Below are 72,089 nucleotides of genomic sequence, written 5' to 3' on the forward strand. Positions count from 1 at the left end.
TGCACCCACCAGCTCACATGGTTAACATGAGCCGTTCCTCACAGATCATTGGAAATTTCCACCTCTAGCATGTTCCACGCTACAAGCCCCGATCTCTCTCGGTAGGTCGTTTTCACAACCTCCGAGGAGGGGCATTAATAGGGAGTAATATTCTCTATCCAGCACGCACATAACATGGTGGAATGACACATCGACCTGTGGATCCAGGTTGCATCCATGAGCTAATAGAATGATACTAACAGGTCGCAGTATCACGCAAACTACGCTAGGAAAGTGACTCAGATACCCCTTCCAGAAGCAATCATGACTAAAAGTGTACTTGCACATATCTTGGCCGTCAGCCACTGGTCACGGCCGCAAGCTACTTATACAGATTGACACTCCACATCATTACAGCAGACCTATGAGGACAGTTCTCACATGTTACCCTGATCTCCACCCCTCGTTTGGGATACCCTTTACACGTGGTGGGCAAGGATACACTCTTAAGATCTATAAATACTTCTCCAATGAACTACGCCAGACCTGATTCTACTCCCCCCCAAAAAAACCCAAGAGCCAGATACATAGGCAGTTCGCTCTCAAGACGAACTCGGTCCATCCAATAACCTATTCCAGTCCCCCATTGACTGTTTGTAAGGGAAAGCTAAACCACACCTTTACAGCACCCTTGTCTTTTAGCTCATTATCAGACAAGTTCAGCTTTGTGAGCGACTGCTTTGATGCAATACAAGCAGCTAAAGCAGGAACAGCTTCAGCAGTGATTTCATTTCCAGCCATGTCTAGTACTTTGAGTGATGGAGCAAATTCTTGAAGTGCATTCGCAATAGCAATTGCTCCATCATCTTCAAAATTCAGATAGCTTACGTATATCTCAACAAGCCCTACATGAGAAAAAAGAGATTTACTGAGAGCTACACCAGCCTCCACATCAAACATGTCCTTTAGATCAAGCTTCTTCAAATTAGTACAAGTCCTTAGCGCCTCAATCAGGGCAAGTCCTCCTTCAGAACCAACCCTTGTAGAGGAGCACCTGAAATCTTCTAAAGCTGGAGATCGTTTAACAGCCTCAGAAATAGCAATAGCTCCCTCATCTCCTGTCATATTATTATGAAAATGCAAAACTTTAAGCTTCTTCGTAGAAGGAATCAACTCGTAAACTGCTTGTGCAGCTTCCTCATAGATGCCGTTACTCTCCAAATAGAGCTCCTCCAAGCTCCCTTGAGATTTCAGGAGAGCCCCAAATGCCCGCACACTTCTCACCCAAGGCATTTTCTGAAAGATTCAGATACCTCAAAACACAATCTTCCAGGGCTGAGGAGAATATTCTCATGACTTCAAGAGCTTCTTCCTCTGGCTTTCCTGCAACAATATCTGACATGTCTACTTCCTTCAGCTGATCTTTAAGAGATAGCAAGATGGGCTCCGCAACACGAGCTGCATCAACTGAAAAGCTTCTATTGCTAAAACATATTTTAGTGTATGGATTCTCCTCAGCAAGTGGTCTCAGAAGCTCCTCAGCTTCCTCTGCTTCGATGTTAGCTCGCTTTCCCTTAGATATATAAAAAACCGTCTTCAGAGTACTAGGAATGTCCTTGTCTACAGAAACTTCTCTGTCGACAATTTGTGGACCTCGTTTAAGAACTTCCATCATAAGCTTACTGGACTCCTTGGCATAAAGTTGCACTGCAGAACTTCCATCGCCATCGGGCTCCCTCTCATAGTGTTCATTTGCTGCGGCAAAAGCTGTGTCTTCAATATGTTTAGCATTCTACTCAGCCTCTTCCTTGTTCAAAAGACCATATCTCTTGGAGAAAATTGACGGTGTGGAAAGATTATTTACAATCCGCTCCACAAGCACCACTCTTGTACTCTGGCTAGGTGGCCACAGTTTGATTGAAATTGAGCGTTGGAAATTTGGTGTCTCCATAATTCTGCAAACAAGTAGATTGAATTACTGGCTACATGAACCAAGAGAAAACTCTATACGCGACAAGTGAAATTAGCTGTGTAGATTAAACTAATACCAAGGCAAACAATGTTCAGCTTTAAATCTCAACATATCCCATTTCAAATTCCTAACAAACTAATAGCTTAAGCAATTGTACCTTTCACACGAAAGGAGAAGCATTGATATAACGTTTGAGAAGAAAAGTTTTACCTTTATTTGGTTTTTTGAGTTCGTCTGCTGCAGAAGATAAATTTGAGGAGTAATCTGAAATAAAAAGAGGGGCCAAAAGTCCAAAACAGAAGTTGGGAGGAAAAAACAAAAGGAAATTGAAACGAAATTTTGGAGCCAAAAAGAAGTTGGGCTTTTTTTTGTTGATTCTGAATTTTTTTTATTTTTGGAAAAAGTAAAATGACTGAAATCTCCTTGTGTATTCTGTTCAGTAAATAAATGGTCATACGCACTGTAGTCAAGGCACAAGAAAGCGTGTGTTAGGTGCAAGGCGCGGAAAAGCGTTTTTTTGTGCCTCGCCTCAGCCCAGGCGCGGATACTAACATGAGGCGTGCGCTTTTAGTTTAGGCACGAGGCGCACAAGGCGCGCGCCTTATTAACTTTTACAGTTTTTTCATTTTTTTTATGATTTTTGCTATTTGTGATACATTTACACTCAATCCAATTGTTGTATGGTACAATAAATTTTACAAATTTAGTAAGTTTTATTTTGGAATATACTCTAAACTTAATTTTAACTAGTTTTTGTTAAGTTGTATGGATTGAGAGAAAACAAAAAGATGAATTAAATGAAGTTTTATAGGATTTTAAAATTTGAATCACGTGTTCTATTTCATAAAGAACTCATTTGGCTCAATTCGATTGGTTCATTATTTTAGCTTATTGAAGTTGAACTAGATTGTTTTGAGAGATACGAGTTTTATTTTGCTTTTTACTTATTGCTTAAAAATTTTATTTTAAATGACTACAATGGTTTCATGTTTACAATCACATAAAATTAATTTTAAAATTTGGCTAAGTAATTTAATGATAATTAATGTCATATTTAATGTTTATTTTATTTTTTATTTGATATATCTATTTTTTTATTACCATGTGGCGCGTTAGTTGAAATATACAAATCCTCTGTGTAAACTCAGCTATCTGTATACTCCTTGAGCGTGCAGAGATTTGGGGTTGGCATAATAATATTAATGGTGCATAACAACATGGATTCTTGGAAGTATCTTGGGATCCACGTCCGAATCTCGAGTTTTAGACTTGTCAAGAAGTTCCAAACTCAAGTATAGTTTATTGACTTTATTCAACCTAAAATGGTTACAGGTGGTACAGTAATCCGTTTGTTTTATCTGTCTACCAAGACTCAAGAGATTGTCCTATTGATGCATCTCTAGATGTCTAATGGTTTGGAATGTGGTGTCTTGGATCTCTAGAGCATACTCGATACTTGGTCCTTATATATCAATTGCAGTTGTATGCTTCCGCAAGTCGAAGAATTTTTGCTTAAGAGTATGAACTCAATTAGTGATATGAAACTTGATCTATTTTCTGCAGGAAATGAAAGACAACAGATGTTGCAGGAGATAATGCGTAGAGGTACAAAACCGCTTGGAACTGATGTGTCAAGTGAGAGAGAAATCAACCGCCTTGCAGCCCGATCAGAGGAGGAGTACTGGCTCTTTGAGAAAATGGATGAGGAGAGACGGCGAAGAGAGAACTATCAATCAAGGCTAATTGAGGAACATGAGGTACCTGATTGGGTATATCCTTCCAAAGAAGAGGTGGACAAGGATTTGAATGCAGATGGTAGTGTCACAGGAAAGCAACGTGTCTTATGCTGACACCATGAGTGAGAAGCAGTGGTTGATGGCTGTGGAAATAGAGAAGACTAGTCAATATATACACTAATACACCTACTAAAAGCAAGAGGAGAGAACATCTTCCTGCAGAAGCCAATGAATTAACCAGAAATGTTCTCACCATTTTTACTGGAAGTTTTGGTCTACCAAAGAATAATACATAGTATATAACATCTATTATTTGAAATGCTACATACCATATACTATCATTTTGAGCATCATTATCACTTGGTTCTCACTATTCTTACTGGAAGTTTTGGTCTGCCAAAGTAAGGATAATACATAGTATATAACATCTATTATTTGGAATATTATATATCATATATCTTTTTTTTAGCACCATTATTACTTGGTTCTCATCATTCTTACTGAAAATTTTGGTCTGCCAAAGTAAGAATGATACGTACTATATAATATCCATTATTTGGAATACTACATATCATATATCATCATGTTGAGCACCATTATCACTTGGTTCTCACCATTATTATTGGAAGTTTTGATCTGCAAAAGTAAGGATGATACATACAATGTAGCATACTGTAATGTTTAATATTTCGCACTTGGTTTATTATGGATTATGAACAAAACTCTGGACTTTATGAGGAAACTATGCACTATTTTTTATTTTATTTTTTCTGAATGAGAACTCCATTCTGACATCAGCACTTAACTTGTCAATGTCGATAGAGTTAGATGAGTTTCAAGATGAGTGATCATAAATATTTGCTGCATGGCTAATGGTCTGATGTCTTACATATGTAGTTATCCATTTTACAAGCCTGCACACTGTAGATTTTGACATCTTTTTTTTGTCAAGTGAGTTCAGAATTGTATTAAGTATGGGAAAAGGAGTAGGAGATTACAAGAATTAAAGTGTAAAATAAAGAATATAAATAAAGAAAGGGAAAAAGATGGCAGTATACATTGATGAAGTGAGATTGTAACCCGTAGGCCTCCAATATATCGTTGCATCGGGTACCACTTCGATTCAATCAAATCTAAAATAAGCGCTAGTGTAAGCCTCCCATTTATATAGTCATGGAGGCTTACCATGATACATAAAGGGGGACTCAGAAGACATAGTTGTTGCTCAACAAACTCTTTTCATTAGTAAATAATTTCATTATCTGACATTAGTTTACAACCAACCAACCAAGATACAACTTCAAACGTTTACAAAACCAACAAAATAAAACCCAACACCATGCCGGAAAATCGTTTCACGTCTAGCTTATCCATCCATCCAGCCATCATAGTCTCGTTCTATTAAGTTCAATCTATAAAAAAGAAAAACAAAACAAAAACAGATAGTAGTTAGGTTCAATAGACCATAAAGCGACAAAATTTAATATAGTACAGTGTGCAAGTACGCTACATAAGGGCTACTAGTTCAAATGGAAGAACCTCAAATATATTCTTCCAAGGTATTGAAATAAGTGATCATATACAAACGAAAAATATAGCAGTAATGTCATGACCCAAATTTCAAAATGACTGAATACCAAAGACACCACTACACCATAACAGACTATTACTAACGGCAGAAAACCATTGCGAATAATTATTGCAACACTTAAAAAGCATTGCAAATAGGACGTGTAAAGTGTTGGAAATATTTGCAACTGTTAAAAAGCGTTGCAAACCAAATTTTCCAACGGTTATTAACCGTTGCAAATTCATAATTACTAACGGTTAAAAAACGTTACATATTTTGATTTGTAACGATTATTGATAAATGCTTTAAATTTTATTTTTTTGCTTTGCAACGGTTTACAACTATTACTAATGTATTGATATGGTTAAAAAAATTATTTTAATTTTTTTCCTGCCCTGAACCTCCTGGTTTCATATAGAAGCAAATAAAATTAACAATGCTTTTTCATACTATTTGACAAGTAAAATAAATACAATCAAACGCCTGAAAAAAAAATATTATATTCATTGAACCATATATATAACTTCAAAAAAGTTTTGAGGGTTACAAATTCAGATTTACTAAGGGTTACAAATTTCTATACAATTTTCCAAACAATCCCGAATCTTCAAAATACAATAACAAGCTTTAGTGACAATGGCTTCACTCAATAATTTCCTAGTGCCGCTCCACAAAGCCTCTAATTCCAAAAAAATCACAAAACAAATAATGAACTCAGAAAAACAATCATACTAATTAAATCAATCAATTAACAAACTATCAACAATGACTCCACATAAATGCTACCCAAAAAATAAAAATTACGAGAAAACTAACCTACCCCTAACTTCGGATATGATTTTACCACCGAATCCAAAGAATAAGTTCCCATGCATAGTTGACGTTCTATAACCTCACTCAAGGGTCAAGCCCTGACCTTGGGAACCCTGCTACTTGCTCTATAAAAGAAAAAAAGAAAGATATAAGGAAACATGTCCTAAGAGTCAAGCAAGACTGTGTCACGCAGAAACAACAGTATGGCTCATCCCACCCTGACGGCCAACCTTTCCATTTCCAACATTGTGCTAAACCCATTGATAGCCATCACCACCACGTCCTGATTGGTGGCTCAAGAATAGCCATCAACATTGTGAATTAAAATTTATATAGAAAAAGTAGGAAGGACTAAAAATAGGAAGTATAAAAACACATCAAGATAATGCCTTACTGTTCAAAATATATTAATATAGTGATAAATGGAGAAACATTATTTGTGCTAACAATCCTAATATTTGGGGTATTTCGAGGATCATAATGAAATTAAAAGTAAACTCACAAGACCTCTGGCTACACAATTAAAGAACAGTCAAGTCTAATAGAGTCAACAATCCTTCACTAATTTGAAGCATGAAATTTAGAGCATCATATATACATCATAATTGTTGATAGAAAAAAAAAAATCTCCGTGAGGTCAATGTTCATTAAAAGGTCTTATGACTTCATGGTTAAAACCTCGATCGACCGAACCATAAATACTTCAAGATAGTGTATGACAGTTGATAGTTTACCTCATTTAAGCATTTGTGCTTCTAAAACAGATTTTAGATTCAACATTGGCTCGCCCATTCCCATAAAGACAACATTTGAAACCCTATGCTTAAAGAGCTCTTCTAGACTTAAGACTGAATAAATAAAACAAGATATGCAAATGTGATATAGAGTAATCGATCATAAACAAAGTTTCTAAAAGAAAATTCGTCAAAGCGAACCCACAAGATGACCTCCTTTCAACAATTTCATGCCGCTTTAGATTCCTCGAGTATCCTCCCTTGCCAAGAAGACGTAATGAGCAACGAATTGGAAGCCAACCTTGAAGTAACTTTACCATTCACTACAACGGACAAATGCACTAAGCTGGAAACATAGTCCAAAAAGACTGTGAACAGAATGTCAAGGGTAATTCAAAATTATTTATGGTTTGATGTGCAACCATTACGAGTAACCCCGCTACACAATATTGAGTTACTGATCTCTTTAAAAACAGGCTTGCCCATACATTTTTACCATCAAATGTTTTGCCGGTGCCGACTAGCAAAGTCGGTAAAACCTTTGGGCGATGATACTAGAGGTCTGGGGCTCGAACCCCGCCAGCATCAAAGAGTTACTGATCTCATTTAAAAACAGGCTTGCCAACCAAAAAAAAAAAAAAAAAATTACGAGTAACCCTACCTTAGATTTCAGTCCAAAGAAGTTGTGGGCCGCAACATTACATTACGTAATGAAGGACCTGCTACATTTGAAGATGCTTCTAGTCTCCGTTGGTGCAAGGGTTGAATTGCCTCATCTTGTTCAAGACTGCAATAAAATGGACACATTTTGGCCAGAAGATACAAAGATAAAGAGCATAAGCATCTCAGAACAAAGAGTAGATATAACCGGGGGGAAGGGCAGTTATTTTTATTTTGCAAGTTAGATTTTATTGTCCGAAATAAGCATCTCAGAACAAAGAGTAGATATAACCGGGGGGAAGGGCAGTTATTTTTATTTTGCAAGTTAGATTTTATTGTCCGAAGTTGTTTGCCTAGTTCAAGGAGATGGGATCCTTCTATAGGCAGGGTTTCTTGTGTTATTGTCTTGTGTGTGGGGTTCCACTGAAGAAGGTGTCTGACCATTCTCTTTCTATTTTGGGTTATGAACTGCTGATTAAACTCATATTCTGATAGAAGAAAAGGCCAGGGAGTATAATATTCGTACCATTCAGCGTCTGCTCTATCTGCATATCCATAAAGGGGACTGTTCGGTTCAAGTGGAGAATCACAGGAGTCATTCTCAGCATCTCAACAAGTCACTTTCCCCTGCAGCAGCAATATGAGACATGAAAGAACAGGGTATTAGCTGGCCAGGGAAGCACATAAGATCAACAAGTAGTTCGACAGACTTCAGTACAACTATCACAGACATATGCTCGTACGAATCTGTGCGCTCAATAGGCAGACCCTAACAATATAAATAAACACGATAAGAGCTAACAGATTAGCTAGGACGAAAGAAATTAATCAAAACAGGAACATTTGTATCATGGTTTAATGACTAAATCTCACAAGATAGTGAAAGAGGTAAAAGAGGCTTTGTTCATTTGGCTAGTGCGTGTGCAAGCTTTCGGAGAGTGGGCTTTACGGACTTTATGTGTAATTGTGATAAACTTGTAATTTGAGGGACATGTCTTATCATGGTCTAGTAACATCTTGCTACACACGATCATCATTTGCAATTTCTATCAAGTTGCAACTTGACTTCCAAAGGAGTTCAATTGAACTTTACCAAGAAAAAAAAAAAAGAAAACAAAAAACTACAACCAGAGTGGACTGGAGGCAAATACAACAGTAAACGAAAAGAATAAAAAAAAAACACATGGAGCAACTACCAGTCTACCACACACACACACACACACACACACACACAGATGAGGATGTAGCACAATAGCACTCTTACCACCATAAGCCTACTCTCAAGACCCACAGTATCTGCAAGAACTTTGAACAGGATAGCTCGGGGACGGCATGAACCATGCCTTATCTGCCCCAACAGCTGCCCACCACGGTTCTCAAACATATAAGAGCTTTCATCCATTGCAGCTTTTGCAGGACTTAATTCCGAACTTGGACACTTATAAAAATCAGAAACCTGGCAAAGCATTGTGTGATAAGCATGGGATCAAATACTGATTACGGAGAGGGGGAAGAATCCCAATATTAATCGCGAAAGGAAAAAAGACAGTGCACAAATGTATTGTATTACAGCAATTTCTGGATAATCTTCCGTTGAAAAAATAAGGCATTGCATCCATGCTTTCAAGGGAACAGTTGAAGTTAAATAGAAAATGGTGGATGCAAAACAAACTACCTCATCTATACAACAACCAAATAAAAAATACAATTTTATGAAATCAAGTAAACAGGCAAGGTTCCGGCCCTGACCTGTGTTCATTATACCTGAGATGAGACGCAGGCAGTGAGGCGGGAAGAACCTTTACTATCTTCGACAGGTATACCAACAGTTTCAATGAGCCTATTATCCTCCAATTTTATAAGTGCCTGAAGGATCAGAAATGAGAGGAAAAGAAGAAGAGGCCTAACAGTGCATTTCATTCAATCCATCAAATAGTAGCTGTTATCACAAACTCAGGTTAATGTCTGCTTTCATAAACAGTAGCACGTCCCCAGATTAATGCACACTAGATCTTTATAGTATAGCGCACTCCTATTTGTTATGAATAAAAGCAGCAGTCCACTTGGACACTGGAGATCATTTGTTCATTCATGAAGGGGAGAAAGGGTGGGGCAACTGAACATGAGCTATGTCTCAGGCCAACCAAGGATCTGAACTATAAACGACTCAGTAAGATTAGCAATAGAATATACCAATATGTTCTTGTAATCTACCACGTGCACCCCTAAACCTTCAAAGCAGCTTCAAGTAGTAAGATCATACATTTCCAACTCTCTAGCAACGCAAGGTGGATAGAAACATAAGCAGGAAGAAACTCACAAGTTAGTGGAGGAATCAACGAGGAGCTCTATGACTTCCATGTGCTAATCCTACCTTAAAGTGGTTATATATAAATAGACATATGTTTGTAACGTAATTGAGGGTGTTGTGTGTTGTAGGTGGAGGGGTGTAGATTAAAGGTCTTGTATAACATCTTGCTAGGAGAGCCATTACTTGTAAATTGTAATCAATGGACACAACAATGATTCGTCATAACTATGGATAGGCATTCAACAAAAAAAAACATAATAATATCCACCACAACTTTTCTAATAAACCAAACCTTAATAGTGCCATCAGCAGCAGTAACAACTTGATGAATAGGCGATCTCCCGACTTTATATCCAGCTTCCTGAAGGTCATTTCTGAATGCTTGTGGCACTGTGTTCAACATTATCCAATATCAGTAACAAAAACAATATCATTAAAATAAAACAAGAAAGAGGTCAGGACTCACAGTGACTAAAATCTTGAATCTCTTTAGCTTTAGGCTTGTACAAAAGATGATGCAACTATTTCCCTCGGTAGCTTTGCTGACCAAAGTCAATAGCTAGTTGTTGTAGGTCTTGTTCAGACATGCCCAGCATAGAAGTAGCTGAATTTTATTAATTAAGGCTATAATCTGATCCCATAGCCTAAACATTAACTTGTCGACTCTCCCAAGAGCTTCTACTAACATTCAAGTGGTAATACACACCTTTATTCTCGACTGAACAAGTAATGCCCGTTTTGCATTGTAGCGGAACTTTTCAATGAAACCCTGTAAGGTGAAAGAACAAAGAATTGGCCGTCAAACCACCAAAATCAAAATCATTCAAGGAAAAGAAAACCAAAAAATAAAAATCAGATTCTCCAAAACGTTCCAAGCTTGATTACAAGAAACTATTTATCTATTATGAAAGAAGGTTGAGCACCATGAACAAGACAAAAGAAGAAATTGATAAAAAATGTAGTGCCAGCAACGCAGAAGATTTTTCTGTATCTTCTTCAGACAATTGAAAATAATCTAATACTTGTTCAGTAAAAAAGAGAGCAAAGAATCCAAATGTCAGCATCTTTAAACTACATTATACACCATTCTCAATTTACTAGGTAAAACTATATACTGTCTAACATGGAGGATGTAGAAGATGAATTTGATCGTCCACTAAAATTTACCTTAAGGCACTCAGTTACTATCTATGTATTTACAATTTGTTAAACTTCAACTTGGATATGATAATACATATATGAACTACATGGTTTTTCCAAATTTAAAAACAAGCATTCAGCTATTCAGCCATTCAGCTTTGAACTGCACTGATAGTCTGATAGTGGTTTTTCCTTTATATGTCGTAAAATAGAAACTATATGAAATGTACAAGACTAGTGTGAGAGAGAACCTTAATGAAGAGGAGTACCAGAAGTTGCAAGTTAGTGAACCAGGATAGTCAAAGAAAATATTTGGATTCAATTGCTTCTATACCTAGTCATTATTTCACACAAACTATGTTGTTTTTCCGTGCCTTTCAAACATTGTTAACTCAATTCTATGAAAACACAAGAGGATATTTTTCAGTGTTATCAAATAGTGATTCTATAAAGAACGTACCTGCATATGCGCTTTTTTTTGTTCATTCGACTCCAAAGCCTTCTGTTGATTCTTGAGCTGTTCCTCACGTGTCCTCTCAAATGTATCATAATCTCCTTTATAAGTTTATAGGAAGTCAACTTTTGTCCATGTAAATGGAGAATATCTGTAACAACCTGTAAGAAAATGTTGACATAAGCGAGACAATCAGGCATGAACAAGGATGATCTCTGTTACCAAAATTTTACGAGAAGGGAGAGTGATACCAAATTCAAGAACTCTCTAGCATGGGAAACCACTATAAATGTCTTCGGCCATTTCACAAGGTATGATTCTAGCCATAGAACAGCATGAAGATCAAGATGTTTCTGCAAATGTCAATTTGTTGAATTAACAATATCAAACAAAACCAATCAAAAAACCTAGCAAACAGAATTACAGTTTATGAAACTTATTGAAAGTATAAACTGAAAGAAGAATGTTTCAACTTTCCACAGGAGGCGGCGAGTTGCGGAGAACGCTAGAAAGCCACGGAAGAGGGAAGGTGCGTCAAACCCTGCCCTTCTTTCATTTTTCTTTTTCTTGTCTTTTTTTAGTTCGTAGGGTTTAAGGGCTATTTGTTTTTTTTGGGTTAAGTTATAATAGGGTATTTATAAGACCATAAGACCATGTGTTATAAAAGAGTATTATAAGATGGTCTTATAAAGTAGTTTGTTTTTAATTTTAAGTTCCTCTTATAAGCACTTGTAAAAATAGAAAAAACAAATACATGACATCTTATAGATGGTTATTTGACAAATATAACCTTACTTTACATCACATTTAACTTGAATATATTAATTTGAAATAAACGTATAGTTTGATTTTCGGTTTCAAATCAATTTTGATAATTAGAATATCAATTTTAGGAAACTACCTTAATTGGCGGTGGTAGTGGTAGTGGTCTTAATAGCACGGTGGTGGTGGTAGTGGAGGTGATGATATTGGTTTTAATAGTATGGTGATGGTAGTGGTAGTAGAAGTGGTGGATGTCTTAATAGCACGGTGGTGGTAGTAGTAGAGGTGATAATATTGGTCTTAATAGTACGGTGGTAGTGGTGGTGGTGGTCGTTTTAATAGCACAGTGGTGATGGTGATAGTCTTAATAGTTCGATGGTAGTGGTGGTGGAGGTAATGATGGTGGTGGTAGTGGTGGTGGTGATGGTGGTGGTGGCAGTGGCGGCAGTGGTGGTGGTGGTTAGGGTAATGGAGTTATTTGGAAAATAAGATAATGAAAATGGAAGAAGAGATAAATGAGGCTAAAGGTATATGGACGGGGGTGTTTGAGTCATTTTTCAAGTTATAAGACTTATAGAATTGAAGTAGATCTAATTTTGGTACTTATAGAATTGGAGCTTCTTATAAGACATTTCTAGTAGAATGCATCTTATAAGAGGCAAAAAACAAACAAAAAAAATATCCAAAATCACTGGGCCACATCTTATAAGTTAGGGGCCATTTGTTTTTGCCTCTTATAAGACATTGATTTCTTATAACCTCTTATAAGATGTCGACCAATGATTTTGGATATTTTTTTGATTTGTTTTTTGCCTCTTATAAGAAGCATTCTACTAGAAATGTCTTATAAGAGGCATGATTTCTATAAGTACCAAAATTGGATCTACTACAATTATGTAAGTCTTGTAAGCTGGAAAAAGACATAAACGCCCCAAGCACACTACCCCTAAACCCTCGTTCTCTCTTCTGCCTTCTCTTTCTCATTTCTTTGCCTCCATTTTTGTAACGCCCGTATTTTTTAATACGTATTTTTCTATTTATTAATTAATTAAATTATTTATTTTAAAAATTCGTCGGATTGGACTCGGGACATGTGGGCATGGTTTTTGGGCCCGAGTCGGTGTTGGGCTTGGGTTTCGGACCCAAGTATATAAACACATTTTTCTAGAGAATAGGGTTCATAAAGAATAAAATATATTAAAAATGGAGGCTTTGAAGCTCGTTAGGCTGGAAGCGTTAGAGCCTTGGCGGCTTGACTAGGAGGGATTAAATGGGGTTTTAATACAATGAGTAGTTTATCTTTTTCGGTTTTTCCGTATATAGACCGCGATGGCTGGACTTTAAAACCATGATTTGTTCATCCTTCATTTATGCGCTCTTTTCTCTTCAAAGATTATTCTTATTGTGAATGGTTATTCTTGATTGTTTCGCGATCGAGACGCGCAACCACCACCACTTTTCGTTTACTGAAGAACCACTGTTCAATTACTTTTCATGCCGTTTTTGTTCTGATCAACCATGGGTTTTTCCTGTACATGTTTAATACTCTGTAGAGTTGTTAGTACTGTCTACACCATTAGGTGGTGGTGAAGGGAGGCGCGAGCCCCTAACCTCCTCCTCTGCCATAAACGCCATTTCGGCCATTACTGTGTTACTGAGGAATTTTTGTTTGTGTATTTATTTGTGCGGGTTTGAGCTGTTTTTGGTAGGGAGGGTTGTTGGTTTGAGGTATGGTGGTGGTAGAGAGTTTGTGGGGTTCAAAACTCCCAAGAAACGATTATGGCGGTCGGATCTAACAAATTTTGAAGTGTTTTCTAATTGAAAATCGGGGGTGCTTGGTGAAGCAAAGTGGTGGGGTTTTCACCCACTCCATTTTAAACTTAGATAGATTTGGGTGGTGTGTGAAGGTTTTGGGAGTGGGTGGAAGGAGCGGTACATTCTTTGTGGAAGGGATGACGATGAGGCGTCGGGGTGCTCCAGTCGCGATTTACTTTTTGGCTTAGGACTAATTAGTTGGTTAGGACCTATTAGTTCCGGGTCAGGACCATATTAGTATTTGGTTTTGGGCCAGTTCAGTCTAAAGTTTTTGGGCCAGTTTCTAATATTGCTTGGGGCCAGTTTTAATTGCTTTTCTTTAGACCAGTTTCAAGTTAGTTTTGAGGCCGGTCCATATAACTTAAAATAGATCTAATTGGGTCTTTAAATGTTTGGACTTTCGGGTTATAAGGTTTGGGCTTGGCCAGTTGGGTCCGAACCATTACCTTGGTCATGAGCCCATGAGCCATGCACCTTTGACTTTAGCCATGAACCATGGCTATGACCATGGACTTGTCGAACACGAAAACGACAGTTTGACTTTGACCATGACATGTTGACTTTGACAATGACAGTTTGACTTTGACCAAGACCTGTTGACTTTGACTTTGACCGTTGACTAGGAAACGTTGACTTTTCTAGTTTTTCACACGTTTGTTTATATTCATTATCTAATTATGATTTGACGTGAGTAGTGTGTAAAGCATATATATATTGGGCTTTGATTGTGGATTGTAGACTGTATAATTGTGCTACATTTTATGTTGTAAATGGTATGGACAAATTAAATGTGGAAATGCTGTGGAAGCTGATATAAATCTAGTTGTTATTATCTAATTAAGATTTGACGTGAGTAGTGTGTAAAGCATATATATGTTGGGATATATATATTAAATGGAATAGTTTTAGAGACATAAATGTATAAATACTCTATTATTATATATGTGAGATGCTACTATGAGGTAGCATAGTATTGGTGAATATTTGCCCACGGGAGTGTGGTGTAGTGCAATAATATATTGGCACGTGAAAGTATGAAAGTGGTTATGAGATATAATTGAGATATTTCTAAATATTATGGCTTAGTGCAATAAGGTAATTGACCTGCACGTGATATAGTGGATTTATTATGAGTCATTAATGTATGACACTTGAATAAATTACGTAACGAAAATCCTAAAACCTGACTACCATAACTCATGTGATTGGCCCTTCTGGCGTTTCAGTTAATCTGAATGGCCTTCGGGCTGCCCTTCTGGCGTTTCAGTTAAGCTGAATGGCCCTCCTAGCGTAGCCGAATAGTGGCTTGATTATTCCGTTAATGAAAATAGAGCGATGATCGCAATATTTTATGCCGAATAGTGGCGGTGCTTACATAGATTTGGCTTCCGTGTGAGGATTTACGGTGTCGCGGCATCCCGCCCGGGGTAGTTACGCACGGAGTGGCTCATTATGTAAAGGAGGCATGTGGATGTACATGTTCGGCGTTGGGTTCGCGATTGTGGTAGCCGGGGAAACTAGGTAAGACATAGATACGACGTGATTTTAGGGACACGCAAAGAAAGCCTGAAATAATCTAATTATGGTAATATGTTTGGTTGGTTATTTGTTTAGTTAGAACCTAAGGCGCCTCGATGGAGGAACTACATGTCTTATTTATGATGCGTATAGTTTGTTGTGTGGTTAGTGGGAAGTTAAGGCGCCTCAGTGGAGGAACTACCTGCCTTAATTATTGTACTTGAGTATGTTATATTAGTCGTTGAAAGTTAAGGCGCCTCGGTAGAGGAACTAACTGCCGTATGGATTATGTATATATTTGTATAGGTATATGTTGTTTTTAGAGCTACTCACACCAGCATTTTTATAATCTTGACCGATTTGCATGTTTGCTTATCGGTGTGTTCGATAAATGAACATAGTTGATAAGTCTTGGCACAGTTTAGTGTTGAAGAAGATCGGTTCTTTGCTTGTGGTTTTGCGTTAAGCGTTGCATCTCGGGATAAGTTTTGTTTTCCCTTGAGGTGATATAGATTTTCAGTTGAGATAAGGTTATTTGCATTTTCATTTGTAAATTGTTTTGGTAATAAAGATGATGGTATTGTTTAAGTTAAAATTTTTATTGGTTTTAATTATCCGCATATTTTTAAAACCGTTTATGGGTTTTGGGAGTGGAGAGTCGTCACACCTCGAATCGAAGAGTCGGGGACAAATAATGTTTTTTTCAACTGCAGCCGAAATTCGGGGTGTGACAATTTTCTTCAATTTATCTTTGCTTCTTTGCTCCCACTCGCTCGCTCGCACTTTGCTCTTCTTCTTTGCTATCGATCTAACCGTTCTTTGTCTTTGGTATGTCGATCCAACCTAGCTCTTGCCTTTCTTTCTTTCATCTTAGTGAGGAATTTGTGAGTAGTGCCTTGTAAAATAGCATGTCCAAAAGAAGTACACTTGTTGGTTCTATTGATTTATATTGGTATTAGGGAGTCACTAGACAATGTGCTTCAGCAGTTTTGCTTGTGTTTTCATGTAGTTGTGAATCGAGGTTTTTTTCTTCTGATAATTGAAATGACTTTGATGAACTCACTTCCTTCACTTCTTCCTTCGAACTATGTTCCATTTTTCCTTCTCAAGTCTGGAGACATGCTTTACCAGGACTTTGTCCAAACTATCACAATGTGAGCCATTATTAGTATACTCATGTCTCAGTTTGTTGCTCAGATTTCCATAGCCCATTCCTAAAGCTAATGATTGCTTTTTCTCTTTCTCCAACCTGTGAACAGGTTTATATTTGACTAGAATTTTATCAAGGTTGCTTTCAGACTCGCTCCTTGCATTTCCATCTTGAAATGAAAATGCTTTCATTGTTTCCAGTTTTGCTCTTTCAATTCGCGACATGGGTCTAATGGTCACGGAGCTCTTCTCTGACCAATCACTAGAATTATGTTCTATAGAGAATGTGACACTACCGTGGTTTTCTGGGTGCATCTTTTCCACCACCTCTCTAATTGTTCCACACAAAGCATCATTAACTTGTTTGTTCGGGCCTATGTTCTCCTTACCCACTTCAAATGACGAATCACCCATGTCATGGAGGTCTGCAACAGCAGGAGAAGATACTGCAGTGCTATCAGAGTTTGGTTTACTTTTTTCTGATAATTGAAATGACTTTTCATTTAGAACGTCTTTTTTTTTGCTGAGTTGTGGTTTTATAAGGTTTTGTAGGATCTTGGCAGTCGGTCAAAATCTTTCCCAGTGGTTTCTCAATTGATATGGTTTCTCTCATCTTATTGTTCTTCTGTTGGGTTGCCTTCTCAATTAGTGGTCCATGTTCTTTGTGACTCTGAATATTGTTGTAGTTCTTGAAGAATCTAAAGTTCTAGGTGAGTTTAACATTTGAGTTCTTGTACAATCAGTTGTTTAATATCTAAGCAAGCGAATTGCATTCTTGTGGAGGTGTAATTGTATCCTCTAGATGTATGGTGTTGGTGTTACTATTGAATAATAGGCATTTGAGTCGAACACTCTTATTGAAATGTGATTAGTTTCATTTATGGCTGGAGAACATGCTGAAATAATCTATAAGTGCTGATTAGTGGACTCAATCTCTACACGTTTGTTGGTTTTCTTGCAAACATATTCTACGAGTTTAAGTGGACTGAGTGCTACGCCTTTCAACTGTAGGTTCTAGGGACGAATGTACAGTCTCAACTTGTCTGTGACATGAGTGCACCAAAATAAATCATAAAATAACAAATGCAAATAAGCAGGGCACTATATAATGCCATATCAAACTCTTTTTTTACGAACTGACTGTTTAATGTGACTCAAGATTTTTATAAATAAGCAGTTATTTCGTTTATGCATTGTTATTTAGATTTTCTAAGTGCTGAAATAATCTATAATGAACTATTTTTATTTTTTGTTTTTTTTAGGTACTTGCTTGTTTACATTAGAACATATATATCATGGCTAATAATGTTGACAATGCAACTGAGGGCAATATTGAGGGTAGTACTGAGAGTAGCGCGGCCAAGGTTCACCATGTATTTACCAATGTCCCTGGATTAGCTCAAGCTTTCCTAGACTTGTGTTTGGAAGAAGTTACGAAAGAGGGTTACCAAGGTTTATCCCTAAAACCTATTAGCTCGAAACGCGTAAAGGATATCTTGAATGATAAGTTTAAGTTAAACCTTGAGCAAAAGGCTTTCAAAAATAGGTGGGATGCGCAGAAAAAGAAGTATGTGGCTTGGAGGAATTGTGCTGGCAAGAGTGGTGGAGGAATCAATTTTGCACTTGGGAGTATTAATTGGCCAGAAGAAGTTTGGGCTGATGTTCTTCAGGCAAGTGCTATTATATTGCATAATTTGTTTTGTAGTAATTCAAATTTGTTTTTATTTTTGTGTTAATTATGTTATTGAATTATTTTGTTTGGTCCAAATTAATATAGAGGAACCCGACTGCAATAATCTATAAGAAGAAGCCTCCTCGAGTAATCTGAGAAAGAGTTGTACAAGTTGTTTGAGGGCACTTTGGCAATGGGGGATGCTGCTTATGCTACTGGGGAGGTTGGGTTGCCAGATGATCACGTGGTGATTGATGATGATGATTCAAATATGGTGAATGATGATACCATTCAAATTCCAGTCCCAGATGTGGAGGTAACTGATTCCTATTGGGATAACGTACACATCAATACTCCTCTTGTTAGCGCGCCTGACCTAGCACCCCCACTTTGAACAAGGTGGAACTAGCGGTGTTGCTAGTGATGGTTCAAAAAAGAAGAGGAAGAAGGTAGTTGATGAAGAGGAATCTGATGGTGTGCAAGAGTTAATTGGTGTGGTGAAGAATCTAGTGACACATATGGAGTTTGAAAGGATTGAAGTGAAGAAGAACATGGAGTCCTATTCTATGTCTATATGCATGAGTATTCTGAATTATCTAAAAGAAAATGAGCAGATGACTATGGATATGTATATGGGTGCAATGGTGAAACTTGCTGCAAATAAGGAGTTTAGGAAAGCCTTAGTTGAATTGGAAGATATGGAGGATAAGAAGATTTTTCTCACGGGATTGGCTAGCATGGGAGTTTAACTTGGTGGGGATGTCTTAAAACATACTCGGTATACTTTTTTTATTATGTTGTAATGTGATATTTAATTAGTTATGCATATGACAATGCATTATCATTTAAGTGGTTATGAAATCTACTTTTTTTATTATGTTGTAATGTGATATTTAATTAGTTATGCATATGACAATGTATTATCATTTAAGTGGTTATGAAATTAGACGTGAATTGGTGCTATGTAATGGTATATAAAGCAAGGTTATATTTGTCAAATAACCATCTATAAGATGTTGTATGTTTGTTTTTTCTTTTTCTGCAAGTGCTTATAATAGGAACTTATAATAAAAAACAAACCAGTTTATAAGACCCACTTATAAGACCCTCTTATAACTTAAACCAAAAAAACAAGGTACTTGTACTGCCGGACCCCAATTTGTGTTGGGCAGACCCCAAAAACTAAAACACTTATTACAAATGTGCCATTGGTCCCAAAAGTTGTTTTGTGTTGGGCAGACCCCAAACCAAAGTGAATTTGACTTGTTGCAACCTTTTCAGCCCTTCTCTTCTATTCTCTTCTCTTCCACCATAAAAAACCATAAACCCTTAAACCCTTAAACCCTAACACTAAACACTAATGGAAGAGCCCAACCCCATTTTAGAACATGAAGATGACGAAGAAAATGTAATGCATCATGACCCCATTCAAGAAGAAAATATAGAACAAGTTCCAAGTGACCCCATTCAAAAAGAGAATGTAGAACAAGTTCAAAGTGAAGAAAATAGAGGAATGGATGATGATGCATTTAATAAGAATAAGGTAAATCTAAATTAAACGTAATTATGAATGTAGTAATTATACATGTAATAATTATGCATGTAGAAATTATTGATGTGTACAGTGATTATACATGTAATAATTATGCATGTAGTAATTATGCATGTAATAATTTTGCATGTAGGAATTATTAATGTGTACAGTGATTATACATGTAATAATTATGCATGTAGGAATTATTGATGTGTACAGTGATTATACATGTAATAATTATGCATGTAATAATTATACATGTAATAATTATGCATGTAGTAATTAAACGACGCGGCTAGGTCGTTTGTATTTCACACCAAACGGTCTCGTCACAAATCGTGCGATCGTGTCCAAAAACGATATGGCCATGTCGTTTGGGATTTGAATTTGGAAAAAAACGATTTATCTGTTTTTTTGCGACTTGAACGGTGTGGCCACAACGTTTGAAGTTAGTCACAAATGACATGGCCACACCGTTTGGACTAGGTCCCAAACGGTGTGGCCATGTCGTTTGAGATTTGAACTTGGAAAAAAGACTTGTCTGTTTTTTTGCCATTTGAACGGTGTGGCCACACCGTTTGGACTTAGTCTTGAGCGACATGGCCACACCGTTCAAGACTAAGTCCAAACGGTGTGGCCATGTCGTTTAAGACTAAGTACAAACGGTGTGGCCACACCGTTCAAGACTAAGTCCAAACGGTGTGGCCATGTCGTTTAAGACTAAGTACAAACGGTGTGGCCACACCGTTCAATGGCAAAAAAACAGACAAGTCTTTTTTCCAAGTTCAAATCTCAAACGACATGGCCATGTCGTTTGTGGCATTTGGTACTTAAGCCAAACATCAATTAACAACTGTTCTTTATTTAGGATCCTTCGGTGCGTTTCGAGAACTCTGGAAACTCGAATGACGTGGATGATGTTCAACCGCTTTCAATGGATACAACAGAAATATTTACTACGGAAGAGGTACATAGTAGGCATTGTTTTCACTTGTTTTTATTTTCTAAATGAAATTATATTAGTTTATTGATTATTGTTTTCTTTCATATCTTTAGGTATTTCATACACGTAGTAGCGTAATTGGTAGGGCAACCGCCGGGGAAAACAATGTAATGTGGTTGTGGTAATTGGGAAGTCGCGAGAATGCTAACGGAACCGAAAATACCAAAGGCTGGATTTAGATTCGCGAGAGTTCGGGCGTATCGTTCACAAAAAAGCAGAGAAAGTTAATAAGAGAAATACAGGAACCATGAAATGTGGATGTCCATTTAAGTTAAGATGTATTTTCCAACGCGGCACTGTCGATAGTTGGAAAATTGTCGTTCTTAATGGTGTTCACAACCATCCATTAGCGAACACCCTTGAAGGACATGCATTTGCTACTTTCCGGGACCGTTCCACAATTCGAGTTCTTGTCAGAGATGACTCAAAATGGAGTTAAGCCTAAAGAAGTTTTGAAGTCCATCAGACATAGGTTTCCTAATAACCTATCTAGCATATTTCAAGTCTACAATGCCAGGCACAAGGTGAGGACATTGGATATGAACGGTCACTCGCAAATGCAGAGATTGCGTGAGTTGTTAGCAGAAAACCATTATTTCGAGGAGGTGAGAGGATATGAATCTGGATGAGATAACGGATTGTTATGGGCCCATCCGCAGGGCGGTGTTAAAATGGCTCGGACTTTTCCAAAAGTTTTCATCATAGACGCGACCTACAAAACCAATAAGTATCGGTGGCCTTTTTGTATGCGGTTTGTGGGGTGACTTCAACCTGGTTGTCTTTCCGCGATGTCTGTCAAGTGTTGCTCCAGTCCGAAACAACGATAGACTATGAGTGGGCTTTGCGTCAGTTTAACGGTTTGCTGGGTGAAGAAAGGCCATCTGTGATCGTGTCTGACAGGGACTTGGCCTTGATGGGTGCTGCTGATATTGTGTTTCCTGACGCGCACAAGCATCTCTGTAGATGGCATATCTCTATGTGCGTCCTTCAGAAATGCAATGCTTTTTTTCCCACCACAGAACTAGTAGATAAAGGCCAGTTCTCATGGAACAGTGTAGTGAAATCGAGGACTAAGGATATCTTCAACCGTAGAATTGCTGCTTTGGAAAAACACTATAGGGTTGAGTACTCCAATTTTGTTAGTTATCTGCGAGAGACTTGGTTGCCTTACAAGGATCGATTCGTATGTTGTTGGACAGATCAACACATTCACTTTGGGAGTACAACGACCAATAGAGGCGAAGGGTCTCATGCTCAGGTGAAACGTGTTCTAGGAAACACAAACAGACATGATTTTCTAAGTATGTTTTACTTGATCCACCCGATTTTAGAGATCCAGCTGTCTGAGATTAGAGGTACGTTCGAGAAGAGTCTGATTGTAACCCAGCACCACCACCGGATTCCTTTATTTCGTGAACTCAGAAACCTGGTCTCAAGAAAATGTTTGGACTTGCTTTATGAAGAACTAGATACCCGTGTAAGCCGTGCTGCTAAAGACTCTGAGTTCATTTGTGGGTGTTATTTGCGCACCAGTCATGGATTGTCATGTGCTCACGAAATCATTGAACTTCAAAAGCAAGAACGTTCCATATCTTTGAGTGCTATCGATCCCTTTTGGAAAACTCTGTCTGTTTTTCCAAGTGTGTCGGTGGGTGTTGGTCCCGATTGTAGACCTTCGATGGATATGTTTATGAAAAGGTATGAAATGGCTTCTGAAGAAGAGGCGAGGGGTTATGGTTAGAAAACTTATGGAGATTGCTGTGCCAGAAACTACATGGCTAGAACCACCTCATGAGGAGGCGAAAACCAAAGGTCGGCCTAAGGGTAGCTGCAAGAGAAAGAGAAAGCTCTAAAGGAGGATGAGAACTCTTCAAAACGAGATTCATCTGGTTTTGAACATTCCCAACGTGAGCATGAAGAGTGGGTCTCGTCGCAACAATCAGAATGTACGCCAAATTCCAAGCCTTCTCATAAATTCCAAGCTACTCCAAACCCACCTGCAGAGAAGTCTTTTCCGAAACCACCTTTGCCACAAAAAAAAAACCACACCACGGAATAACTCTTCTCAAAAATCACCTTTACCACCTAAAACAACCACACCACGGAATAACTCTTCTAAAAAATCACCTTTACCATCTAAAACAACCACACCACGGAATAACTCTTCTAAAAAATCACCTCAAAAGTTAGACATTGGCATCCTGAGGGAGCCGAGACATTACGGTTTGGACATTCCAAAAGAACTGCACAAATATATTGTTAAAGTGGATGACCACGTGGGTGATGGCAATTCTTGGGTATAGAGCAATGTGCATTGCATTAGGAAGAAGTCAGGAAGAGTGGTCGTGGATGAGAAATGAGTTGTTACAAGAACTTAATGACAACCTCCCCTATATCGTACATTGTACACTCACGGTGAGATTAGGTGCGTGAAAACCTACAATTTCCATGAATGCGGTTGGGCACCCCCTCGTAAGTGGATGAGCATGCCCTTTCTTTGGATATCTATTTGCTTCGAGATTTAATGTCGCCCTCGTTACATTTAGGAAGTATGTACTGCCATCTTATTTTGCCACTGAGAACACAAGCAAATCCTGAGAGAGTAAAGAAAGTGTTGGGTACCGCTTACGTACAGGGATGTCATTTTGTCCATGTTGAACTTGTTGATGATTGTCCGGTTCCAAAACCGATCACGAAGATGGCGTAGAGCTCGACACTTAATTGCAGATAGTTGGGATCTTGCATTACAAAAGCAAGACAAAGCACAATTTACTGACGCATTGAACATTCCCAATTTAGTATTGGAAGACGAGCACACTAATGATGGGGCGAAATACCAATAATAGATGTTGACTAGGAATAAGTCTATGTAATTAATGTTCATGTGGTTGGAATTGTAATTTTGTTTTTGATACAATTTTCTTAAATTTGATGGTATTTTTTTGTCGAATTAATTGTATGGATGTATGTATGTTTGTTTGATTTTGGAAAAAATGACTTTTGGCAAAAAAAATTCTCTGTTTTTTTGGCATTTGGACGGTGTGGCCACACCGTTTGGACTTAGTCTCAAACGATGTGGCCATGTCGTTTGAAACTAAAACTAGGAAAAATATGACTTGCTGTTTTTTGGGCATTTGGACGGTGTGGCCACACCGTTTGGACTTAGTCTCAAACGGTGTGGCCATGTCGTTTGTAATTAGTTTAAAAGCGACATGGCCACACCGTTTGAGACTAAGTCCAAACGGTGTGGCCATGTAGTTTGAGATTTGAACTTGGCAAAAAAAAAAATCTCTGTTTTTTGGCATTTGGATTGATGTGGCCACACCGTTTGGACTTAGTCACAAACGGTGTGGCCATGTCGTTGAAACTAAAACTTGGAAAAATATGACTTGCTGTTTTTTTGGGCATTTGGACCGGTGTGGCCATGTCGTTTGAAACTAAAAGTTGGAAAAAATGACTTGCTGTTTTGCCTCTTGGACGGTGTGGCCACACCGTTTGGGACTAAAAACAGCAAGTCATTTTTTTTTCCAACTTTAGATGTTGCGTGTTGTTTCGTGTTTTGGCGAAAAAATGGATGTTTCGTGTTTTGGCAATTGATCAATGTTTTATACATGGCATAAGAGAAATGAGAGTGGAGAAAGTGAAGAAGATATTCCAAAAATTTGACAATAACACAAGTCATATCTGGTAATCTCTGTAAACGGACTAACAAAACCTGCGAAGTCGAATATGAAACTTAGATTACAAAACTTAGATTCAACAAGTATTCCACATATCCCACAAAAATCTCTGAGTTTCAGCAACAATAAAATGTTATCACTTGATTTTTCTCTATAAGCATCTTTGTTACAAAAGCATAAGTAAACATAACAATAACAGAATTAAAACTTCAGAAAATGGTTAGTCAATCGTGATAACAACACAATAAACCCTAGACTCTATAACACATTTCTAGACTCAAGAAAGACACTCAATCTCTCAAGCTCTATAACACATTTCCACCCCAGACTCCAACAAGACTTCCAACAAGACTGCCAATGCTCAACACACTAAACCCTAAACGTTCCAAACTCAACATTGCTAAATCCAATGCTCCTTAACGATATCGTCCGCCAATGAACTTGCACCGGGTCAAATTGTATGCCTCCATGAACTCGTTCCGTGCATCGTCTGAATCGCAGTCCCACCCATTCGCGCGCCTTGATTGAGCAAACGAGAAATTTCATCAACGACGGGTGTCTTTGTCAAAATTAAAACGAAAAACTACATTAGTATATACATTTACATTTATAAAATACCAAAACAAAACAAAACAAAAATAAAAACAAAAAAACTAACGTTGTAAAGTATTAACTCACCGATTATGATATGGAAGACTCGTAGGGAGTAGAGATTAAGATGATCGGGGTTTATCATTCGAATATGGCTATTGTTTTCATACCAACTCATGTATCTACTAACACACTCCCATGGATAAGACGGAATGGGTCCTCGATGTTCAAGTTGTATCAAGTGATTCTGCCATTTACTCCAATAGGAAGACACAACATTAAATTTCACATCGTACCCGCGTCCGGAAGTAGTTCGCGTCGAGGTCTTTGGTCTTGGGGGATCTGAAGGTACAAACTGCATATGACCTAACTGACGCACAACCCTCGAAACATTGTACTGCTCGACATTATCAAGAAAGCATATAAATCCCTCGAAAAATGCTATTTCATCCACCGGCCGTATAGCTCGGACTTCAGCATAGGGATACCATTCAACCTATCAAATAGCATATGATCGAGGAAATTAATCATTAACCACATACTAATAATATCAATTAATAAATAAAACTATTTATATACAAAAATGCTTACATCGGTACAAGTCATATTATCAATCATCGCTCGGGTATGCTTCAATGCAGCTGTTGTGCTAGCATAAAAAGACTGAGTAACTGAGTATTTATGAGTACGCGACATGCTCAACTGATAGTCATCGTTTGGGAATGGCCTGAACACCGGGAAGTACTCATAAATCCATGCCTAGATTAATATAGACACCCAGTTAATATTGTAATAGATATATAAAATTGACATTGAAAAGAAAAAAACAAAAAAACTAATACCTGTAGGAGAGTGAAATAGCCTGAAACACCCTTCACCTTGGCACTTGTGGCAGTCCCAAGACCCCCTGTACAAGTAAGCCAGTAAGGCTGCACCCCACGCGTAGTCTCTGATCTCGGCAAATTTCATAAGCAGTCTCAGATAACAAACGGAACCTGCAGTTCCGGCGGTCGGTGAAGGCAAGACATCCAAAGAAAAAAACAACAAATAAGCTCTCACAAACAAATCGCAACTCTTTTTGGGTTGGCGCTTCTTCACAACAACCCCATTTTCATCCCATAAATCTTCATCCGTCACCTTCCCAAAGAAATCGCTTCATCAAGAAATCCATCCTAACTTTGGAAGTGAACTTATTGGATTTCATCTCCGCATCTATCTTGTCCATGGGTATGCCAAGACCTTGGTGGAGGAGTCTTTTTGTCTGTTCCAGGGTCAAATCAGTGTCCCCAGTCATTGCTTTGCCTCTGATCGGAACTCCTAAGAGTTGGAAAACATCGTCCAACGTGATTGTCATCTCACCCCATGGCATATGAAACGTGTTGGTCTCTGGATGCCACCTCTCCACAAACGCAGAGACCAACACAGGATCCTGATGCTTATATACACCTAAGACCAGAGCACATAAGCCGGTCCTTTGAAGCTCCACATGAAAATTAGAACAGTCTGAACACTCTCCGACGATATCCCATTGTACCAACTTGTTCAGGTGCCCATGACACTTCAACACCCCTCGCTCCGCCTAAAACAACAAAAACTTAGTATTAATGTATGCACAAGGTTTCGTAATACAAAATTTAAATACTAATAGACAATATATAATAATATTACCTGCCCCTCCCAAATATCGCGAGCCAATGCACCAAGATAGTCATATAACAGATGTGACACACGAGGGCCACCTCCATAAACACCTCTCTGGAACTCCAAGTCATTGTTGGACTTTCTCACAATATTCACTGGAGGTACAGGTACAGGGACTTCAGGGACTTCCTCGTCATCATCATCCTCCTCCTCCTCATCCTCCGCGTCCTCCTCATCCTCCGCGTCATCAACACCCTCTTCGTCATCTTCTTCATCATCACCTACAGCTACACTCTTCCCACGATCCATATTTACATCATCTACATCTACATCTTCATCTTCATCTAAATCTAAATCTAAATCTACATCTACATCTAAATCTACATCACTCATAACTGTTTGCTTTCTTCTCTTTTGATTTCCTAACTCTACACCACTTACTACATTACTGGGATCATCCGCTTTTCGATCCCCTCTACGGACTGATGCCGAGGTAGTTGTTGCCCTTTCTCTCTTTTTCTCAGGCTCCTCGCGACCCGAACTACTACTCCCCCCACCTAACAACTTCTTAGCACCCGTGAAAACACTTTTTGCTACATTCTTCACATTCACATTCTTTGTTCGAGGCATTGCTACAAAATAAATAGGAGTTAAAAATAAAACATTCAACTAATTCAAATTGTTTATTAACAAGCAAATTCACAACTTCTAATACTAACAAGCAAATGCACAACTTCTTCTCCGTTTAGGAAGTAAGCATAGTGTAACAAACCTACCACAAACCAGAAGTTATTGTACAGCAACTTCCCATTAAGTTACAATAGAATCAAATCTCAGTTTTCTAATAGTAGGAAGGTGAGAGACTTAACCCCATAGTCTACATTTTCAACTACAGATAATATGCTCTAAAATCTAAATCGCTACTTTTTTTTCCGGTTTCCGACCCAAATGGTCCATGTAACGAAGATATAACTCGTACTCAACAATCATCCGCGTGATCGGTGGTTCAATCAAGCAAGGTAGTAAAACACTCTAAGAACCTCACCGATATTAAGTTATAACCTACAACTAAAGTTCCTCCAAGAAGCATAGCTCTTCTTAGCATAGTCTACTATCTTAATATCTTATAAGTCCTACCAAAGAGGAAAACACAAACAAACGAGAAGTTATGGCCAGAGTCGTTAGGGTAGCTCATGTGGCATAATTGTATTCAGAAGTTCGTCAATGACATACAACTATACAAGTATCAATGCAAGAAGCCAAGAACTATACAATTAAAAATGAGAAGGGAAACTAATTATTCACAAGTTAACGGCTAAAAACCTAAAAGTAGAACTCATATCCGTCGATGAATTTTTTTAATTTTTATAGTTAACTTTATCTATACCATAACATCCTCAAATTTGCCATTTAAAGAAGTGTTCATGATTGTTGACCATCATGAATATGTAATACCCATCCAACATAAAGCGAATCAAGAAGACTCCAACGTTGTTTCAAACTTTCAATCGTAGAAGGTGATTAGACAAGTTCTCTCAAAGGGAGCGAAAATTTGAAACTGAGCAGAGTCACTCGAAACCACTGCTAGGAGAGTAGGAGGTAGGCATTGGATACAGTTTGAGCCTGTGAAAATAGCTGACCATTACTTGAGGTGCTCTCAGGGTCTTGGGCTTCGATGCCTTACCTTACTCATTCAGGGTTTTCTAGGGATGATTTGCAATGATAAAGAGCACTATTCTAGAATAAGGAGATTTTGTTTAGAAAATAACTGTCCATACGTAAGCCTAGCTTTTGAGAACAATTCGCGCAAAATGAGTGTAAGTGCGGATTAGCCTGTAAAACCAATACAATCTGACCAAACACCATTTCTACTACTCGTACGCGAGTGCGTAAAGATCTGGTTGGGCTCACCAAATATTTATCGACAAAAGTCACAAAACCTAAACCAATTGATTATAGTTGAGACTTGAGAGTAAACTGAAAAACAATCACAGGAAGAACAAGAAGAAAGAATATTGAACCGGAAGGTTAATCAATATCCTAAGTTGGTACCATCCATTACGGCTAGTTGCTCTTTGGGCATGACATATTTCTTTATCCGGATCCTACATAAACATGTACAAAAAAAATACGATATAAAGTGCCTGCTCGACTAAATGTCTCACGGTGACTTAAAGCGTACACTCATTTTACCACTCATAAAGTCCAGAGTCCGTGACAATTACATGACAAATGGACCATGGATCACATTTTCATACTTTACATAGAAGAGGAATAAGATTCCCCATGTGGGAACTATGAGATCCTCCAGCACACTAGTTCCTTAAGGGTTGTGAATTTGTGACGGATTGGTGGTAAATGACTTAGAATTAAATAATCCACCACAAAAATTCTCTGAATAGGTGAAACTATTCACGCATGAAAAAACAAGCACTTTCGAACAATGCACAAAGATAAAAACGTGGTGCATGAGTTCACCGACCTTTAGCAACATACATCAAAAGCATGAACAGACTGACACAGTTAACTAAGATCACCACTCGATCTCTTTTACTGGAAACCTCAAAGAATCCCAACTGAAATATAGTAGGAACACCTTCAATTAACTTTTCCAAATAAAAAAAGTTGTTCGAGAAACCTTTTATTTTGTGATCAACACCCTAAAAGTCTAAAACATAGGTGAGTATGAAAGCCAAAAAGTAGTGAATGCATGAAAATGATTCTTCATATTGCACCTGATATTCTCATATACAATGATAATAATGTCACCAAAACTGTACGCCTAGGTAAATATACTACTTGTTACATGTATAAACTAGAAAGCAGCCATGTCAAATACAAATACGTAACATTATAATGTCAACATACACACACCATTCTTATGGTCTCTTAAATAATCAAATAATGAACATGGCTATGCAAACAGCATTTTAATTTCTCTAATGAAAATGGTAATTGAGTGGCTTACCGATTCCGCGACTGGCGCCCGTAATCTAGAAAACCTTATTAGAAGAAATAAAAAATAAAAAAAACTAATGTTAGAAGCAAATGAAATTAGTAATTGAAAAAGCAAATGAAATGAGTATTGATAATACCAAAAAAAGATCGAGATCGTGGGTTTGATTTTGGTGAGAGAAACTTGATTTTGGTGAGATCGTGGAGAGAAACTTGATCGAGCTTGAGAGAAACTTGATCGTGGGTTTGAAAGATCCGGTTGTCCGGTTTGATTGTGTAAGAGATCGAGCTTGATCGAGCTTGATTGTGTAAGAGATCGAGCTTGAGAGAAACTTGATCGTGGGTTTGAAGAGATCAGCTTGATCGAGATGATCGAGATCGTGGGTTTGAAGGATCCGGTTGTCCGATTTCTTGGATATTTGGTTGGGGGTGTACAAGTCCAAATTGTGCCCAACACAATGGGCAGACCCCGGCCCAACTCGGCCCAACTCGGGGTCTGCCCAACACAAACTGGAGTCCAGCGACAGGACCCAAAAACAAATAGGCCCTTAATTTGTTCACTCATTATTCCGGTTTTACCCTCGCAGTACGTGTGGATTAGAACGCTGCGCACCACACTCATTGTTCACTCTAGATTTTGGTTTCTTTAGTTATGGTAAATGTGTTGGCAATGGAAAGGGTCATGAAATTTCATGTTGACAAAGGTCCCACCTTTAGTTCTCACACGACCTTTTCCACGGAACATGAATACATGATGATGTGAACCTGAAACGAGGAACGTAAACAAACACAAAGAGAATCATGAAATTTCATGTTGACAAAGGTCCATCTTTAGTTCTCACATGACCTTCCATTTTGTGTTGTGCGAATCTCAATTTTTTTTTTTTTTTTTATTACAAATTTGTTATTGACCTAAAAAATATATTTTCCTGTAATCATTGTCAGAGATCATCACTGTAAAAGAAGAATTGTTTTCGGTTGAACAATTTTAACTGGTTGAAAAGAGAAGAATATAGGTTTTTCCAGCCGGGTCTGTCCAACACAAAATGGGGTCTGTCAATAACAGTACCCTAGATTTATTAGAGATTAAGGGGTTGTTGTTTTTTTTTTTTTTTTTTTTTAAGCATTTAGCACCGCTTAGCAAACGGTAAGTTGTTTGTTTTTATTAATGTACCAAACCGACTTCAGTATTCCCCGTTTCTTTTCTCACTGAACGCTGAAGAAAGAGTCGCTCAAGTTAGGTTTCCACCTCTACCCTCTACCCTTCCATAACTTGATAACCCTTCCACTAACTCATCTTCTCCTACTTTTGGTTGATGCGCTATAATAACTAGGTACGTAAACGTCGTGTTTTATTATTATTATTTTTCCAGCAAATACCGATTTCTCTATTCTATTTATCTTTGATCCATCCATTCTTAATTAATATGTGTTATGTGTACCGTTTATATATCTGTTTGTTTTTGTGTTTTTGTTGTTCTTTTGATTGGCAAAGATGTTTGAAGAGATTTTGAAGAGATTCACTCCCCCACATTATGCTCTGATAGTCTAATAGTAGGTTGGTAGCAATATTTTTAATGAATTATGGAAGGATTTATTGTAGGCTTTGCTAGGAAAGGAATTTATAATAGTGTTTTTTTTAAAAAAAAATAAAAAATGAAAAATGAAAGTGTGTTTATATAAGAGGGGTCATATATAAGATACTATGTAGCCGTCAATGATAGGTGCAGAGGTGGATATCTCTAAACAGTCCGAATATTGGATATAGCTAAGCTAATAAACTCGGGAACTATGATATGATATACTGATGATAGTTGGAGTTTCCTAGTTTACGTACTGTTTATGATGGGTTTGGGAAGTATGTGGAGCATTGTGAGGCACATGAGTACATGATCAACTTGCGTGATCAAATTGCGAAACAATTGTTTAGTGGATATATATGATCAACTTTGGAGTTATTTGTAATGTCATTTAACTTGGTATTCATATTTTATGGATGACCTTATGGTTATTGAACATTTGAACTATTATTTGTATTTATATTTTTAGTATTTTTTTTTATCTCATATTACTATATAAGTCTTTTAGGCGTCAAAATGTTGAATAAACAAAGGAAACTCTGTCAAATCCATTTTTAACTCTTGTTTTACAAGTAATCAAGTTAGTGTTCAAAATAGATTGTAAGGGTAAAAATGTCTAAATTATTTATATTCAGCATTCAGAGTCAGGTCATTTTGACAGAAAACAAACATGTTTTTTTGAGTTCAGCCATTCATAATTCAGAAGCTAAAAAAACAAACGACCCCTAAGTAAGTGTGTTATTGTGTACCACGACTCATTGATCTATTGGTAGTGTGGTTGACTATTAGCTAGTCTGGTCATGAGATCAAATTGTGGTAAAACACCAAAAACGAAGCAAAAAAAAAAATGTTATTGTGCTTAATTTACTATTTTATTTATGGATCTTAGAAAATATGTGGTCTTGATCCATTATAAGTGTCGTAGAGTATATATTTATTTCTTTATTTAAGCTTCATATATATATATATATATATATATATATATATATATATTGATATATATTTCTCATGGTGTTTTTTCTCATATTTAAACTAGGGTAAATATTGAAATGTTTGCCTGAAGCTGGTGGAACACGTTGCGCCTATGGTCTAATCTCTGTCTCGTGACCTTTGCCATGTCAGCTGAGCTCGCATCAACACGCCTGTGGTTCCGTGGTTGATTCTCTGTGACCTTTGCCATGTTGGGTGCGCTCGCATGGCAGGTCAATCCGTCTCGTGTTCGAATCTATGTCATGATCTTTGCCATGTTGGGTGCACTCACATGGTAGGTCAATCCATCCCGTGTTTAAATCTCCATTTCGTGACCTTTGCCATGTAGGGTGCGCTTGCATGGCAGGTCAATCCGTCTTTCAATTTTTTTTTCTTGTGGTTTTGCAAATCTTGATTAAGAGTTAAGATTTTTCATCGTGGGCATCTTTGATAATGGAAAGATGGGATTGTTTCCTTCAATGCAGAGGCATGGCAAGTTGTACTTTCGGAATGTTAAGCAGAATCGAAGTATGTAGACGAGATAGCAAAGTTGTTTCCAAATTTGTTTGGTCAACCATCTGCTAAGTAGGTTGAGAGTGAGACAGATGGGTTAAATCAAGATCAGAAGTTGAAGACTGGTGTTGTTGTCTGGTGACCAAGCACCTGGTGGACATAATGTTATTTCTGGCATTTTTGGTTAGTACTTTTTTTTATTACATTGTATTTGATATTAGATGTTGTATTAAAATGAATATTGGGTTGTTTCAAGATTGGATCTTTTGGGGAAACTGAGGTTGGGTTGTTTGTTTTGTGTAGATTACTTGCAAGAGCGTGCTAAGGGAAGTACACTTTATGGATTCAAGGGTGGTCCAGCTGGGATCACGAAGGGAAAATACGTTGAGCTGACATCGGAGTTTATTTATCTGTATAGGAATCAGGTAATTATATAAGATGTTTGTACAAGACTATTTGTATTGGGTTTACAGTGTGTTATTTCAACATTCATAGATCAGATTGTAGAATGAGATCTGTAGACTTGTCATATAGAATAATGTGGTGACTAATTAGCTTAATATAGTGCTTTATGCTTCATATTTATAATGTTGTATGGAGTAATGTTTCTCGTGGTATTCTAGTTGGGTTTTTGCACATCTATAGTGTTAGATGCATATGTGTGCGTGTGATGTATTTAGTGGTTACGATGATTGAAATCAGTGGGTGCTGCAGATGCAATATGTCCTCGTATACACTCTGCATTGCGTAGCCCATTATGGTTACTGTTTGTGTGCTCATTTTCTGTAAATGTATGAATGTGTCTCTGGCTATTGCAACATGGAATGGTAGTACATGTGGTAGAGTTTGTAAATTAGTAGTTACCTATTCAACTTTGTACTAGCATATCAGCATATGCTTTAATTTGCGTTTTATGACAGGGTGGATTTGATATGATCTGTAGTGGAAGGGACAAGATTGAAACCCTAGAACAGGTACATTTTCAGAGATTATTCACTTCCCCACATTCCCTTTTATATTTTCGTCCCTCTCTAATTTCTTATTTGATTCACTATTGGTGGGCTAACTGAATTCATATTATGCCTTTTAGTTTAAGCAAGCTGAAGGCACTTTGGTGAAACTCGATTTGGATGGGCTTGTAGTTATTGGTGGGGATGACTCGAACACAAATGCTTCCCTTCTTGCTGAAAACACTTGGATGATTTGAACCTGAAATAAGAAATGTAAAGAAAAAGAGAAGAATGTAGATTTGTTAGAGAGTAAGTGTGTTACTGTGCTTAATTTACTATTTTTTTTTGAGTGGTTGGGATATTGATGAATTTTAATGAGTTTAAGTGTTTGGGATTCACTGGCAAACAGGGGATGTGTATCAGAATATTTAGAAAAAGATTGAAAAGTGCGACTTGCGTTTTTGTATATAGCAGGACTTGTCACACGAGTTTTTATTTATCTTCATAATGATTTGCTTCTATTTGTTTACCTAATATTTCTGGATCATAGAAAATATGAGGCCTTGATCCATTATAAGTTTTGGAATATATATTTATTTGTTTATTTAAGCTTTATGTTTATTTCTATGCAAAAAAAATATATAAGGTTGTCTTGGTGTTTTTTCTCATATTTAAACTAGGACTAGTAAACTGCTAAGCGGTGAGGAACGAGCGAAGTTTAGATAGGTATTGGAATTAAACCGGTTGTAATAGAGCAATATGGAAGAAGCAAGATTGAAGAACACGAACTCCCTTGAATAAAGATATAAGAAATATTGGAGAGAGAGAAGAGAGATTATAGGAGAAATATCGTGGAGAGTTTGAGGAAATCAGGAGAGAGAGAGAGGAGAGAGATTACAGGCGGGGAGAGTTTGAGGAAATCGAGAGGTTTTTTTTATTCAAGACAGACAGGACATTTGAGGGGGCGATAGACAAGGGAATTTTTTCTCCCCAGTGCAAGGACACTCACTCCGCTCGTTTGATAAATATTGTAGATAGAGTACTATTCAAACCTTGAGATTATATTTATTATGTGGACGAGAGATATCCTTCTTCTTGGCCTTGTGTATTTCTTATTGAGTCAAGGAGTTTTGATGTTAGTGGTAGTTTAGAAGTCGGGCTGGGAGAAACTGAGTGATAGGAGTGTTCTATATACCTAACTATGTATCTATTTTTATTTTTGCTTAGAAATGTCATGTTAATCTAAACAAGTTACAAGGTACTTGATCACTTCATTTAGTAATTTGATTCTATTTCTTTACCTAATAGGATCAACATGTTTGCCTGAAGCTGGTGGAACACATTGCGCTGCTTCTGGTCGAATCTATATTTTGTAACCTTTGCACGTCAAATGAGCTCGCAGTAACATGCCTGTGGTCCCGTGGTTGATTCTCTGTATTGTGACCTTTGCCATGTCGGGTGTGCTCGCATGGCAGGTCAACACCCGTCTTTCAATTTTTTTTATCATGACCTTTGCCATGTCGGGTGCGCTCGCATGACAGGTCAACCCGTTTTTCAATATTTTTATCGTGATCTTTGCCATGTTGGGTGCGCTTGCATGGCAGGTCAGCCCGTCTTTCAATATTTTTTTATCATGACCTTTGCCATGTTGGAATAAGTTGTCTCCACGAACCCCAGGTTCATTTTTTCACCCTCCACATTACCTTAATTTTGTTATAGTAAATGTGTTGGAAAGAAGAAATCAAAGTGTTTTTCTTCGTTTCAATATTTTTTTAGGGCACACTATTTTCACCATGGAAAAGGTCATGAAATGGTAAGTTTGGGACCTACTATCATGTTGACAAAGGTCCAATCCATTCTCGTATGACCTTTTCCACCAGAACATGTAGAGGAAGAGATGATTTTGATCCTGAAAGAAATAAAGAATGTAAACAAAAAAGAGAAGATTGTAGATTTATTAGAGAGTAAGTGTGTGACTGTGCTTAATTTACTTTTTTTTTGGGTGGTTGGGATATTGATGAGTATAAGTGTTTGGGGTTTACAGGCAAACAAGGAATGTGCATCAGAACATTTAGAAAAATATTGAAAAGTGTGATGGTATATAGCAGGACTTGTCATCTTTTGCCCCTTGCAAGTGATGAATCTGTATTGGAAGGAGACGTTGCTTAATGTGAGTTTTTTTTTGTCTTCATAATGATTTGCTTCTATTTGTTTACCTAAGATTTATGGATCATAGAAAATATGTGGTCTCGATCCATTATAAGTCTTGGAGTTTTATTTCCTTATTTAAGTTTCATGTTTATTTCTACGGTAAAAAATATATATAAGCTTCTCTTGGCGTTTTTTCACATATTTAAACCAGGGTAAATATTGCAGATAGAGTAGTATTCAAACCTTGGGATTCTATTGATTATGTGGACGAGAGATTTCCTTCTTCTTGGCCTTGTGCATTTCTTATTGAGTCAGGGAGTTTCGATGTTAGCGGTAGTTTAGAACTCGGGTTGGGAAAAATTGGGTGATAGGAGTGTTCTATATACCTAATTATGTATCCATTTTTATGTTTGCTTAGAAGTGTCGTGTTAATATAAACAAGTTACAAGGTACTTGATCAATTCATCTAGTAATTTGATTCTGTTTGTTTACCTAATAGGATCAACACCTTTGCCTGAAGCTAGTGGAACATGTTGGGCCTGTGGTCAAATCTGTATTTTGTAACCTTTGCACGTCGACTGAGCTCACATCAACATACCTGTGGCACCCATGGTCGATTATCTGTATTGTGACCTTCGCCATGTCGGGTGTGCTCGCATGGCAGGTCAACCCGTTTTTCAAATTTTTTTATCCTGACCTTTGCCATGTTGGGTGCACTCGCATGGCAGGTCAACCCGTCTTTCTATGTTTTTATTGTGGTTTTGCAGATCTTGATTCAGAGTTCTGATTTTTCATCATGGGCATCTTATGATCTTATGATGATGGAAAGTTGGGACTGTTTTGTAAGTTTACTAGTTATTTTTCCGTATGCCCTTTGCATGACTGTATATGTCTCAGCACTCAACAGTCTTTAAAATGTCATTTTTTTTGCAGTCGTACAGGTATTGGTCGTGCTATTTCTCACATTATGTTGGAGTGTGCTTTGCAGACTCATCCAAATGTTACTATTATTGGAGAAGAGGTACCTTGTGATTTTTTTGGTACGCTATGTAATGAAAGATTTGCTTGAATAATTCTAAAGTGGTGAGGAACATTTCCCCTTTCACCTTTGAAATGTGGATTTAAAACCTTCGCAGGATGTCCTATAGTTTGATTTGCTTGTTTTGGTTATGTTATACAAACCATGATAAGTTTCCCTTCCCTTCTCTTGGGTTGCACCTAAATGTCATTTCCAGAATTTCAGATAACTGAGATAAGATACCCCATCTATATCGGACATGGACAATGTAGTGGAATTGTTCAAGGAAACCACTTAAACTGCTCAAAGCAAAGTTTTTAACGATATCATATGACCTTTTTAGTGTTGTAGGGGTTGAAGATATCGTGGTTAACCGTTATTGAGTCACCATTGTGTCTGAGTGACAACTTTTTCAAAACTCTTTAGATAGTGCACTCTCCCCTTGGTTAAAATACTTAACAATTATATCTCTAAAAATATCACCAAATTCAACTATGGAAATAATGCTCAATCAATCAGAATTTTCTGTAGTTCATTGAACTAAAACTTTGCAGTATGATGCCTACATTAATTTTACTACTGCTTTTAGGATTATTTTGCATTGGCACCTTTATATTTATTAGGATTTGCATTGACAATTATTGAAACTGAAATTCTCTTAATAGACCTAAATCTTGGCCTTTGGTGTTTTCTTCTGCACCATTTGTTAAATGCATTTGTTTGTAATTGTACGGATGGCAAAGCTTGTCTCCAGAAATAGAAGGTTTTATTTTATAAAAATTATTTGCAAGAATATTGTAGTAAGTTAGTAATGGTAAGACATCCAGTTAGAGGCAAAGACAAGATAAAGATTATATGGGTAGAAAAGCTAATTATGATACTGCAATCCGTGGACCTCAAATCTACAGGTATTGGTTGGATCTGAAGTTTCTAATTGGGTGATTTAAGCATTTGTAAAAAAGAGGGGTAAATACCCTAAGCCAAAACTCAAATGCTTCTGCTGCTTTCTTGCCATGTTTACTGGGATTTGTTTTTATGATGAACCTTGAGACCTTGAGAAATTTGAATAGTACAACGAGATATATTGATGGTGTGACTCTCGTGAATCTTTATTTTGCTCAGGTTGCTGTGAAGAAACAAACTTTGAAAAACGTTACTGACTACAATCACTACATTACAGATGTGATTTGTAAGCGTGCAGAGATCTTGGCTATAATTACAGTGTCGTACTTATACCTGATGGCCTAATTGATTTCATTCCCGAGGTGAAAATGTGATTCATATTTGTGCATTTTCAGTATTTTCAGGGAACTGTTTTCTGGTGAATTTCTTATATATGCGTGCTAGGTTACCTCTAGTATGTAGAGTTGCCCTTGACATTTGGACTCATGTTATTGTTGCAGGTGCAACAACTTATTGCTGAGCTAAATGAGATCCTAGCTCATGAAGTTGTCGATGAAGGTTGTGTGTTGGAAGCAAAAACTTCAGCCTCAATCTCAGCTTCTTTTTAATTTCTTACCTGAAACAATTCAGGAACAACTGATGCTTGAAAGAGATCCACACGGAAATGTTCAGGTGATTACTGTATAATATATGCATGGTTCGTTTAGTATGAATATGGTTACACTTGACATTGAGGAGATGTTCTGGTGATTACTGTACAATTTGTGCACGGTTCATTCTCTTTGAGAAATCAGGAGACGTTTGTTATTAATGTCATTTTCTTCTTGAACTTCTTAGGTTGCCAAGATTGAGACAGAGAAAATGCTAATTTAGATGGTTGAGATCTGAGTTCGAGAAAAGAAAGCAAGAGGGTAGATACGGTAAGCAGTCCAAAGGGCAGTCCCACTTTTTGGGTAACCACCAACTCTATATAGTTTTCTCTCTCCTTTATCTTTCATCAGTTCATGTTTCTTTTTCCTAGTAACATTGTTAGCCTAAAACCATGAACTTGCTAGTTGCTTGTCGGTACAGTGAATAGTTAATTTCATTATTTGTTTTAGGTTTTTTTTCTTACATATTACTTGTCTTTACTCTATATTACATAGACACTCCTAATTTTGAAAATAATCTGTGTCGGATACATATCTGAGTGTCCGTGTCAAACATGACAGGGACACATATCATATGTTATATACCTCAACTTTTGGATATTTCACTGTGTCAGACACTTTCTATCCGTGTTGGATACGGACACACGTATTCGTGTCAATGTAACTCAGCTTTTACTCGTAGTTATGAAGAAAGATGTGGGTTGCCAATAAATTTTGATTCTATCTACTGCTATGCATTGGGTTATGCTGCAGGAGCCCTCCTCCATTCTGGGAAAACTGGCCTTATATCCTCGGTTTGTGTTTCTGCATTTTTTTTTTGTTTCTGATAGTTAAAATGTATATTCATTAATTGTGTACAAAGGATGCTTCTTAGGAAGATGTGGTCCTTCATAGTGTCATTTGTTTGATTGATTCTTAAATACAATATACTTCCATCCATATACAGATTCTTAAAACTTGAATATATTGAAAATAGGATTCCCTGTAGCCCCAAATAAAGTTTCTTTTAACTCAAAAGCTATCGGCCCTTTATTTGCTTCTAAAAATGTATTTCCTTAGAAAACTCAGTTATTTATTCATCTCCCTGGTCCATTCTGGGTAATATATACTAATATGCTTTCAGCATATACAAAAATCCAATTGGCTGTTGATTTAATTTTATGTTTTTGTATCTAGGTTGGTAATTTGGGTGCTCCAGATGAAGAGTGGACTGTTGGTGGTACTGCACCGACTCCCCTAATGGACGTTGAGAGGAGACACGGTATACCATTTTTGTTTCTAGTCATTCACATCATACAATTCTAGGGGGGGCAATTTTCTTTGTGAAGTTGATTCCATTTGTTCTTACTATTATTACACTTGCATTGCATGTGATCATCAAGTTAGTATACATTATGTACATGTGAGTTTAACAACAACATTATATATTTGTCGTTATGTTTTTTGTTTTTTGAAAAAGATGCTGGGTTAGGCTGACCCCCACATGTATTAGATTCTTAAATAAGTTACATTTACTTCTTACTCAATGATTCTATCAAGATCAAGGAATTTGGCTGCCCTATTTCTCTATAAACATGCATGAAAGAGATCTCAACCAACCTTGTTACATGCCTTCTTGTGGCAGCAACCGCATTCCAGCAGCTCCATGGAGTAGGCTCAGAATTTGTATTGCCCTCATCGAGTCAGATGATACCATGATTTGTCGTTAACTCGTTATGTTCATAGGTAGTCAGATTATCGTTGTCTATGTAAATAGAAGATTGAATATTGAAGAGCTGCAAAAGGATTCTTGTTGGGCAATCTAACATATGTAGATATAAAAATACATAAACCATCTAAATGTTTTGTTTAGAATTTAGAAATATTTATAAGATGTTTTTACTTTTGAAGTACGTCTAAGTTGAAATTTTAATATACAAGGCACTGAACAAGCACTAGTATTATACAAATGAAATGTACTAATTTTGGTAACTGGTTGTGTGGGTCTCTATTATTTTTATTTGTCCTTTTTCATCTTTTCATGAGCTGAAATTTTAATAATGCAAAACGAAATAGTACAACAAAATTAGTTGTTGTGAGGGGAGGATTCATTAGAATGAATACAAAACACTTGATTGATTGAATGAACGCATCTACAAGTGAACTTGCATTATAATGAATGCAAAACACTTTATTCTAAATTGGAGGCAATACAAATCTTAAAATTACAATGAAGGGAGTCAACCTGAAAAACACATTGGCATACTCCTAAACAAGTTGCAACCAATTAAATAAACTCCTCAAATCGATGCCCTTTCTTATTTGTGTTACTAGATAACTAGTATTATAACTTTGGTATAATAGATTACACTATTGATTCTACAGTCTCTGCCTCACTTTTGAATATGACTGCATAGTTTTTTATAGTGTTGAACGTGTTGCCACAGTGCCACTGGTATGAAGCTCTATTAGAATATTTGTATGTAAACAACAACTAGAGTAGAACATAAGGAACAGTAGACAAGGACAGCAGTAACAGGGAACAACCAAGGCGCGTATTAGGCTGTCCTTAAGGAAAGATTTCGCTCCTTCCAGTGGTGTAGAAAGGCAGCAGTGGCGTCTTCCTCACATGATTCAATGGTTTACAGCAGTTTGACTTTGCACTAGAACAAACTACTCTCTAGAACAGCAATATAACTCTCTCTGCAGCGGCTATAGGAAGAAGAAAAGAAGAATAGGGTAGGTGCGAGTTTCTGTTTCTCTGAGATAGGTTTCTATTGAAGTGTATACCCTTTATGGACTCATAGTCCTATTTATAGAGGTTAGGTCGGTCTCCTAAATAGATAAGGAAAAGAGACCAACTCCTAATAGAACACCGAAACTTGCTGCTCAAGAAAAAAGCAAAACAAGTTTAGGCAATTGGTCAAACCACTACCCACAACAGTAAGCCCAAGCCCAAGCCCGAACCCTACCCGATGTGGTGGATAACCAATGTGGGACTATCTACTATGCACTAAAGTGGAGAGAACACCCTTTGTTCATCTCCTCCACTTTGCACACACACACTAGTATTTAGAAATACACAAGAGATTCCAATAATCCTCCACTATTTCAAAATACTAATAGTCCCCCACTATTTTGGAATAGGATATTACAAAAGAAATGGGTTAACTAAATGCTAGAGAGAATTGAAAAAACAATGCATAAGATACTGATGCTTTACGGGCTTGAACCAGTCATAGGGTAACATGTCTTATAATACGTGAAAGTGGTGGATTAAAAAATCTTTGAACCAACATTCCCTTGTAGTAAAATAGATCACATGCACCCACACTACTCTTTCATTATATGCCCGTTCTGCAGTGTTGCTATTTTTGGCCTTTGCGCTGCCTGTGTTCCATGAATGCTTTAGAGTACTTGCCCGTATACTCATAATAACCGACCCAGTTTTACATTCACATTGGTGGATATCCATCAAGTGTACATTACAGTTAAAATACACTATCTCATTATAAAATGGACTATGGATTCCAATAAGAGTAAAATAACTCATCCTTACTCATTGCAATTCTAGTTATACAAAGTATACTATAGTACCATCTCGTCATAGGGTGTGACGTCTCATAAATAAATAAGACGATAGTATTGCAGATCTAATTTAAGTGACTTGTTTTTCCCTTTGAACCTACTTCATGGGATCTCCAATCATATAGGTAGGGTTGCCGTCAGTGTCGCCCTATATATGGGCATAAGTCTCATCCCCCTCGACGTATAACCACTTGCCTCCAAAAAGTGGTGTGGTTAGACATGTGACCAAACGAAGTCCAACCTAACATAATCTCTAACAGCTGCTTGATTAAGTTATATCTCAAACTTACATGCATTCATTTCCCATTGCACATATTTCTTTATGTTTTAGCTATTGCAATGAGACAGTTGCAAAACATATACACATCAGGAGACTGTTTAGAGCCAATGGGAAGATTTGCCAAGAGGTTGCTAACCCACTCAACATCATCACATGCCTTTTCTAAGGTGATTAACTTAGATAATATCCAAGACATTCAATTTCCACAAAGGATAAACACATAAACATTACTGGATCTAGCTTATAACACATTACCCTTTCAACAATGATGGAAATCTACTAAATATAAGTCCATAATCAATGACTCTACTATAATACTTGGATAATCTGACAATATACATCCAATGTTCCTTATAAGAACAATAGGTTATCAACTCAGTATGCCATTAATGTAGGCAATGACATGTCTCACAAATATAATCCATCAAATACAGTAGGCTACCAATGATATTGACATATTTAGTATGAGAAAACACAAGTAGATTATTTTTCATAAGATGAATATCTACCACAAGAAGTATTGACACAGTCTTACTAACGTAATACCCATACTTTTCAATAAAAATATTTCTACTAAATGTTAAAACAACATAATGAGACCAACATGAGTTATAATTCCTATATTCACCAGTCATTCAATTCTGTAGTGCCTGAAATTCTCCTATACCATCCGGCTGGTCTGGTTTAAGGTACGTTGTGGCGTTCAACCATATTCAAACGTCAACATCTTGACAACGGAATATAGTAGTTACAGAAATGAGTTTAACAACATAATAAACTATCATTTCCAATGACGGTCTATTATGTGTTTCAAATAGAAATTTCTCTGTCTTTATACACATTCTCAATGCTAGCACTCATGATATGAAATCATTTAAACAAAGAGAGATTAACACATATGTCTTGCTTTACTCTAAAAAAAGGACACATCTTTATCAACAACGATACTTTGACATCCATACGACACCAATATGTTGTTGAATTGCTCATGCCATTTATAGGCGCTTAAATTAATTCATACAAAAATTCAACTAAATTGTATATCTTAAGCTTATTACCTGGTACTACTTGGTATTGTAGTTCCACACAACTACTCAACTAGAGTATTTAGAATTCTGAAGAAGAAATTCTCGTTACATGAGTAAGGTTCCAAAGTAGTATAAATCTTGTCTCTGAGTGAAACCCCTTGGCTATTATTATTAGCCTTGTATTTTGCAATACAACTATCACGTTTTAGTTTTCTTTTGAAGATCCAATTCAACCTATAGATCCCCCAATAAATCAAGAGTCCAGTTTAGAGGGGTTGTATCCTTCAAAAAGGACACTTCTCATAGACAGACAACTTCCTTATAGGTTAATGAATCTTCCTCAAGAAACATATAAACATCATCACCATGAATGGTAGATATACTCACTGATAGTCTTCCAAATTTCTTGTTAAGAAATTATGGGATTATTGTATGTAGTTCATTATGAACATGTAGTAGCCATATTCAGGGATGTATCACATAGGTACTGGGCCAAGAGATAAGGCCCAGACCACAGTATGTGTTGAGCCAAGAGAAAGGCCCAAGACTAGACTAAGCCCCATGAGGTAAACCTAAGAGAGGGATATAAAAAGGAAGAGAGAGGAGAGTAGAAGGGGAGGCTAACAAGAGAGACATATAGGGGTGAGGAGTGAGGTGAACTACGACGACTTGATCCCGAAATGGGTACGTAGGCAACCAAATTGGTGCAGCCGATCCAAAATCTAGAGTGAATTTGAGTAAAAAGAGAGATTCGCGAGATTCGCGGTATAGTGGTTGTAACAAATGGCGCCGTCTGTGGGGATCGAAAAGAGCTGACTGTTGGATCTAGCTATCTTTCCACGGCCCGAGTCCATCACTTCATTGTCAAAAGACCACCTGTTTCTCTGAGAAGATGCCACAAGCTCAGAGAAAGTGTGCATCGACCATTCATCAGAAGTTCCACACTGGGAGCCCAATGTCATGTCATTGCTGCAGGTTGAAAGTACAAACGACTGTCTTCCTTCCGACAATCGAAGTTGTTGTTTGGCGACTTTTAATCCTAGGATTCTACTATCGATGTCCATCTAAAGAGTTTGGTGGCCCGGTGAACGCCGAGCCCACCTTGACGGTGTTGAAGGGTCTACATTTCTATGCATCGACATATTAGAAGTTGAAGGTACCGAAAATGGAAATTTTGGTACCGATGGTTCTCGCTACTACTACCAACGACGGCTCTGCAATTAGTGACAACTCTATTGAATCCTTCACCTCAGTAGAGAAATTGCTGTCCATGAATAGATCTGGTACAAGGAGATGTAAAACTGTTAGATGCAACATTCTTTTAATCGAAGTTAGATGCAACATATGATATGGTCCAAGTTCTACAGGGTAACAAGAATTTAAGTATAGGATGAAGAAGTAGAGGATGTCTTTGTGGAGGTTGTTGGAAGCCAAAAATGCTGCTGAAATTCTTATGGGAATCTCAGAAGAAAAGAGGAGGAGGGTGGTACTTCAGCTGGGATGAGGATTCTGTTTGTTGTTGGTGGGGGTGAATTGGTTAGATCTGGTGGACTAGTGGTGAGTGAAGAGATGGGTGGAGAAGATGGGGAAATGGGTCGGTTTGGACCCATTTCCAATCTTGGCGAAATGGGCTTATTTGGAGGTTGTTGGGCCTTAGTAGAGAACCCGCGAAATGGGCATCTGCATCTGACATTTGCATCGCGATATTCGAATTGGAAGGGAAAATGAAGCAAGGGAGCTATTGTTTCTCTAGCGTAAAGTGATACAAGCTTTGGAGAAGTCGAAAAGTCGCATTGAGATATTTGATGAGCTTTTAGCAAAGCTCAATGAGGCAATCTGTTAAAGAATCACAGTTAATTGGAAATGTTTCTTCTAGTCTTGAAGTTAGTAGAGAAAATTTACCTACTAGTGTTAGGATTATTTCCCCAAAGGAAGACGATTCGGATCTCCTTGGTGTCCATGCAGAGCCTGTTGATGGTTTGAACGAAATATTCTCTTATGACAGTTGTGAGGAGCTCCTGGAGCATCTAGATGAGCAACTTGATAAAATTGAAGTAGAACTTATTACATTTTTAAAGTACTCAGCTTTAGTTCTGGAGAGCGTGGAGAAGCCAAAAATAAACATAAAGGTGTAGCTTGCACAAGAGATTCTCGAGAATGTCCAGCGGATTAGGAAGAGGATAGCAGGCATCACGAAGAGGAAAGCCGGGATTAATTGAAGCTTTGTTTTGTTGTATCATGGCTAGAGGAGGATTCATCTTCGTCTCTCACTTGATGGAGGTTACCATGTTTTGGATGAGTCCATGAGGTACAGTAATGATGGAAGGCCTACTGCAAAACAGCTTTGGAAACCGCATGTTGGTGTGCTTGAGATGGGTGTACTGGGAGCAACTGGACTAATGCCAATGAAGATCAAGGAGTGAAAAGGAAGCACAACTGATGCATACTGCATTGCAAAGTATGGTCAGAAATGGGTTCGCACTCGTATAGTGATCGACAGTTTGGTGCCGAAATGGAATGAGCAATATACATGGGAGGTGTTTGATCCCTGCACCGTCGTGACAGTTGGAGTGTTTGACAATTGTCACTTAGAGAAAAACACTATAGTTGGGGTGAGAGAGGCTGTTCACTAAGGATCTGGAAATTGATCAGTTACAGGCTGAGCTGGCAACAACTTTAAAGGGTCATGACATTCTTCGATGTGAAGTCTAAGCTGCACTAGATGCCATTTCTATATGTCTCACAAGATGAAGGGTCTTGAGATTCAGATTTTGAGGAAGCATGAGCTGTTCAGCCAGCTAGAAAGTGACTTGCACAAATGTGCGAAGAAGGTGAAAGTCGTGGAAGGGATCTTGCCGAAAGTATCTGAAGAGAGAAATTCGTTGTGGGAGGATGTGAAGCAGTACAATAAGACCTCCCTCTTTGTTTAGAAAATGATGATGCTCTTTTCAATTGTGTTACACAACCTATCTAGAGGAGAAAGGTGACAAGGAGTTAGGAATGGAATATATCGTAGAGATTGTTTCTTGTTATAATAATAAGGAGGGAGAAATGCTTAGCTGTTACGATGCAAGGGATAGTTCTCATACTGGAACTGAAGTTAGGGGATTGGAGCCTTGTAACAATGATGGTGTCTCTGAGAGCTTTCGACAGAAGGAGAATCTTTAGTTTGTACAATGTGGGAAAGAGTTCGTATCAACTACGAGGACAGGGAATGTTTTTGATTTGAATGATACTGTGGAGAACAATGAGGATGGGAATGTGGTGAAATTTACGGATGTGGCAATGGGGGATAATTATCTAAGCTTATTGGATTCAAAAGATGGTGATGAAGATAATGAGTTGGTTGAGGCTTTTGTGACAAATGAGAGTACTGAGGTTTCTGTTGAGCTGGACGCCGCAAGTCATTCTACTACTGGGGAGTTGGAAAGATGTCATGTAGGTCTTCCTAATAATGGTGATACGGAAGTTATGGAATCAGACCCTGGGAACAATGATTCAAAGTCTGAGAATATTCAGCAGAAGGAGGTGATAACGAGGTTACTTCGTGTATACGGGTGAAGAATTATTGTAAGCAAAATAAGTTGAGTGAGGTGGGCTGTCATTTGCGCAGGTTGCAGAGTAAAGGCGATGTGATAAATGATCATATGGTGGGTATTCTTGTTGATGCACACAGTAAGAAGAATGAGTTTGAGGAGGCACGTCGATTGATAGAAGACTTTTGGAGCTTAAGGAAGTTTCCACTTGGGCATACATATGGTGTCTGGATTCGGGATCTTGTTCAAGCTGGGAAACTTGAGGGAGCAATGGATTTATGGCAAAGTAAGAAGTTAATGGAGAGGTATGTTTCCGAGGTATTCCGATATAATATTTTGGTTTGCCGGCTTTTGAGAGGAAACATGCTAATTGTAGTGAGGATGTTGAGTTTACTATTATGTGTGAAAGAGATAGAGAGGAGCTGCCTCTATGCCAGAGAGCGGAGGGGTTCGAGAAGACCCTTCGCGAATATTCTATGGGACTATCTGAATGGGGGTGGGGGGGATGAGCCCTCCGCGGACCAAAGATGCTAGAGATACATGAGGCAATGAGAGAGCCCCAACAGGCGAGAGCTCGAGCGAGCCCGCGGAGTGGGATGAGCCCTTCCAGCGGACGTAAAGGCAAGAGACAAAGGGTCAAAGAGAGTAGCCCCGTGAGCTTGGTTGAGTCGCAGGTCCCGAGATGCAAGAGATATCACGGACATGAGATCCGAACAACGGGGGATGAGCCCTCCGCGACATGAGATCCGAGTCAAACCTCGGGGCAAGCGGGGTTACCTCATCGACTCCACCCGGGCTTGCGAGAGATAGCGGGGGATGAGCCCTCTGCGGACATGAGATCCGAGTCAAAACGCAAGTGGAGTTGCCCCTCATCCGACTCTCCACCCGCAGGCAGACAACGGGGGATGAGTCCTCCGCTGGACATGATAGAGATTTCTATGAATGAAGGAGAGCTTATGGCTGGGCGGAGACCCTCCGCACGACATTGTAGTGAAGTTATGAGAAGGAGAAATACTGAGGGGGACAGAGACACTCCCTGGACATAGTGGTGAGTTCTCTGAAGGAGAGATGGTGGCTGAGGTGATACACTCCGCAGACAGGGCAGTGAGTTCCGAGAAGGAGAGCAGGTGGCTGGGGGAGGCATACCGCTGATATGGTAGTGAGTTCTATGTGAGAGGTGGTGGCTGGGTTGAGACACATTGTGGGCATGGTATTAAGTTGAAGAGAGAGAGTGAAGGGGATGAGACAGTGGAGTTCTACGAAAGGGAAATGAAAGGGTGAGACACTCTGCAGATATAGTAGTGAGTTATGTGAAAGAGAGCTTATGACAGGGCTGAGACACTCCGCGGACATAGTGGTGAGTTCTCTGAAGGAGAGATGGCGGCTGAGGTGATACACTCCGTAGACAGGGCATTGAGTTCTCTGAAGGAGAGATGGTGGCTAGGGTGATACACTCCGCAGACAGGGCAGTGAGTTCCGAGAAAGAGAGCAGGTGGCTGGGGGAGGCATACCGCTGATATGGTAGGGAGTTCTATGTGAGAGGTGATGGTTGGGTTGAGACACATCGTGGGCATTGTATTGAGTTGAAGAGAGAGAGTGAAGGGGATGAGATAGTTGAGTCCTACGAAAGGGAAATGAAAGGGTGAGACACTCTGCGGATATAGAAGTGAGTTATGTGAAGGAGAGATTATGACAGGGCTGAGACACTTCGCGGACATAGTGACAAGTTTTCGGAAAGAGAGAGGTTGGCTGAGGTGAGACACTCCGTGGATATAGTAGTGAGTTCTATGAAGGAGAGCTTATGGCTGGGTTGAGACACATGGTGGGCATTGTATCGAGTTGAAGGGAGAGAGCGAAGGGGATGAGATCCTTTGGGGATACGTTAATGGGGGTATATGAACAAGAACCCGATGGATTGAGTACTTCACGCACATACGGTCCAATAGAGCGAGTACATGGATACGAAATGTCCTAAGGAGGAGAAGACTACGTACAGTCACAATATACTGTGGATATCTAGAGTTCAAAGAGAGAGACAAGAAAGTTTGAGGACTTCTCGGGTCCACCGTCGTCATCGCCGCCGAACCCGAGAGGGGGCAAATGTAGTAGCCATATTCAGGGATGTATCACATAGGTACTGGGCCAAGAGATAAGGCCAAGACCACAGTATGTGTTGAGCCATGAGAAAGGCCCAAGACTAGACTAGGCCCCATGAGGTAAACCTAAGAGAGGGATATAAAAAGGAAGAGAGAGGAGAGTAGAAGGGGAGGCTAACAAGAGAGGCATAGAGGGGTGAGGAGAGAGGTGAACTACGGCGGCTTGATCCCGAAATGGGTACGTATGCAACCAAATTGGTGCAGCCGATCCAAAATCTAGAGTGAATTTGAGTAAAAAGAGAGATTCACGAGATTCGCGGTATAGTGGTTGTAACAGAACATTCAACCACTCTATGCCAATTTCACAGAAAGCACAACCTCAAATAAAATTAGCATATAAGACATTCAATAATAGTGTGGTATCTACAAGATTGTTATCACGTATGACAACTAAAAACAAACATCACTATTATAAGTTTCACCAATGAACATCTACTAGATAATTCTAGGTCTCAAAACTTCTTTTAGATTCATTCACAATAGCCTTGGCAAGACACACCCTACATTTTGAAGCATTTTTGGATAGGCCCAAGACCTTTCCATACTTTGTAGTTCAGTGTCTTTCCAATTCTCTTGTGAGGTAATCTATGGTAAAACAGTATCATGCATATGGGTCACCACCCCCCCACAGTTCAATGATTACTCAACCTAATCAAACTTACATGCAAAACACATTATACTGCTACAAACACTAAAAGAAACAACAACAATAATATGCACTCTTATGACAAGAATATACATTACTCAAGTTTATGATTATGGATCATATTAAACATAGTTATATTATGTTCATGCTATCTATATGAAAGGAAATCCACAAGTGATTCAAATGAATTTTAAAGAATAGAAGAATTAGATGAAAAATGTTTTACCCAAGATAATATCATTATTATTCTTCTTTTCATCGTTCAACATTCCAACTTACATAGTGAGACAATCCACGTACTTGTACATCACCTTGGCTATTTATTCATAGTCATAGGAGGATAATGTCTAATAAGACAATCTATAAGCGTTACATCTCCTTGTCTAAAATAGTCACTGGAGGATATTGTCTAAGAAGACAATCCATAACCTTACATCTCCTTGACTAAATTAGGTTTAGGAGGATATTGATTGCTTCCTCTCGTAGACAACGATGCTCATTACTTAATAAAATATGACATGGTTAAGCTTCATGCCAGTGTTAAATAATGCATTCATGCCAAACATGGTTAATATCATATCATAGGTTCAGAAAAAGTAAATTTTAATTGTACCCCTCACAACAAAAAGTATACGATATTTAAGCAAAAATCTAGCCACTGAATATGCAAAACAACTAAGGACTCCACCTCCTTTTTTTACATGAGCTCAAGTAAGATAGAATACCCTATCAACAAGACCTCAAGTACTACCACAACATCTAATGACTCAACCTATTAATGTCTTCAACTAGAAAAATTTACCAATAAACTATCACCAAGTTCAAAGTAAATCCACGATGATTAATATCCAAAACTAGCATGCTATACAACTTTAACATATACTATATTGAATATAAGCTACAAGTTACTTCATCTAACATGTATTTTCACAACAGTACAATTATAATCATTGTCTAACAACATGTACACTTAATAAAGGTAAGTAATTATGCATTAAATATATTATAATTACTATCCAAGATTTGAGTGTGATTGATATTAAATATCTTAAGGTCTCTCTTAGACCATCTACATATGTACAAAGAAAAATAATATCAAACTACGTACTTTTAGTCAAACCATGCCAATTAATATCTTAGTGATAAACACATATAATTTGTTAACTAGGTTATTAAAGAAGTTTAAGCTTAGGAATTTTTCTCCTAAGAAAAACTAGCATGCAACTCAAGGCAAGAATATCACCATATAATCAAACCAAAATAATTGCAAAGAGTGAAAGAATACGATACCTAACCGATTGAAAAATCGGATTACCATATTTTCCTCCTTCTAGAAAAACAGTTCAAAAGAATTGTAATTCTGAACCAGCTCAGGATGAATTGGGTATCAAGCCTTATACCACTGGAAAGATCTTTGAATCAGCTATCCAACACAAAAAGCAGATTGCAAAACCGAGCTCTGAGCTGAAAGTTATAGCAATTTCCATAACGAGTGACGCAGCTGTCAAAAAGACGAACTTTGATGTTTTTCTTGATAGAAATCTCATATTTGACTCCCACACACGTAAGAGAAAGGTCTACAACCATATAGGGTTTGATAAACCACAAAAGATCAATAAATATTCAATCTTTAATTGGTTTCCCTAATAAAAATGAAATTATTAGAAAATTTCTAAAGTCATAACCCAATAACACAAACAATAACTCAAAGTAAAAGACTTATCTTTTGATTGTCATATTAAAGCACTCTACTTTGTTCTATTACGAAAAATTCTTTTCTTAAGATTGTTAGAATATTTGTATGTAAACAGTAACTAGAGTAGAACATAAAGAACAGTAGACAAGGACAACAGTAATAGGGAACAACCAAGGTGCGTATTAGGTTGTCCTTAAGGAAAAATTTCGCCCCTTCCAGTGGTGCAGAAAGGCAGCAGTGGCGTCTTCCTCACATGATTCAATGGTTTACAGCAGTTTGACTTTGCACTAGAACAAACTACTCTCTAGAACAGCAATATAACTCTCTCTGCAGCGGCTATAGGAAGAAGAAAAGAAGAATAGGGTAGGTGCGAGTTTCTGTTTCTCTGAGATAGGTTTCTATTGAAGTATATACCCTCTATGGACTCATAGTCCTATTTATAGAGGTTAGGTCGGTCTCTTAAACAGATAAGGAAGAGAGACCAACTCCTAATAGAACACCGAAATTTGCTGCTCAAGAAAAAAGCAAAACAAGTTTAGGCAATTAGTCAAACCACTACCCACAACAGTAAGCCCAAGCCCAAGCCCGAACCCTACCGATGTGGTGGATAACCAATGTGGGACTATCTACTATGTACTAAAGTGGAGAGAACACCCTTTGTTCATCTCCTCCACTTTGCACACACACACACACTACTATTTAGAAATACACAAGAGATTCCAACAAGTTCCACACCTGTGTTGAGCAGTTGGGTACGAAGATTAGATCTATAGCTCTTGCTAAAAGAATTGAGCCAAACTGAATAAAGATTAAGGCATGTAGTTCCCTATATTTTGCATATAACACAGGCTGCAGTAAGCCAATATGACAGATTTATGGGGGGACATAACTAACAAATTTATGGTACGACCTTTCGTTAGATTTAGTGTATAAAAATTAAACACACTGTTCATGCATGATAGTTTTATTTCTCTTATTGAAGCCTAGTTCTTCTATAATTGAAAGAAAATGTGCCATTAAAGTATTTTTGATCTTAAGTTTCATATTCTTTTCAGGTAAGTTCAAGCCTGTGATCAAGAAGGCAATGGTGGAGCTCCAAGGTAAGAACCGTTTAACATTATCTTTCCTTCTGTTGTGTTTCAAAAGAAAGGAATTCAGCATACCTGACTCAGTACTGAATGTTACCATGCTTTTATCCTGTCTTTCCTTTTTCTCCCCCTTACCTGAAAATTAACCGACTTTAATTATGTATAGTAATGAAATTTCAGGATTAAAAAAATTTGCATCCATGCGGGGAGAGTGAGCCATCAAGAATCGATACGTCAGCCCAGGTTCGTGTGCATGTGCATGTTTCCGTAGAATAATCTTATTGCATCTTTACCAGTATTCAAGTACTTTCTGTTAAAGTTGCCAGATGCTAAAACTTAATTGGTCCACTGCCAAAATTTCAGCTCATTTTGAATATATTCAACGTTTCGAAAAGATGGTTGCAAAGTTAAAACTTCTGGACTGTTTAAACCATTCCAAAGTTCACTTCAACTTCTGACAATAATAGGGGTTTTCAAATGAGCTGAATGTTTGTGGAAAATGGTCTAATAAATTTATTAGATCACATCTACAAAACATCAGTTGTTGGGATGTTGTATAAATGTATATTGACCCTATTCTTCTTTTAATTAACTTAACTCAGTCTCAAAATTCAATGTTTTAATATGTTTTGGAATTTTTGCGACGAGATTACTGATTACATGGCTGTTCCTATGACAGGTCCCATTCAGTTGAATGGACCGGCATCCAATGATATCAACCACACTCTTTTACTGGAGCTTAGAGTACAAGCTTAAAAACATGGAGCAGAAACAAATTGGCTGAGAAGTTTTGAATAATTCTTAGCTTCATGCAAATTGACCAAGGATAAATGGGTCAGTAAGTCTTTATAGTATATATAAGAACAAAAAGAAGTTGGTTGAGCATAGGCGACTCATTGTTTGGGGTTGTTAGCCCATTGGAATTGGTGTTCCCATTGAGAACAATCTGTGACATAGGTACTTGGTAGGTTCATTTGATGGTCTAAGCTAAGAATGTGGTGATAACTACTTTATCTTTTGCATTTGATGGCCATCTATGCAACAATAAAACCGTTCCGATTATTTGGTGTAACTGCCCTGTTTATTCTTCATCTTCATCTTGATGTCTTTAGCAAAATCATTCTTCATCTTCATCTTGGTATCTTGAATTCGGCACTTGTAAATTTAGCAAAATCAGTCTTCATCTTGATATCTTGAGAGCCGTACAAAGAAATATAAACGAACGTAATAAGGGTGTGTTTGTTATGATGGAAACACTATGGAAAGGAAAGGAAAATAAGAGTGGTCCACCTTTTCCATAGTTTTTAAGGCGTTTGTTTACCCATGGAAAGGAAATGGGCTTTTTCATATGGAAACAAATGGAAAAGGTTTTGTGTCCTTAGCTAACCCCTGAAAATTTTGTGGAAAGGAAAGGAAAGGAAAGGAAATAGATAGATAAGGACTTACTACTAATACACCCATGACCCAACAATACAATTATTCCTTTCCATAGCTTTTGCAAACAAACATGATTATTCTTTTCCCCAGTTTTTACTTTTCTTTCCCCAGTTTACCAAACACATACCATTTAAAATTATTTTCTTTCCATTCCATTCCATTCCATAGTGGACCACCCATTTTATTTCCTTTCCTTTCCACGAGTTAAAATTTAACAAACACACCCTAAGTCTATGTAATTGTCATGCCGCTTGGATACAGAGATTCCTAATTACAAGTTTACATGGGCCCAGCAAATGAGTAGAATGGGCTTTACATGGGCCAGTCCAGACAACAAACAGTCAAACACACTCCTCGTCTCCTCTAATGACATTCCAGGTTAGTTTTTGATCTTCATACTCAAATTTTTATCTCTCATTCCCTTAGAAATCAGCGATGGGGAGTAACAACAACAAGAGTAATGAGAAATTAAGATTCTGTATAGACAGAGGTGGAACATTTACAGACGTATACGCGGAACTGCCCAACCAATCCTCAGGTCGCGTATTGAAACTATTATCGGTCGACCCGTCAAACTACGATGACGCACCTATCGAAGGCATTCGAAGAATCTTGGAAGAATATACTGGCCAAAAGATTCCCCGTTCTTCCAAGATTCCAACTGATAAAATCGAGTGGATTAGAATGGGTACAACTGTAGCTACAAATGCATTGTTAGAAAGAAAAGGAGAGAGAATTGCCCTTTGTGTTACTAAAGGTTTTAAGGATTTACTTCAGATTGGTAATCAAGCTAGGCCCAACATTTTTGATTTAACTGTTAGTAAGCCTAGTAATCTTTATGAACAAGTTATTGAGGCTGATGAACGAGTGGAGCTCGTTTTCGAGACTGATGCTTCTGCTTCTAGTGTTAAAGGGGTTTCGGGTGAGCTTGTGAGGGTTGCCAAAGTTCTTCATGTACAAGGGTTGAAAGGCTTATTGGAAGGGTTGTTGGACAAGGGGATTAGATGTTTGGCTGTTGTGTTAATGCATTCTTATACGTACCCTAGGCATGAAATGTTGATTGAAGACTTGGCTTTGAGTATGGGGTTTAGACATGTTTCTTTGTCGTCTGCTTTGACTCCTATGGTTAGAGCTGTGCCACGCGGTTTCACTGCTAGTGTGGATGCCTATTTGACACCAGTTATTAAGGAGTATTTGTCGGGGTTTATTTCTAGATTTGATGAGGGGTTAAGGAAGGTGAATGTTTTGTTTATGCAATCAGATGGTGGGCTAGCACCAGAGAATAGATTTTCTGGTCACAAGGCGGTTTTATCAGGGCCTGCTGGTGGTGTCGTTGGTTACTCACAGACGCTTTTTGGGCTTGAGACTATGAAGCCCCTGATTGGTTTTGATATGGGCGGCACGTCTACGGATGTGAGTAGGTATGCTGGAAGCTATGAACAAGTGCTAGAGACACAGATTGCGGGTGCCATAATTCAAGCTCCACAGCTTGACATAAACACTGTTGCTGCTGGTGGTGGTTCAAAGCTTAAGTTCCAGTTTGGAGCGTTCAGGGTGGGACCCGAATCTGTTGGTGCTCATCCAGGTCCAGTTTGCTATCGTAAAGGAGGTGAGTTGGCTGTTACAGATGCAAATCTCATTCTTGGAACTGTTATACCTGATTGTTTTCCTTCCATCTTTGGGCCAAATGAAGATCAACCATTAGATATTAAGGCTACTAGAGATGAATTTGAAAAGCTCTCGCACAGCATCAATTCTTACAGAAAGAGCCAGGATCCATCAGCTAAGAGCATGACTGTAGAGGAAATTGCACTTGGATTTATAAATGTCGCAAACGAGACAATGTGTCGTCCAATACGGCAACTGACTGAGATGAAGGGTCATGAGACAAAGAATCATGCTCTGGCTTGTTTTGGAGGTGCTGGGCCCCAGCATGCTTGTGCGATTGCTAGGTCATTGGGTATGTCTGAAGTGTTAATTCACCGGTTTTGTGGGATTTTAAGTGCTTATGGGATGGGGTTGGCTGATGTAGTTGAAGAGGCACAGGAGCCGTACTCTGCTGTATATGGTCCTGAAACTATCCTTGAGTCTTCTCGCAGGGCAGCTTTTCTGTTAGAGCAGGTCAAGCAGAAAATGAGACAACAGGGCTTTATAGATGGAAGTGTCAAAACGGAGTCATATCTAAACTTGAGATATGAGGGGACAGATACTGCGATTATGGTGAAGGGACAGAGTGAAGAGATGTTGGAGACAGACTATGCCATTGAGTTTGTGAAGCTCTTCCAACAGGAATATGGATTTAAGCTACAAAACCGAAAGATACTTATCTGCGATGTTAGAGTTCGTGGTATTGGAGTCACGAATATCTTGAAGCCCTGTGAACTCTCGGCTGTTTGCACTACCCCAAAGGTTGAAGGTCAATACAAGATTTATTTCGAAAAGGGATGGCACGAAACACCGTTGTTCAAACTTGAAAATCTTGGATACGGACATATCCTGTTAGGTCCTGCAATTATCATGAACGGTAATAGCACTGTGATTGTAGAGCCTGACTGTAGAGCCATTATAACCAAGTATGGGAATATCAAGATTGTGATTGATGTGGCCCCAAGTGTAGTAAAAGTAGCAGAGAAGGTGGCAGATGTAGTGCAACTTTCAATCTTCAACCACAGATTCATGGGGATAGCCGAACAGATGGGACGAACTCTACAGAGAACTTCCATATCAACCAACATCAAAGAGAGGCTTGATTTTTCTTGTGCTTTGTTTGGTCCTGATGGAGGATTGGTAGCAAATGCCCCACATGTTCCTGTGCACTTGGGAGCTATGTCCAGCACAGTTCGTTGGCAACTGGAGCATTGGGGAGACAATCTGAATGAGGGAGATGTTCTGGTCACCAACCATCCTTGTGCAGGAGGTAGCCATCTTCCTGATATAACTGTCATCACCCCTGTTTTTGATAATGAGAAACTGGTATTCTTTGTGGCAAGTAGAGGGCACCATGCAGAGATTGGGGGTATAACTCCAGGAAGTATGCCACCTTTCTCAAAGTCCATATGGGAGGAAGGAGCTGCAATAAAAGCATTCAAACTTGTTGAGAAAGGGATCTTTCAAGAAGAAGGTATAGTCAAACTTCTTCAGTCCCCTTCATTTGACGAATTCTCAGCTCGCAAGATCCCAGGTACTCGCAGGCTTCAAGACAATTTATCTGATCTTCGAGCGCAAGTAGCTGCAAACCAGAGAGGAATATCCCTCATCAAAGAACTCATTGAACAGTATGGTTTGGATGTAGTTCAAGCCTACATGACCCATGTGCAGACCAATGCAGAAGGAGCTGTCAGGGAGATGCTGAAGTCAGTGTCAGCTAGAGTTTCGACTCTATCACCTGACTGCAGAGAGAAAGATTTAGTGACTATAGAAGAAGAGGACTATATGGATGATGGGTCTGTCATACACCTAAAACTTACTATAAATACAGAAAAGGGTGAAGCTATTTTTGATTTTGATGGGACAAGTCCTGAAGTATATGGGAACTGGAATGCACCAGAGGCAGTAACAGCGGCGGCTGTTATATATTGCCTCCGCTGTTTGGTGGATGTTGATATCCCCCTTAATCAAGGTTGCTTGGCTCCGGTGAAAATCCATATTCCAGTGGGTTCATTCCTATCTCCAAGCGACAAGGCTGCTGTTGTGGGAGGTAATGTTCTTACATCTCAAAGGGTCACCGATGTTGTACTTACTGCTTTTCAGGCCTGTGCTTGTTCTCAGGGTTGTATGAACAATCTCACTTTTGGGGATGACAATTTTGGCTATTATGAAACAATTGGAGGTGGTAGTGGAGCTGGTCCTAGTTGGGATGGAACTAGTGGAGTGCAGTGTCATATGACTAATACTCGTATGACGGATCCAGAGATTTTCGAGCAGCGATATCCGGTTCTCTTGCACAAGTTTGGGCTTCGAGAGGGCAGTGGTGGTGCTGGTATTCATAGAGGGGGTGATGGACTTGTAAGGGAAATAGAATTTCGACGCCCAGTGATAGTGAGTGTGCTTTCAGAGAGACGCGTTCATGCACCTAAAGGGTTGAATGGCGGGAAGGATGGAGCTCGTGGTGTCAATTACCTGATTACGAAGGATAAACGCAAGGTTTACCTAGGAGGCAAAAACACAATTGAGGTCCAGACTGGTGAGATTCTTCAAATTTTAACACCTGGTGGGGGTGGATGGGGTTCTCTTTGTTGATTCACACTTCTTTAGTCTGTTCTTCATCTTGGAGGTTCTGTCATTTTTTCAGTCCAAGTCATTTATTATTGGGGAACAAGCGTGATGTCGAGTTTGTTGTAAATGAGAATAATGGGACATTTAATTTGTAGTCTCGAATCTCTTGAGCTGAGTGATTTGTTACCTTGACAATCAAGTCGATAAGCATAAAAAGGTGAGGCTTATTGTTTTTAACAGTAGAATTTTCATGATGAACTGTTGAGGTCCATAGGTAGGTTTCAAAGATAAACTTAGCAAGTTAAATCGTATTTAGTACTTCAATCCAGAGCGCAAGCCTTTGGAAGATGCAATATGAAAAGTACTAGGCGATAAAATGGTATTTTGTTTTGTTCAAATGTGAAACTGTGCTTGGCAAAGAAAGAAGTTTAGATAGCAGTACTTCTGTGAACTGCTTTGTGCAAAAGTATAAAGGCGAGCATCTATATATGTTGAAGTCCACAACAAATTAGATCACGCCAAAACTTTGCAGCTAGTGAGTTTATTTTTTGCAGCAAGATTAATTGAAATGCTATACGTCTATAATTTGGGTTAGGGCAGACCCACACCGGTTACATTGAAAGATCGTAGCCCGAAGGCTTACATTGCTCGAAGAGAACCTAACCCGAAGGCTCTCGCCAATGTGCCCCCATACCAGTTACATTGAAAGACCTTATCCCGAAGGCTTACATTGCCCGCCCCCATACTGGTTACATTGCCCGAAAGCTCTCGCCGATGCGCCAGTTTTTAGTAGATCCAACCGCCTCCACCTTGTCCATGAAGACTTGCTTTCGCTCCTTGGTCTACCCATTGTAGTAGCATCTTGTCTCTAGTCCGAAGGCTCACTTGGCCCAAAGACCCATCACATAATTACACAATAAAGAAATTCCAACCAATACTTTTGGAATTCGAACTTACAACCTCTCTTCCTCCCATGAGGAGAGAGGTATACAACCAATTGAGCTAGAATCCCATGAGGAAAGGAGTATACAACCAATTGAGCTAGAAGCTCTTGTGTATACGTCTATACTTAATTTCATTATTATCATGAATGAGCATACATAGTGCACTGTCAGATTAGAATTAATTTGGTCCAATACTATACTGAATTAGAGCACGCCCACCATGTTTGGTTGGAATTTCTTTCTTGTTATGAAATTGTTATAGTTCTAATAAGACGCCAAGACCAATATGTAACGAGACAGATGTAATGATTCTACACGCCCTTGATTTAATTGGAAAGAAACATAAAAGGTGTTGGGAGGGTGAGAAATTTGAAAGAGAGTGAATCTGTCTGTGGACAGGCATAGAAATTCTGTCCACGTTAAGGCCCCACGTTTTCTTTTAATTTGTGAAAACAAGCGACAGTTGAAAGGAGTATGTTTCGTTCTTAAACGATGGATTAGATTGTAACAGAGGGAGTAATAAGTGGCAACATTTCCATGGGGTCATAGCATTGAGTGGGGACCTGGGAAAGTTCTAGCAGAATTTGAGCTTACCACATACTCTATTTTATTATCATCGAGGAGTTTGTGGAAGTTATCTCAGAGTTTGTGAGCCGAGTGGACAGTTCTTGCATTTTGTGTACGAACTTAAGAAATTATTGCACTGATAAGAGAATCCCACTACTTTTCAGGTTGTGAGACATAGAAGAAATAATGGCGAACCACGGTTGCATCAATGGAATCATAGAAGGTGTTAACTTTTCTTCTCCTGTGCCTGTTATTGCGTTATACATTGCTGGAGCTTCAATCTTATGCGCGATCTTGATGCTTTATGATATTGGATCTGAATTTTTGGATATCAAGGGATGGCTTTCTTGTAAATCATTCAAACTCAATTCTCTTCCTATCAAGCGATGGCTTCCTTGCAAGTTATTCCAACTCAATTCTCTTACACTCACTCTACTTGGTATAGCAACCAAACTCCCAGTCGATCTAACAACCAGTATGCCTAGTCCCCAAGATCAACTTTCAAAACTTACAGGGACTGCATTTATATGTATCTCTATGGGTTTTCTAGTGCCTTCTCTTGGCGTTAACAGCGAGTCCGAATGTTTCACAAATATGGTGTCTTTGACCATATTTGTAATTACCGTAGCTGTCAATATCTGCATACAACTACGTACTGGTGTGATTGTCCTCTTCTTCGCGGAACATATCATAGTCTTGGTTTTGATGTTTTTGTTGCTCCTGATATTGTGGTACATTTCTTCGATGATTAAAGTTCATAAGAGAGTCACATCTGATCGATATAAGGATCTCTTCACAAAGGGCAGTAGTAGCATGTTCGAAAGATTGAAGCTGTGTTATTTGAATGCTTATTGCGCTGATCCACAATATAACGTAAGCATCGACCCAATCAATACTGTCATTGGCACAATCTGCCTAACGTGTTCAGTCATTACAATGCAACCTACATTGAGATCACTCATCTTGAAACAGTTGAAATTCTGTCAAGGGAATTCTGATTATGACTGGTCTATGATATTAATAGTTGTGGCACAAATCATCACTGTCATTGTAGGAACTTTTGCAGTTGTCTTTAGATGGCGTAGCTTGGCAAGACGGATGGAATTTGAAAGTGTTGGAATCTCTTGTGTATTTCTAAATACTAGTGTGTGTGTGCAAAGTGGAGGAGATGAACAAATGGTGTTCTCTCCACTTTAGTGCATAGTAGATAGTCCCACATTAGTTATCCACCACATCGGGTAGGGTTCGGGCCTGGGCTTGGGCTTACAGTTGTGGGTAGTGGTTTGACGAATAGCTTAAACTTGTTTTGCCTTTTTTCTTGAAAGCAAAGAAGTTTCAAAATGTTCTATTAGGAGTTGGTCTCTCTTTCTCCTAACCTCTATAAATAGGACCGTGAGTCCATAGAGAGAAGAGACTTGATCGAAACTCAACTCGAGAAACGTAAAACTCAAACCAGGTCATTTTCTTCTTCTTCTTCTTCACGTCGGCCGCCAAAGAGAGTTATATTGTCGCTCTAGAGGGTAGTCCGTTCTAGTGCAAAGTCGCCATCGTTAACCATTGAATCCTCTGTGAGGAAGACGCATGCTTTTGCCTTTCTTCGCACCATTGGAAAGGGCTTAAATCTTTTCTTAAGGATGACCTAATCCGCTACTTGGGTTATTCCCGCCATCACCGTCCTTGTTTCTTCATTACTACTTCTCCTACGTTTCTACTTTTAGTTCTTTTCTGTTCATACAACTATTCTAACAATCTTAAGGAAAAGAGTTTTGTAGTAGAACAAAGGAGAGTGCTTTAATACGACAATCAAAAGATATGTCTTTTACTTTGAGTTATTGTTTGTGTTATTGGGTTATGACTTTAAAAAATTTCTAATAATTTCGTTTTTGGTAGGGAAACCAATTAAAGATTGAATATTTATTGATCTTTTGTGGTTTATCAAACCCTATATGGTTGTAGACCTTTCTCCTACGTTTGTGGGAGTCAAATATGAGATTTCTATCAAGAAAAACGTCAAAGTTCGTCTTTTTGACAGCAGCTGCGTCACTCGTTACGGAAACTGCTATAACTTTCAGGTCAGAGCTCGGTTTTGCAATCCGCTTCTTGTGTTGGATAGATGATTCAAAGAGCTTTCCAGTGGTATAAGGCTTGATACCCAATTCGTCCTGAGCTGGTTTAGAATTACAGTTCTTTTGAACTGTTTTTATAGAAGGAGGAAAATATGGTAATCCGGTTTTTCAATCGGTTAGGTATCGTATTCTTTCACTCTTTGCAATTCTTTTGGTTTGTTTATATGGTGATATTCTTGCCTTGAGTTGCATGCTAGTTTTCTTAGGAGGGAAATCCCTAAGCTTAAACTTCTTTAATAACCTAGTCAACAAATTATATGTGTTTATCACTGATGAATTAATTGGTTTGACTAGAAGTAGTTTGATATTAATTTTCTTTGTACATATGTAGATGTATATAGATGGTCTAAGAGAGACCTTAAGATAGTTAATATCAACCACACTCAAATCTTGGATAGTAATTATAATGTATTCAATGCATAATTGTTTACCTTTATTGAGTGAACGTGTTGTTAGACGATGGTTATAATTGTACTGTTGTGAAAATACATGTTAGATGAAGTAACTTTTAGCTTATATCCAATATAGCATATGTTAAAGTTGTGTAACATGCTAGTTTTGGATATTAATCATCGTGGATTTACTTTAAACTTGATAATAGTTTATTGGTAAATTTTTCTAGTTAAAGACATTAATGGGTTGAGCCATTAGATGTTGTGGTAGTACTTGAGGTCTTGTTGATAGGGTATTCTATCTTACTTGAGCTCATGTAAAAAGAGGAGGTGGAGTCCTCAGTTGTTTTGCATATTCAGTGGCTAGATTTGCTTAAATATCGTATACTTTTTGTTGTGAGGGGTACAATTAAAGTTTACTTTTCATGAACCTATGATATGATATTTACCATGTTTGGCATGAATGCATTATTTAACATTGACATAAAGTTTAACCATGTCATATATTATTAAGTAATGAGCATTGTTGTCTATGAGAGGAAACAATATGGGAAACAATCAATATCCTCTTAAACCTAATTTAGTCAAGGAGACGTAAGGTAATGGTTTGTCTTCTTAGACAATATCCTCTAGTGACTATTTTAGACAAGGAGATGTAACGCTTGTAGATTGTCTTATTAGGCATTATCCTCCTATGACTATGGATAAATAGCCAAGGTGATGTACAAGTGCGTGGATTGTCTTCCTATGACAGTTGGAATGTTGAATGATGAAAAGAAGGATGATAATGATATTATCTCGGGTAAAACCCTTTTCATCTAATTCTTCTATTCTTTAAGATTCATGAGAATCTTTTGTGGATTTCCTTTCATATAGATAACATGAACATAATATGACTATGTTTAATATGATCCAGAATCATAGACTTGAGTAAAGTATATTCTTGTCATAAGAGTGCATTTTATTATTGTTGTTTCTTTTAGTGTTTGTAAGCGGTATAATGTGTTTTGCATGTAAGTTTGATTAAGTTGAGTAACTATTGAACCGTGGGGTGGTGACCCATATGCATAACACTGTTTTTTACCATAGTTCATCTCACAAGATAATTGGAAAGACACCAACTACAAAGTATGGAAAGGTCTTGGGCCTATCCAAAAATGCTTCAAAATGTGGGGGGTGTCTTGCCAAGGCTATTGTGAATGAATCTAAAAGAAGTCTTTTTGAGACCTAGAATTATCTAGTAGATGTTCATTGGTGAAACGCATAATAGTGATGTTTGTTTTCAGTTGTCATGAGTGATAACAATTTTGTAGATACCACACTGTTATTGAATGTCTTATATGCTAATTTTATTTGAGGTTGTGCTTTCTGAGAAATTGGCATAGAGTGGTTGAATGTTCATATTGAACTACATATAAGATAATCCCATTATTTCTGCACAAGAAATTTGGAAGACTATCAATGAGTATTTCCACCATTCACGGTGATGATGTTTATATGTTTCTTGAGGAAGATTCATTAACCTATAAGGAAGTTGTCTGTCTATGAGAAGTGTCCTTTTTGAAGGATACAACTCCTCTAAACTGGACTCTTGATTTATTGGGGGATCTATAGGTTGAATTGGATCTTCAAGAGAAAACTAAAACGTGATAGTTGTATTGCAAAATACAATGCTAATAATAATAGCCAAGGGGTTTCAATCAAAGACAAGATTTATACTATTTTGAAACCTTGCTCATATAACTAGAATTTCTTCTATAGAATTCTAAAGACTCTAGTTGAGTAGTTGTGCGGAACTACAATACCAAGTAGTACCGTGATGATGAGTCAAGGTATACAATTTAGTTAAATATTTGTATGAGTTGATTCAAGCGCCTATAAATGGCATGAGCAATTCAACAACATATTAGTGTTATATGGATGTCAAAGTACCGTTGTTGATAAAAAATGTGTACTTTCTTTAGAGTAAAGCAAGACATATGTGTTAATCTCTCTTTGTTTAGATGATTTAATATCATGAGTGCTAGCATTGAGAATGTGTATGAGACAGAGAAAATTCCTATTTGAAACACATCATAAACCGGCCATTGAAAATGATAGTTTATTATGTTGTTAAACTCATTTTGTAACTACTTGTTGTCAAGATGTTGACGTTTTGAATATGGTTGAAGGCCACATCGAACCCTTAAACCAGACCCCGGATGGTATAGGGGAATTTCGGGCACTACAGAATTGAATGACTGGTGAATATAGGAATTAAAACTCATGTTGGTCTCATTATATTGTTATAGCACTTAGTAGAAATATTTTTCATTGAAAAGTATGGGTATTATGATAGTAAGCATGTGTTAACACCCTTTGTGGCAAATATCCATCTTATGAAAAATAATTTCCTTGTGTTTTCTCATACTAAATATGTCAATATCAATGGTAGCCAATTGTACTTGATGGATAATGTATGTGAGACATGACATTGCCTACATTAATGGCATACTGAGCTGATAACCCATTGTGTCCTTATAAGGAACTTTGATGTATATTGTCAGATTATCCAAGTACTATAGCAGAGCCATTGATTATGGACTGATATTTAGTAGATTTCCATCATTGTTAGAAGGGTAATATGTTATAAACTGGATCCAGTAATGTTTATGTGTTTACCTTTGGTGGAAATTGAGTGTCTTGGATATCATCCAAGCTAATCGCCTTAGAAAAAGCATGTGATGATGTTGAGTAGGTTAGCAACCTCTTGGAAAATCTTCCCATTGGCTCTAAAATGTTCTCCCCGATGTGTATATATGCTTTGGTAACCGCCTCATTGCAATAGCTAAGACATGTTATCTTATGTGCAACGGGAAAAGAATACATGTAAGTTGAGATATAACTTAATCAAGCAAACTGCTAGAGATTATGTTAGGTTGGACTTAGTTTGGCCACATGTCTAACCGCACCCCACTTCTTTGGAGGCAAGTGGTTATATCGCCGAGGGATGGGACTTTTGCCCGGATATAGGGATTACATCGACGGCAACCCTACCTATGTGATTGGAGATCCCATGAAGTAGGTTCAAAGGGAAAAACAAGTCACTTCGTCATCCTGCAGTACTATCGTCTTATTTATTTATGAGACGTCCCACCCAATGACGAGATGGTACTATAGTATACTTTGTATAACTAGAATTGCAATGAGTAAGGATGAGTTATATCTCTTATTGGAATCCATAGTCCATTTTTTTTATAATGAGATAGTGTATTTTAATTGCAATGTACACTTGATGGATATCCACCTACGTGAATGTAGAACTGGGTCGGTTCTTATGAGTATTCAGGCAAGTACTCTAGAGCATTCATGGAACACAATGGGTAAGCCTAAGGGGCCAAAAAGCCAACAATCGCAGGCATATAATGAAAGAGCAATGTGGGTGCATGTCCTCTATTTTACTACAAGGGAATGTTGGTTCAAAGATTTTTTAATCCACCACTTTCACATATTATAAGACATGTTACCCTATGACTGGTTCAAGCCCGTAAAGCACCAGTATCTTATGCATTATTTTTCGCTTTCTCTCGCATTTCGTTAACCCATTTCTTTGTAATATCCTATTCCAAAATAGTGGGGACTATTAGTATTTTGAAATAGTGGGGGATTGTTGGAATCTCTTGTGTATTTCTAAATACTAGTGTGTGTGTGCAAAGTGGAGGAGATGAACAAATGGTGTTCTCTCCACTTTAGTGCATAGTAGATAGTCCCACATTGGTTATCCACCACATCGGGTAGGGTTCGGGCCTGGGCTTGGGCTTACAGTTGTGGGTAGTGGTTTGACCAATAGCCTAAACTTGTTTTGCCTTTTTTTCTTGAGCAAAAAGAAGTTTCAGTGTTCTATTAGGAGTTGGTCTCTCTTTCTCCTAACCTCTATAAATAGGACTGTGAGTCCATAGAGAGAAGAGACTTGATTAGAAACTCAACTCAGAGAAACAGAAAACTCAAACCAGTCCTTTTTTTCTTCTCTTCTTCCTGTCAACCGCCAGAGAGAGTTATATTGCTGTTCTAGAGAGTAGTCTGTTCTAGTGCAAAGTCAGGCTGCTATTAACCATTGAATCCTATGAGGAAGACGCCATTGTTGCCTTTCTGCACCATTGGAAGGGGCGAAATCTTTCCTTAAGGACTGACTAATCCGCTACTTTGGTTATTCCTTCCATCGCCGTCCTTGTTTCTTCATTGCTACTGTTCCTTCTGTTCTACTTTAGTTGCTTTGTTCATACAACTATTCTAACAGAAAGCAGAATGAACTTACTGTTGGTTGATGATGAAGAGAGCCAAATGAATCAAACATTGGGAAAGGGGTCAAATAAGCTATATAGAATACAGAATTATTTTGCAACTCAAATCTTCTGTTTGTGTTTCGCTTGTGCTGGCTTTGGAGATGAATTTGAATACTTTGAGGCTCTTCCTCATGAAGGTGAAATTACAGCAGGCAAAGAGTATAGTGCGGAAAGCAGTTGATGATATCATCAGATGGAAGGAGGTCTTTCACAGTGAGTCACTAAATCATCTCTTGCGATATCTTTCAAATAAATATCCTTCTCCAAATGTGTATCCCGTGGAGCTTCAATATCCAGCTCATCCTCGTATTGAAGTGTGTTCTCTTTCAATTGCACTCCTCATAAAAATCGCTCAAGCTTCCATACCTAACCTTCTTCGAGAAATACTAAATGCATTTCGCGAAGCGAAGGAAATCATTTTTTTCATCGAGGAAACACTACAACCCAAAAATTCAGAAAATAACAAAAAAATCTCGTACGCAAAAGGTTTGTGGGTTAGGGGTGGCTTTAGTTGCCTGCTTCCCAATGATTTCAGTGGTGCTCGCACAAATGCTCAATTATTTGCTTCTAATTTGGATCCCGATGCGGCCTGTGCAATAAGCATCATTACGAAATTAAGGGAGAAATTGGATTTTGTAACTATGACGACTCAAGCTAGTATAATCATTGACTACTTAGAACTCGAAAGCTGTTTGTCTGTTCAACATCTATTTACTTCCATAGAGAAATTGTTTGTGGACATGCTGCACGCATTACTCATTCAACTGCCGACTGCTATATTTAAAAGTTTGAATGAGAGTCCACCTGAAGAGTTTGAAGAGATGAGGGTGAGACGTGCCCTGGAATTCCTAGTTAAAATTGGATATTTGGAGGAACGGATTGAGTGGATTCCTCCAACATCATCCAAAATTTCAAGAATTATAACCGATGAAATTCCTCGTTTGAAAGAGATAAAAGGTCCACTAGCAATGCTTCGGGATGTTGTTCCAAAAGTTCCTGACCCAGAGAACCAAAATGTAGATGAGTTATGAGTATAGTAGAGTATTCAGGTGTTTTGGGTCAACATTTTGAAATGGTAAAGAACCTTGTTGCAAATTTGGAATACGGGAATAATTTGAGTTTCATTTGTTTCCATGTTAGAAACATTCGGTCAACAATTCGGTAAAAAATTTGCAATACGTTAATAATACATAGTATGTTTTATACGAGTATTGAACGTTTTGAAATAAAAATTCGGATTTCAAAAATTCAGTACACTTAAAAAGAGAAATTATAATATATATTTGTCAATATAATTAAAATGCAGTTATACTAATTTTACTCAATTTATTATAATTTTATTCTGACTCTATATTATAATGTTCTACTTATAATTTTACTTATAAATATATATTATAATTAGAGTAAAATGTTCTACTTATAACTATCTCTACTAGTAGTATCTCCTATAATCAACCTGGCCTCTTAAATTCATCATGGTATTTTTTTTTTCCGTATAATACCCCTGAATTAATATTTAAATTAAAACACTCAAATACCATTTAGAAGGACTAATTGGTCTTTTTGGTTTTTTTGTAAATTTATAGTACCTATATTGTCCTTCAAATTGAAGTATTGCTTAACACTTTTGAATGAGAGTAATTGGTCATTTCATGTGGTGATAAATTAAAATCCCAAATCCACGCTCCATTTGAATTGTACGCCTACCATAAATATAATTTAATTACCATTAATATGTCATTTAATAATTTAATAATTAGACGTCTAGAAAATTGAAAAATACTGGAGAGAGAGAGAATACGAAGGGTTCAACAACAACAAAAAAAATTCATGCTTTTCTCGCTGCTTCTCGACAACCAAAAAAAATTCTAATTCTTCAAAACAGTCCTAATTCTTAAGAACAAACAAAAAAAAAACACAATTTTATTGTGCCCCCTCAATTTCACCATCTTAACAAAGATATTGAGAAAGTTGCCACAATCAACTATAGATCCTATGTTTTTCCTTCTCAAGAATCGAATTTGAGCCTTCAACGACTATAGGTTTATTCTTTCCGGCATTATGCAAGTTTTCTTTGCACTCTGTTTGGTTGCTATGGCAGTTTCTCATGCAAGTTCACTGGCACCTGTTACCAGCAAAGCCAAAGCTTCTACAGCTTCGGTATTTGCGATTTGTGATATATAGGAAATCAGAAATAGATCCAAGTGACAACTCTGGAATGATCTTAGAAATTGTGAAGGGTGAGATTGAATTTCAGCATGCCAGCTTCACATACCCAACAAGACCAGATGTTCAGATTCTTCAAGACCTTTGTTTCACTGTTGAATTCGGCAAGGTAATGTCTTAATAACATATGTTGAAAGTGAGGCTGACATCTAAGAAGAAAATCAAAGCAGCTAAGATTGGAGTTAGATCACACATGTAAATATATATGCTTTAAAATCTAAATGGACTTTTCAAGTTCATACATGTACAGTAGTCAACTGGATAACTTGCTTCTCCTATATATATTCATTTTTAAGACTGACAAACTTTAGTACTATCTAGACTGTCGCTCTGATTGGAGAAAGTGGCTGTGGAAAATTTATCTTTTTAGCAGCTCTTAAGGAAATAAATACACTTTTATTGGATAAGAATGAATTGATCCATCACATCCAGGAGGTTTAACCTTGCATTTTCTTACGAGTAGCAGAGAGCTTTCAGAAGAATGGCACAAAGTAAGTTTCATTACAGAGCTTTTAGATAACGGATCATATGTTTATTTTGTTTTCGTTCATGATCAGATCAATGTTCGGTAGTTCGGTCTTTATGTTCGACTAACCCGACTTAAATGTATTTATGGTATGACTCTCATGCTCATGGTCCTCTCCTCTGCTCTTTGCAATGGGGCAGAAAGATGCACATGTGGGAGATGAAGCCCAGTTTAAAAGAGGCGTCCTTACGTTAAAATACCCAATTGACCATGGGATTGTTAGCAATTGGGATGATATGGAGAAGATATGGCATCATACCTTTTACAATGAGCATCGTGTGGACACCCTGTTCTTCTCACTAAAACACCTCTCAATCCCAAAGCCAACAGGGAGAAAATGACATAGCTCATGTTTGAAACATTCAACGTCCCTGCCATATATGTTGCAATGCAATTTCAGACTGTGCTTTCTCTTTATGCCAATGGTTTTACAACAGGTTGGTGTTTTTAGGATTTAACACAACCTTATATGACCTCCGATCCTGTCGTTATGTTTGGGAACTATGGTAAATATTTTTCTTTTATTTTTCAGCTATTATACTGGGTTCTGGTGATAGCATCAGTGACACATTCCCCATTTAAGAAGGTTATACTCTCCCCCATACCATCCTTTGTCTTGACCTTGCAGAACGAGGAATATTATAAAGTCTTAACAATAAGGTACTACAGCTATGGTCAAGTATGATATTGTTACCTTCAACATGAAGTTCGTGTTAGTTAAAGCCTGACTATTTTTCATGTTTTGTTGCTTAAGTTGCTGATTCATATATTGTTTCATGTGAGAGTGGATTTTTGTGTATTGTTCATGTTTTGGTTGGAATGAGAGTGTAGTAAACTGTAAATTATATATGTTGCTACTTGCCAAATGTGTTAAGAGTGTGCTTAATTAACATATATGTAGGTTGTGCTTTGATAAGAGTGTATGGAGTTTTTTTGTTGCTAAATTTTCTAAGCAAGAGATTCATTATCTTGGGTAAGGAACTCCTATTTGATTTAAAATGGATACTTAATTCCGTTGCCCATCAAGTAGCTAATAGTCGGTTTGGCAAATTCGGTATAGAGAGTGTCGTGAGATGATGACTGAGGAACAACGAGAGATTCAAAAAGAAATGGTTCCATATCTCCATCAATATGCAGTTAACATTGGGTGCTTACACAGTAACATGATTGCATGCTTAGATCATCTTTAGGAGAGAAACCAAAAAAGCACCAAAATTTTGAACCAAACCAAACACCAAACCAAAAAAAAACCAACCATTTTTAGGAGAAACATCAAATTTTTTACATCAAATGACGCAGTTTTGGATAAACTGCACCATATAGCCCACGCGGTTTTCTCAAAAACGCACCACTGAAGCCTATCTTAGAAGCCCAAGCCCACGCGGTTTTCCCAAAACCGCAGAATGTATCACACATTAACTTTCTTCTTTATTTTATTTCCCAATCTCTCACTCGGTTTTGGCAAAACCGCACCATAGAAGCCCAAACCCATGCGGTGTTAGAAAAACCATGCAATTTTTCCAAAATTGCGTGAGAGATTTGATACATCACTAAAGCTAGAACCAAATTTTGGCCGATTTGGTGTTTGGTTTGGTTTTTTTTGGTGTTTTCATCAACATATGACTCTCCTGAAGATGAAAAAACACCAAATTGTTTGAAATTTAGTGTTTGATGCTAGGAAAGTATCTCTCTTAAAGATGCTCTTAGCTTCATCACTACAACAAGTTCTTTTTGTTTTTCTTCACTCGTAATTTTCCTTCTTTCTGATTATTTTCCTTCTGCCTTTTCTTTTTCTTATTTTTCTTAGTTATTGGCATTGTCTTAAATAGTCAGGCTTTAAGATGTTATTGGCAGGACACTCAGACTAGGGGAGCCAATATTGACAAAGGTGTTGAGTGGGAAGATAAATTTTGGGAGGCAGCAGACCAGTATGAATATAAGGAGTTGGGTTCAAAGAAATCCAGCCGCAGTGCAACTGGAAAAGTTTGGCAAATCTGTTTACACCAGCATTGGCAATACCACCTTTTGCAAATTCTTATGGTCCTATGTTAAGGGAAAAATGGCTTCTCTTTACCTATATATATATTACTCTGGGGAAAGCAATGCCTACATGGGTAAAATGGAGTCAAAAGTTTTTGTCTTATGAATCTTGGTGATTTGGGCTTTGTAGCAGATTAAAAATGAGTATGAAAATGTCCAGGGTTCATATAAGTTTGCTTCCAAGCCCCATATAAATTGGTCGGTAGCCATGACGATATCTTTGGAGACATGAGTTCAATGGGTAATGTGCTAGCAGTGAGTTCGTTTCCTTTTTAGTCCCATTCAAATTATGATGTACTTATCAAATATTTGTATGCAGTATGAGTTGGTCATTGTACATTCTATCGAACTGTTTTCCATCTAATATACTTTTTTTTGGATAATTATCTTGATGTTAAAAGCAAAATCTTACAGATTAACACGTGCAATGGATTTTACTACTACCAGCTTACTCCGAATTCTAACAAGAGACCCAAGATGTTGGCTGAAAACTGGAGTGGATGGTAATATGCATGCGCATATGAAATTGATTTTCTTGATTATTTGATAAATTGATATCCCATAGTTTATACTTAATTGCATAATTACTGCATGGTACCATGCCGGAACCAACTTTGGGCAAACTACAGGTGGACCCTTTATCGCTACTAGCTATAACTATGATTCTTCAATTCATGAATATAGTATGCCTTGATCAACTCTATACTTCTGTTGTACTGAATGCTTTAATGAAGAACTTTACTATAAGACAGAGACAACTTCACTTGGCACTACGTAACTAACTTTTGTTCTTTCGAAATCCAACATGTATATTATGATATTAAGTGTTTTCTTACATGTTCTTTACTGATTACTGTATATGCTCTTTTGCATT

The 72,089-nt window shown here is 37.8% G+C and overlaps 2 protein-coding genes, 2 long non-coding RNA genes and 3 pseudogenes across 11 annotated transcripts; 4 read left to right on the forward strand and 3 right to left on the reverse strand.

The window, feature by feature from the left end:
- Positions 1-585: 585 nt before the first annotated feature.
- Positions 586-2,028, reverse strand: LOC147503378 (RAN GTPase-activating protein 2 pseudogene; annotated as a pseudogene).
- Positions 2,029-3,178: 1,150 nt separating this feature from the next.
- LOC147503379 (uncharacterized) lies at positions 3,179-4,011 on the forward strand. The gene is made up of 2 exons (XR_015220179.1): positions 3,179-3,433; positions 3,515-4,011. It is a non-coding gene; the product is annotated as an uncharacterized LOC147503379 (long non-coding RNA).
- A 1,730-nt stretch (positions 4,012-5,741) lies between these two features.
- LOC147503380 (uncharacterized) lies at positions 5,742-11,978 on the reverse strand. Of its 7 annotated transcripts, none has more exons than XR_015222002.1 (14): positions 11,621-11,978; positions 11,376-11,530; positions 10,482-10,544; positions 10,242-10,379; positions 10,068-10,165; positions 9,229-9,330; positions 8,729-8,920; positions 7,991-8,091; positions 7,466-7,591; positions 7,018-7,127; positions 6,805-6,918; positions 6,301-6,353; positions 6,078-6,195; positions 5,742-5,936 (listed from the first exon to the last, which is right to left on the reverse strand). It is a non-coding gene; the product is annotated as an uncharacterized LOC147503380 (long non-coding RNA). The 7 variants fall into 7 exon arrangements; XR_015221999.1 differs by having other exon boundaries at positions 7,018-7,150; positions 11,621-11,977; XR_015221998.1 differs by having other exon boundaries at positions 10,242-10,349; positions 11,621-11,975.
- A 13,202-nt stretch (positions 11,979-25,180) lies between these two features.
- Positions 25,181-29,737, reverse strand: LOC147503381 (uncharacterized). The gene is made up of 5 exons (XM_086603959.1): positions 29,703-29,737; positions 26,762-27,366; positions 25,936-26,672; positions 25,685-25,852; positions 25,181-25,589 (listed from the first exon to the last, which is right to left on the reverse strand). Exons 2-3 carry the CDS (start codon positions 27,362-27,364, stop codon positions 26,220-26,222), a joined length of 1,056 nt encoding a protein of 351 aa, XP_086460085.1. The 5' UTR covers positions 27,365-27,366; positions 29,703-29,737; the 3' UTR covers positions 25,181-25,589; positions 25,685-25,852; positions 25,936-26,219.
- Positions 29,738-32,699: 2,962 nt separating this feature from the next.
- Positions 32,700-40,039, forward strand: LOC147503382 (pyrophosphate--fructose 6-phosphate 1-phosphotransferase subunit beta-like; annotated as a pseudogene). The gene is made up of 11 exons (XR_015220938.1): positions 32,700-32,730; positions 32,775-32,934; positions 33,055-33,176; positions 33,672-33,725; positions 33,842-33,957; positions 36,786-36,873; positions 37,993-38,135; positions 38,274-38,445; positions 38,611-38,693; positions 39,177-39,217; positions 39,600-40,039. The product of XR_015220938.1 is annotated as a pyrophosphate--fructose 6-phosphate 1-phosphotransferase subunit beta-like (transcript).
- LOC147503383 (uncharacterized) lies at positions 39,998-45,517 on the forward strand (annotated as a pseudogene).
- An 8,693-nt stretch (positions 45,518-54,210) lies between these two features.
- On the forward strand, positions 54,211-58,311 carry OXP1 (oxoprolinase 1). Its single transcript, XM_086608059.1, has one exon. It carries the CDS (start codon positions 54,293-54,295, stop codon positions 58,094-58,096), a length of 3,804 nt encoding a protein of 1,267 aa, XP_086464185.1. The 5' UTR covers positions 54,211-54,292; the 3' UTR covers positions 58,097-58,311.
- The last annotated feature ends 13,778 nt before the right edge of the window (positions 58,312-72,089 follow it).

This window comes from Coptis chinensis, chromosome 4 (assembly GCF_015680905.1).
Source record: "Coptis chinensis isolate HL-2020 chromosome 4, ASM1568090v1, whole genome shotgun sequence".
Classification (NCBI taxonomy): domain Eukaryota; kingdom Viridiplantae; phylum Streptophyta; class Magnoliopsida; order Ranunculales; family Ranunculaceae; genus Coptis; species Coptis chinensis.

Bases quoted from the DNA above. Each gene is read 5' to 3' on its own strand.
- LOC147503381 (XM_086603959.1), bottom strand. From the start codon at position 27,364: ATGCCTCGAACAAAGAATGTGAATGTGAAGAATGTAGCAAAAAGTGTT. The intron at 26,673-26,761 runs GTAATATTATTA...TTGTTGTTTTAG, and splicing joins GCGATATTTGGGAGGGGCAG to GCGGAGCGAGGGGTGTTGAA.
- OXP1 (XM_086608059.1), top strand. From the start codon at position 54,293: ATGGGGAGTAACAACAACAAGAGTAATGAGAAATTAAGATTCTGTATA.